Genomic DNA, 72,089 nt, shown 5'->3' with positions numbered 1-72,089 from the left:
CACTTCGTGCCCTTAGTTTTGTCTTTTCTGTCTTTTTTGGCCTTCTCTGGTTTTAACTGAGCATTTTGTATGATTACATTATATCTCCTTTCTTAATATATCAATTGTACTTTAATAGTTTAGTGGCTTCCCTAAAATTTCCAATATACATTTTTAACTGCTCTAAGTTCACCTTCAAATAACACCGCATTCCTTCTAAGGACAAATGCGATAAGTAGAAAGCAGTTAGATACATGGTAGATGCTTATCCAACGATATAAACACTGTTTTTGTCATGTGCCCTCCAGTCGATTCTGACTCATAGCGACCCCACGTTATAGAGTAGAACTGTCCTGTCCCATAGGGTTTCCTAGGCTAGGAAGGTGAGACTTCATCTCACATACTTTAGACATGTTATCAGGAGGGACCAGTCCCTGGAGAAATACAACATGCTTGGTAAAGTAAAGGGTCAGCGAAAAAGAGGAAGCCCCTCAACAAGACGGACTGACACAGTGGCTGCAACAATGCTCTTTAAAACTCTGCTGCTTAGTAACTAGCATGGTATGGGGGCTGACTGGAGGGCACAGTCGCTTGTCTCCAACATGCAAATGCAAAGTGGTTGTTTTGTTGGGTGCCATTGAGTTGATTTTCCACTCACAGTGACCACAATCAAGAAATCAAACTACGCATTGCATTGGGCAAATCTGCGGCAAAAGATCTCTTTAAAGTGTTAAAAATCAAAGATGTCTCTTTGAGGACTAAGGTGCACCTGACCCAAGCCATGGTGTTTTCAATTCCATCATATGCTTGTGAAAGCTGGACAATGAATAAGGAAGACTGAAGAAGAATTGATGCCTTTGAATTATGGTGTTGGCAGCGAATACTGAATATACCACGGACTGCTAGAAGAACGAACAAATCTGTCTTGAAAGAAGTACAACCAGAATGCTCCTTAGATACAAGGATGGTGAGATTTTGCCTCAAGTATTTTGGACATGTTATCAGGAGAGACTAGTCCGTGGAGAAGGACATCATGCTTGGTAAAGCAGAAGATCAGCAAAAAAGAGGAAGACCCTTAAGGAGATGGATTGACACAGTGGCTGCAACAATGGGCTCGGGCATAAAAACGATTGTGAGAATGGCACAGGACCGGGCAGTGTTTTGTTCTGTTGTGTGTAGGTTCGTTATGAGCAGGAACTGACTCGACGGTGCCTAACAACAACAACAATCTTTATGGAAGCAGATATTCAGGTCTTTGTCCCACAGAACTTCTGGTTGGGTTAAAACCACCAAGCTTTTAGTTAGTAGCCCAGTACTGAACCATTGTACCACCAACCAAGGCTTCTTACTGCAAAGTGGTTAGTAATACAGTCGGAAGCACAACCAAAACCAAACCCACTGCAGTCAAGTCAATTGTGACTCATACTGACCCTATAGGACAGAGTAGAACTGCCTCATGGGGTTTCCAAGGAGTGGCTAGTGGATTCGAACTGCTGGACTTTTGGTTAGGAGCCAAGCTCTTAACCACTGCACCACCAGGGGGACAGTAAAGTGTGATTTATTTTTTGAATTTTTTTCTCCTTGTGTCTGAGCAAGCAAAACAGTAGCCCCAATGTCACAGAACAGACGTGACCTCACAGCTAAGCCATGCTGTTCTCTCTGTGGCAGTGATGTTTGAGGTGGGTGTCCTGAGAAACTATTGATGTTCATAGACACCCCTCTCTGAATGAACGGTTGCAATGTCCTTACCCATCAGAGCATTATCTCTGCTCTAGTCCACCCTGCCATAGGTGGGATGGACTGAGACCCCACATGGTGGTAATCCACCAGCTTTCTGACAGCAGCCAACCTAGAGTGAGACCTCGCTTCCTTAGACCCTCCCCAAACAGCAAGCACAGCCTGGATCTATACTAGGGTCCTCCAGATACCCTCTTACTGAGCCTCCCTGGTTCCCTTTGGGGTGAATCCCCTCACTGAGATGAGTAATAAATCCAACTGTCCAACTGCAGATGCTGCAGGGCCTTGGCTGGACCGGGGCTTTGACAAGCCCATGTGTTCTTCTCCAGGGAAGCTGGCTCAGCTGGAAGCAGAGACAGTCTACAATTTTGCTTTTTAACAGCAGGGGCAGAGTCTGTGGGTGGCCCTGAGGAGAGAGGGGGGAAGTTGATTTGGGGGGAAGGGATGGGGAAAGAGGAGGAGGGAGGAGATGGAAGATACAGAGGGAGGGAGATGGGGAGGGAGAGAGAGTGATGGGGAGGGAAGGGAGATGAGGGAGGAAAGAAGAGAGAAGTGGAGAGAAGGGAGAGAGGGAGAGACAGAGGGAGAGGGAGGGAGAGAGAACAGATAAGAAAGATGGGGAGTGAGGCAGAGGAAAGAATAGATAAGATGGAGAGAGAAGCAGGGGAGAGAGAGAAGGAGTGAGGGAAAGAATGAATAAACAAACATATTGTCCTGGCCCTGGGGAAGGGACACCGTCCTGTGGGTCTTTGTTGGGGCCGTGGTGGCAGCTGGACCTTGGGGAACTGAGCTGTCCCTGGCACTGGGCTCTGGCCTGGGTTAACAGCCCCATGTCTGGCCCGGAAGCAGCTGTGCCTGGATCTTGTCTGCTGGCTTGGACAGGTTGCCTGTCAGCGGTGCCTGGCCAAGACTGCCGACCAGAGGGTCGCTCCAATTTTTTTTTTTTTTGCTTTCCTACAATCCCTGTGACCTTTGTATAACCTGGGGGATTGTATGATCTTTGTATAACCCAGGGGATTGTATGATCTTTGCATAACCTGGGGACTGGAGAGGGTCTCCAAATGAATGAGACTTAATGTGACGAAATTTCTCCACTCCGAGCTTGCGATCACGTAGTTGCTGCACCTGGAAGTGCCCTTGCAGCTTTACAGTCGATCGCTCTAGGTGACCAGCTGCCATCTTTAGGAACGGACACCGTGGCTTTCTGCTGCAGAGTGAGCAGAATGGACTCTCTTCCCTACTTGTTGGCTCTGTTTTGACTCAGTCATTAAACCTGGCAATTAATCCATCTTCCCAGCCAACGTTCTGTCTCGGCTGAAACTGGGTGTGTTGCTAGGAGCAGCAATCACACGTCTGCGGAATGGTGCTCGGTGCCACTCTTAAAATGGGAGGAAAACAGTCAATCAAGGAGCGTTCAACAAACCTTTCTTGTCAACGATAGACTTGCCTTTTTAAAAAGAGGCACACAGCTGGCTCTCATACCCCAAGCCCTTTGAAAGCTGCAAATTCATAAATAAAGCCCAAAATAGAATTTGAACATGAACTGCCTTACCCAAGGTGTGAAAAACTTAGCACTAAACAAATCCTCTTTCTCATAACTGTTACCATAAACAATGTGATTAAATATAACAAGGAATATATAAAGAACTGGAGAACAGCCAGGGGAGAAGCAGCAGATTTGGTTAACACAAAATGCTTGTCTTTCTGCTCAGCCATTTCCCACGACAAGCGTCCTCATGCTTGGAGTGGCGTTCTCCTCTCTTGGCTTGGATTTAGAAAACGCTGACGTGCGTTCTGATGGGTTGATTTACTACAGTAAAATTTAAGCTGGCTTGGCATTTAGTGTCGAGACAAGGATGTATATGATAGACATGTCATGTCACTCTGGCTGTGAGAGATCTCTGGTCAGTCATAGGAGATGTCCACAAAGGCTCATCCATGTCCATGGAGGACTTCCCACCAGCCAGGGCTCTCCAGAGAAGCGAGCCAATGAGATCTGTTGTTGTCGGGTGCCATCAAGTTGATTCCAACTCATAGCGACTCTATAGGACAGAGTAGAATTGTCCCACAGGGTTTCCTTGGCTGTAATTTTTATGGGAGCAGATTGTCAAATTTTTCTCCCATGGAACCACTAGGTGGGTTTGAACTGCCAACCTTTCAGTTAACAGTCGAGCACTTAACTTTTGCTCTACCAGGGCTTCTTAATAGGATATGTATATGTGTGTGTATATCTGACTCACAGCGACCCTATAGGACAGGGTTACTATGAGTGGGAATCGACTCGAGGGCAATGGGTAAGTGTGTATACACATGTATGACATATGTCTGTCTCCGTCTGTCTATCTGCAGTGGTTGTTAGATACCAGCGAGTCCAGTAGGCTCCAACTCCTGGTGGCCTTTTGTGCGACAGGACAAAACATTGCCCAGTCCTGTGCCGTCTTCATGATCGCTGGTATGTTTGAGTCCATTGTCGTGGTTATTGTGTCAATCCGTCTCCTTGAGGGTTTCTCGCATTTTTCTGACCCTCCACCTCACCAAACATGCAGAGGCAGGTTATCCAATAGGTCAAGTAAGCATGGTGCTTACCTTGTTTACCAGATCATCTGTAGTGAACAATTTCACATTTTTTCACCACATCAGAGATTCTGCTTCTGGGTATGGGCGGCATCTATCTCTCTCCCAACCCCACAGCACCTTCCTACAGAATCAAAGCCTCTTTTCAAATTTACACTCCCTGACAGGGACAGATGGCCCCGTCAGCAAGGTAAGCATGGGTTTCCTTGTGCTTACTTACTAATCCTTACTAATCTGTAGCAACCAATCAAAGATGTGGTGAAACCCATGTGAAATTGGTCACTACAGATTAGTAAGTAAGCCCATGCTTACCTTGCTGACTGGGTAATCCACCCCTGCAAACATGATGTTCTTTACTAGTGATTGGTATTTCCTGAGGACGTGTTCAAAGTAAGTGAGCTGAAGTCTCACTGAGAGAGAGAGAGAGATTTCTCTCACGGGATTGGCTCACGCGTCTGTGGGGTTGGCAGTCTGAAATCTGCAGGACAAGTAGCAGGTGGAAACTCTGGCAGGGTTTCCATGACAGTTTTGAGGCAGAATTTCTTCTCTGGGACACCTCGGTGTTTGCTATTAAAGCCTCCAACTGATTAGAGAAGGCCCACCCACATTATGGAGGGTGACCTCCTTTACTTAGAGACCATCCACCGATTGTACATATGGACCACACCTACAAACATCTAGACTAGTGTCTGACCAAACAATTGGGCACCATAGTCTAGCCAAGTTGACAGATAAAATTAACCATCACAGAACTGAAATGTTTCTATCACAGGTATTTAGTAACACAGGACACACACACACCCCTTATAAAACAGTCCATTTATTCAGTTCTATATAGAATTATATCATGTGCCTCAATGACACCGTGTGTGTGTTATTGGCGGGTTTTGGGGGGCAGGAGAGAGGGAAAAGTCAGCAAAGACATAAAGAGCCTAGCTTAGATTAGGATTTCTTTATTTCCCCGTAAATAACTTATATGCAAGTTGTGTTTTTTATAGCCGAGGAATAAATTTACACTTCGGCTTTTTACACATTGGGTCTCCCTGAAAATTCATCTTCAGAAAAGAGTAAGAATGCCTGTAATATTAAAACATGTGATTAAAAGGTGTTTGGAGTGCTATTTCAATCCCCAAGCCTTGCCGCCATATCCTGTCTGTGCTTACCCCCACTCACCAGCCATTCACCCCTCAGCCACTGCTGCCCACCCCATTGCGGGCTTTGTCCCACACCGAGTTAGAAAGCAGAACGTGCTAACGCCTGGTTCATTTGTGTTGCATGGGTTTTCTATTAAGCAGTTTGAGCCTCTGAAAGCATTATTAGGTTTACATTTCTGGAAGTATTTTTCATTATTCATATTTCAATTATGTTCCTTTGAGGAGGAGATAAAAGCTGGAAGTGTTTATCAAGAGACAAATAATGTAGATAGTGAAAAAGCTCAGCCTTTTATTATTGAACAGAATAAAACCTTCCAACAGTCACCAAAATACATAAATAGCATACGGCTGGAGCATGATGTGTTTAGCGATGGAAGCAGCTGGAGGGGTTAAACACAGACCGATTATTTCACCACTTGCTTTACTTAGAGTGGACAGATGACCAGCTTGGCGTCTAAAGCAGTGTGTCTGTCCATTCTGCTTGACATCTTTTGGGGGGCAGCCTTTCTCAGGGTTTCGTGACTCTTGGGCTGAGGGCATGTCACCTACATAACGGTGACCCAAACTCCTAGTGTATCAGGGACTATAGGATTTTCTTGACTGAAAATAATTTCCCCTGGGGAAAGTGGACACAACACCACACAACAGCACCTTCACTGAAAAGATAATTCCAACTTGGGCAGTATTAAAGTAAAATAAAACATAACTGTTCTTTTGCATTCTTATAAAAGTGACTTTCTTCGTTCTCTACTGCTGCTATAACAGAAATACCACAAGTGGATGGCTTGAAAGAACTGAAATTGATTTTCTCACAGTTTAGGAGGCTAGAAGCCTGAATTCAGCCGCGTCTGGAGGATGGGAGGGATCCTTGTCTCTTTCAGCTTCTGTAGCTTGGAGTTCCTCGGTCCCTTGGCCATCTCCCCGTGGTGTCCCTCTCTCTTCCGTTCTGCTCGCTGGTCCCTGTGTCCCTGCTGCTGTCCTAGGACTCAGTGGTGATTGGGTCTAGGGCACACCCTACATGGGTGTGGCCTCATCAGCATAACAAAGCAAGCCCTGTTCCCACAGGAGCACATCCTCAGGTGCAGGGGTTGGGATCCCCACATGTATTTTGTGGGGACACAATTCAATCCATAATGTCATGCCCTCAGAGTTTATCACAGCTGGCAGTGCAGCTGTCAGGATTTGAAACTATCTTCCAGCCACTGAGCCCACGGTTCTCGTCCTGCACCCGAGACCCCAGAGTTTGTGCTGATGTGTGCGTGTGTGTCTACGTGTGTGCGTGTGCACATGTATGTGTGTGAGTGTGTGTGCATATGCACATCTGTGTGTTTCTCTGTGTGCACATATGTGTGCATGTACACGTGTGTGATAGTATGCATGTGCCTGCACATTTATATGTGTGTCCACCCCAGTGCCCTCAAGTCGATATATGTGTGTACATGTGTGCAGATGCACATGTGTGTCTGTGTATGCATATACACACAGGTATGTGCATGTGTGTGTGCGAGAGTGTGAGTGCACGTGTGCACCTGCAGGTATGTGCCTGTGCGTGTACAAGGGTGCCTGTGTGTACATGTGTGTATGTGTGTGCATGCACGTGCTTGTGTGTGTATATGGGGCCCACCTGGCTGCCTCCAGGGCTTGAGCAGCCCCCTAGCCTGTGCTGAAACACTTGAGTTCCAGGGCCCAATACATAATAGCTGCTCAGTAAATAATTGCCCAAGACAACTCAGTGAGTGGCAGCTGAAAGATCTTCTTTAGTGACATACACAGAGCAAACAAGCACTTGTCAGAGAAGTTTTGACCAAGCCACTCAAAGCCATCCATTCGCCAACTGCCTCTGCCCGCTCCCCCTTCATCAGGGTCTCTGGGAGCTTGTGAACCATGCTGATTCTTAGCCCCACCCCAGACTTGCTGAGGCAGCATTGCAGGGGGACAGGGCCCAGGGCCCAGGAATCTGCATCAGCAAGCTTCCTGCCAACATTAGAACCACCAAAACCATTTGCCTAAAGGGAAGGGGCCACCTGGTTGCCACTAGGAGTGGAGTTTCAACCTTTTAGTTTGCAAAATTAAAGCCTGGGACAGAAGGTACCAGATTTCCGGAAGGTGAGTAGGGCCCTGGGGAAAGATGAGAAGCACTAACCTTTTTATGAAATAGCATTCAGCCGCAGAGTGCAAAATAAAAACAATGCAAACTGGCCCAGGATGGGGTGGGGTCTGCTTCCAGAAGGAACAAGCAGCTGGGAGTCTGCTCCTTGGACGGCCTCGCTGCCAGCCTGCAGTGGCAGATAAATAACCCCTCCAAGGTAACAGATCAAAAGCTCTTAAGTGCAGATAAAAGGATGAAATAGGGATGCAATTCTTTGTTACAGGGTTTTGCGGGAGGACAAGAGGGTTACTAAGAAAGCAAGGTTAAGTTAGGAAAAAAAAAAAAAAGGAGAGGGGCAGAACACTCTGCCCAATGGCTGAGGACGTGAAATTCCTGCAATCTGCCCATGAAATTCCCCGTTTTAGGGAACAGCCTTCAGAGACATAGAAGCCCAGGATTTCTATGGAATCTTGACGGTGACGGGAACGTTGGGGGCCTACGTGTTAGCCGTCAGTAACCAGAACTCATGCAGAGAGAGATGTCAGATGGGTTTTAATTGTGCTCCTTTTTAGGGGACTATTGACACATAAGAGTCAACACAATAGCAAATGGAAAAAAAATAAATAATAGAGTGCCGATTGCATCTTGATGTCACTGTCCATCTACCAACAGGTGTCAGTAAGATGAGTGCTGCAAAGCTCGAGGCTCCCAGCTCTCTCCATGGGCCCTACCTGCTGATCTCGTTCCCACACCTGGCACCCCGTTTCTGTGACTCGGGCCTCCAGGCTGGCGTCTTGGCTGGCCTTGGGGAAATCACACCGAGGAGGGACTTCATGTACATTTAGCCACTGGCTCCTGCACATGTGGTCTCACACGACAACTGAGAAAACTCCCATCAAAGCCAGCTTTTGTTAAGAGGCAGGCTCCTCCTCTCTGCCAGGAGACACCCAGATTTGTGGCCTCAATTCTGTCCCCTTCTATTGCCCACTAGGTTGGATGGACACCAGCTGACCCACAGCCCCAGTCAGGTGTGAGTCCAACGAGCTGTCCCCAAAAATGTAGGTCCCTAGGCTGTCTACTTTCCTGTATTGCTACCCACTCAACTTTTTGTCCAAGCTACTATTCCCCATAGGTAAATGGGAAAGATAATGGAGACTTGGAAGAGAATTAGCTGAGATCAGTCTACTTAAGGGTAAGGAATAAGACACAAGTCAAATAGGTTTGACGGTAGAGATGTGCGTATGTGTTGTGGGGTGCTGTCAAGAATTCCAACTCATAGGATCCCATGTGACAGAGTAGAACTGCTCCATAGGGTGTCCTAGGCTGGAATCTTTGCAGAAGCAGGTTGCCAGGTGTTTCTCCTGTGGAACCACTGGTGGATTTGAACTGCAGCCTTTTGGCTAGCAAATGAGCGCTTTAACCGTTGTGCTACCAGGGCTCCTTATGTGTGTGTGTTTCTAATAATTTTGACCCAGGTTCCTTGTTTCAGATGCCCAAATCATAGAATTGGGCAATCAGGTGCTTGCAAAAAATCCTTTTAATTTTTAACAAAATCAGTTCACTATACTGACATCTGAAATGAAGATTATGTGAATGAATAAGACAAGGTTTAAATTACTAAAGTTTTAATATTTTCTATATGTGATGGTTAAGGTTGTGTGTCAACTTTGTTGGGCCATGATTCTCAGTGGTTTGGCAGTTATGTAATGATGTACTTTGGCAGTTACATAATGATGTAGTTATCCTCCCTTTTGTGACATAATGTAATCATCTCCATGATGTGATCTGATGTGATCAGTCAATAAGTTGTAAAGGGAGTTTCATAGGGGGTGTGGTGTACATCCAGTATAGGTGGATATTCTGGCAAATATTGCTGGCCTTTGCTTGCTCTGGATCCTTCATCCAGCTCATCATCATATGACCTCAAGTTATTGGAACTTGAGGCAGCAACTTGCCGTCTTACCTGCAAATCTTAGTTTGTCAGCCTCTGTAGCTTAGGTGAGTCGGGAGACACCTCCAGCCTGACACCTGACCCACGAACTTGAAACTTGGTAGCCTCTACAACAGCATGAGCCATTTCCTTGAAATAAATCTCTCTCTGTCTTTCTCATTCCAACTCATAGCAACCTTATAGGACAGAGTGGAACTGCCGCACAGGGTTTCCAAGGAGCTGCTGGTAGATTTGAACTGCTGATCTTTTGGTTAGTCGCTGTAGCTCTTAACCACTACTTGACTGGTTTTGCTTCTCTAGAAACCAGCCGAAGACACTGTAGAAACCTATTCTGAGACAACTGTGAGGTTAGACAAGGAAGACTTCCCTTCATTCTTCCAATCCTCCTCCTTTCCTTCCACTTCCTCTGTTTCCTTCCTTGAACACTTAAAGCAGAGGGTTTTTAGCAGAGCTGGGAAGGCTACAGTGGCCCCTGTGTAATGATCTCACCATAGCCTGTTGGCTTCTGTGTTCTTGGGTCCTTCAGAGTGAGGAGAAAATCATCTTGGTTTACTTGCTTAGTCTGACTGCACAGGAAAAGATTCTGTAACTTTTCTTTAAAGAAACTATAAATTTTGGACTCATTCTATGTATTTTCCCCTCTGTGCATACCTCTTCAGAGCCTCCAAAGAGATGCTGGGAGTTGGGCAAAAGCAGAATCCATTTGAGGCCCATCCACCAGAAGAGACCAGACAAAGAGCAGAGCAATGGTCCATAAGTCGATGCATCACCTATGTAACTAAAGATTGCCTGTCTTCTATCTGAAAGTTGTTGTTGTTAGGTGCCATCAAGTTAGTTCCTGACTCACAGCAATAAAACCAAACACTGCCTGGTCCTCCGCCATCCTCACAATTGTTGTTTTGAGTGAGTTCATTGCTGCAGCCACTGTGTTAATCCATCTCAAAGAGGGTCTTCCTCTTTTTTGCTGACCATCTACCTTACCAAGCATAATGTCCTTCTCCAGAGATCACTCCAAGTTTCACCATCCTTACTTCTAAGGAACATTCTGGCTGTCCTTTCTCCCCAAGACAAACGGGTTCGTTCTTCTAGCATTCAATGGTATAGGCAATATCCTTTACTCTATGGGGCAGTTCTACTCTGTCCTACAGGGTCGCTATGAGTTGGAATTGACTTGACAGCAGTGGGTTTGGTTTTTTTTTTTTTTTTGGTTACCAACACATAATTCAAATGCATCAATCTTCTTCAATCTTTCTTTTTCATTGCCCAGCTTTCACATGCATATAAGGTGAACAAAAATACCTTGGCTTGGGTCAGGTGCACCTTAGTCATCAAAGTGACATCTCTGCTTCTCTCTGAAAGGGAGCCTCCGAATGCCCCATGGAGTCCATTCCTCAAAGCTCCATGTGTGCACTTTCTTCATTTGAATGTTGCTTCTTTAGAACACACTCCTCACCGGAAATGAACACTGCGTTGAAAATAAACCATTGTGTCCTCTGAAAGTCAGCATCAGGAACGTGCTGGGAGCTGCATCCGTGAGGATATCCATCAGAGCACTGCATATGATGAAGGCAAATGGAAAATAACTTACAAATCCAACAAAATGGATTGGGGAGCAAAGGCTGCTCTAACTCAATGATTCCAAAGCAGTGTGTGCAGGATGTTTTTATTTGTATGATTTAAAAAAATATTCCTCTATCTGCCGTTCATCTGTGGGTGGTGCAGTTTGTGCTTGACTACTAACCAGAAGGTTGGCTGTTTGAGTCTACCCAGCAGCACTGTGGAAGAAAGGCCTGGTGATCTAATTTCATAAAGATTCAGCAAAGAAAATCCTATAAAACAGTTCTCTTCTGTAACCCATGGGGTCACCATGTGTTAGAATCAACTCAATGGTGATTTTTTTTTTTTTAATCTGAGATATAGGAGATAAACACAGAAGATGTTACCAACAATAATCTTCTGGGTGACAGTTTATTTTTATTGAAGTTAATAAGGTTTGTGAGACTGAGGTCAAGGTTCTTTTTTTTTTTTTTTTTGCCTATGGGTGTCCAATAGTTCCATTGCATCATTTGTTGAAAAAAACTCTCCTTCCTCCGTTGAATTGCTTTTGCTCCTTTGTCTAAAATCAGTTGGGCGTATTTGGGTGGGTTCACTTCAGTGCTCTCCATTCTGTTGCACTGATCTGTGTGTCTGTGTCTCTGGAGGGGTAGGGGGGAGATATTCTTGATCACTGTAGTTTTAAACCCAAAGCCGTTGATTCTGACTCGCGGCAACCCTATAAGACTGAACAGAATTGCCCCATAGGGTTTCTGAGGCTGTAATCTTTACAGAATGTTTGCAGCTGTTTCTTCTCATTTTGTGTCATGCCACATCAGCAAAGGAAGATTCTGAAAGCTTGACTTCGTTCACTTCATTAAGGTCGACTCTACTTTGAGGAGGCAATTCTCTCCTAGTCGTATTTTGAGTGCCTTCCAACCTGAGGGTCTCATCTTCCAACACTGTATCAGACAGTGTTCAGTTGCTATTCATAAAGTTTTCACTGGCCAGTCTTTCCCAAAAGTAGACTGCCAGGCCCTTCTTCCTAGTCTGTCCTAGTCTGGAAGCTCTGCTGAAACCTGTCCACCGTGGCTGACCTTGCTGGCATAGTTTCCAACATCACAGCAACACAAAAGCCACCACAGTATGACAAATTGGCAGACATGTAGTGGTTTAAAATCAGGAAAGCTGTGTGTCAGGGTTGTACCCTTTCACCTTGTTTACTCAATCTGTATGCTGAGCAAATAATCCCAGAATCTGGACTGTATGAAGAAGAATGAGGCATCAGGATTGGAGGAAGACTGATTAACAACCTGTGTTATGCAGATGACCCAACCTTGCTTGCTGAAAATGAAGAGGGCTTCTGATCAAGATTAAGCCTACAGCCTTCAGTGGGGATTACGTTCAACATAAAGAAAACAAAATTCTCTCAACCGGACCAATAAGCAACATCGTGATAAACAGACAAAAGACTGAAATTGTCAAGTATTTTATTTTACTTGAATCCACCATCAAGGCCCGTGGAAGCAGCAGTAAATAACTCAAACAATGCATTGCATTGGGCAAATCTCCTGCAAAAGAACTCTTTAAAATGTTAAAAAGCAAACATGTCAATTTGAGGACTAAGGTGTGCCTGACTCAAGCTATGGTATTTTCAATTGCCTTATTCATCAAAAGCTGGACAATGAATAAGGAAGACCGAAGAAGAATTGATGTCTTTGAATTACGGTGTTAGAGAAGAATATCGAATACACCATGGACAGTCAGAAGAAGGAACAAATCTGTCTTGAAAGAAGTACAGCGAGATTGTTCCTTAGAAGCAAGATGGCGAGACTTCATCTCACATATTTTGGACATGTTATCAGGAGGGACAAGTCCCTGGAGAAGGACATCATGCTTGGTAAAGTAGAGGGTCAGCGAAAAAGAGGAAGACTCTCAATGAGATGGATTGACACAGTGGCTGCCACAATGGGCTCAAACATAGCAAGCAGTACTTGTGAGGATGGCTCAGGACTGGGAAGTATTTTGTGCTGTGGTACATAGGGTTGTTATTTTTTTTTACATAGGGTTGTTTTGAGTTGGAACCAATTCGAGGGCACCTAACAACAACAGGTTAGGCATTTCATGTTTTATAAATGATAAAAAAGTTCTTATTAGCATAAGAGGTTTTATGAAACATTAAAGAAAACAGTTCTAGCTCCAAAAAATATTCTTCAGTGTGTAGAGGCATTGGTGGGGAATTAGGGCAACCCTTGGATGGTAACTAGTACCAGGTGCCTTCAAGTCAATTCCAAATCATGGAGATCCCATGGGTATCAGAGTAGGGCTGTGCTCCATGGGGTTTTTAATGGCTGTTTTTTTGTAAGTAGATCTCCACGCCTTTCTTCCCAGGCACGTCTGGGTAGACTTGAACCTCTAACCTTTTGGTTAGCAGCCAAACGTTTAACCATTTGCAACACCCAGGGAATCCCCCTTGGATGGTAAAAGTGCGATAACGAAAGAATGATAAGTTATAAGTAGGCACTGAGGCTGACACTTGGTCTTGAGGGGCCCAAAGCCTGATAAGAGGCACCCTCCTAGAGAGAGCATGAGGCCGTCATGGGCCTACAGATACTGAGACGTTGGATAGGAGATGCTGGATTAAATCTGAGACCCTGAAAGGCACCATTCTCAGAGGAAATTAGAAGACTCACTTCCTGAAGGGAGACACGGGAGAGAGTCCCTGTCTTGTCTCAGCTCTGGGTAGAGGCAAATCCATGGAAAAGGAACCCTGGGAACTCCTGGCCACAACCCGTCATTAGGTACGTTGGGGCCTTGACATATTGGCACAAGGTGTTTTTACCATTTTCTTATTGTCTTTTTCATGTCTGTTGTAGTCCTACTTCCATCTCTCTTTAATTTTTAACACTGTTGTTGCTTTCATTCTTTTTTCTTTATTGATCTTGCTCTATCTTCTCATAGAACCAAGTTGTTTTTTACTTTTAATTTCTTCTCTTTTTTCTGGAATCTTACACAAATGGTAAAAAGCCTAGAAAAATAGGTATTACTAAAACTCAGACCTCTTTAAAGCGTTAAAAAGCAAAGATGTCACTTTGAGGACTAAGTTCTGCCTGCCCCAAGCCATGATGTTTTCAGTTGCCTCATATGCATGTGAAAGCTGGACAACGAATAAGGAAGACAGAAGAATTGATGCCTTTGAATTATGGTGTTGGCAAAGAATATTGGATACACCACGGGCTGCCAGAAGAAGTATAGCTGGACTGTTCCCTCCAAGTGATGATTGTGAGATTTCATCTCACGTATTTTGGACATGTTATCAAGGGGGACTGCTCCCGGGAGAAGGGCGTCATGCTTGGTAAAGCAGAGGGTCAGCAAAAAAGAGGAAGATTCTCAATGAGATGGATTGACAAAGTGGCTGCAACAATGGGCTCAAACATAACAATGACTATAAGGATGGTGTTTGTTCTGTTGTATTTAGGGTAGCTCTGAGTCACAGCCAACTCGATGGTATCTAATAACAACAAAACTAAGTAAAAAATGAAGGCAAAGATGTATTTTCACATCTTCTTCCCTGACTAACGAAAGTCAAGGGCTGATGACCTCGGCCAGGCTGCGTGGCAGCTGGTTTCTCACATGAAGCTGGTGGCAATGTCAAGTGGGACAACCATTTTGAAAGTAACGTGGAGTTACTTAGTAAAGCAGAGTTTCCTGTTTTATGACTCAGCAGTTCCATTCCCAGGTGAATATCTAGAGAAACACTTGCTTATACATCGCAGGAGACAGGAAAGACAGCATTGCTTACAACAGCAAAGTCAGGGGGTGACCCAAATGCTCATCAGCAGCAAAATGAACAGAAAAATTGTAGAGATTTATAAACTGTGCAAATGAAGGACCATAGCTATAGCCGGCAGTGTGGAGGACAATCAGAAGAGACTGTTGAGTAAAATAAGCAAGTCACAGAAGACACTGACACTGTTATTTTTTTAATAGAAAGCTCAATAACATACAAAGCTAAAGTAACACTGTGGGGTTCACCCAGAGATCATAAAATTAAAATGTGAATGAGGAGGATGGAAAATACCAATTCTGGACTCGTGGTTCCTTCTGGGAGGAGGAGGGGGCTCAGATTAGGGAGGGTCCTCCCTGGGTGGTACAAACTGTTAATGAGCTCAGCTGTTAACTGAAAGTTTGGAGGTTCCAATCCAACCAGCAGTACCTTGGAAGAAATGTCTGGTGATCTCCTTCTGAAAAATTCACCATTAAAAACCCTATGCAGCACAGTTCTACTCTGACACACAAGGGGTCGCCATGAGTTGGAATTCACTTGATGGCAACTGGTTCACCTAAGCTGGGTAGTGAGCACATGGATATTGTGTTACTATTATTGTAGCTGTTATTATTTAAATTGTATAATACACAAGCCCTTACACATTAAGGAGCCCTGGTAGCATAGTGGTTCAGAACTCATCTGCTAACCAAAAGGTCAGGAATTCGAATCCACTAGCTGCTCCTTGGAAACCCTATGGGGTGGTTCTACTCTCTTGTACACGGTTGCCATGAGTTGGAATCAGCTCAACGGCAATGGTTTGACACTCAGAAAGTATTTGTAATTTACCTGAAATGCAAACTGGACTGGGCGTCATGTATTTTATCTGCTAACTCCGGCAGCCCCACCCCTAAGGTGGTTTAATTGGACTCTGACAAGCCGATGTCAGGTGAGGAGGCAAGTTTGGTGCTTCCTCCAAAGATGACCCCCAGCCTGACACTCCCATAAAGTACAGATGATGCCCTCAGATAACAAATTATATATAAATAGGTTGTAATATCAAGAGAAATCAAGCTGACGTGTGACCATGTGGGCTATCCTGCCAGCTGCCAGTATCCATAAACAGTGCCTTTGGATGGAGGTAGACCCTACAGCTGGCTTTGAGGGGCTGGCCCACCAGCGAGCAGAGGCAGGCAGAGAGTCGGAGGTAGGGGTGAGGGAATCAGACAGAGTGGCTGCAGGGCCCTAAAATATTAAAATGCAGACTCAGTTCAAGGTGAGATCTCCATAGACACCTTGGCTCACGGAAAATGCAAATCACCGGACCCTCATCAACAGCGGTGCGTTCAGCGGGAGGCCCTGCTTGGCAGGCTCTGGGGACGTACTGGGGCACCTGGCATCGGAAGGCATTCCTGGGAGGAGAGCCTACTGCAGAGAAGCGGGAGGCGATCACAGGCTGCAGAAAGCCATGCAGGCCTTTACCGAGTGGGAAGAAAAGCAACTTGGGGCACCAGGCTTCTACTGGAGTAAAATGCAATGGGTCCTCTGAGAAGTCTCTTCGCAGGAGACGGTACTTACTTCCTTCCCAAGGATGCCCATAGTGAGGCTGCTCAGGAGGCCTCAGGGGACCTGCTTTCCAGGCTACACAGGTTGGTGGGCAAACATTCTCAGAGGGAGGATGTGTTGGTGAGAGCCACACGGGAAGCAAGCACATTCCACGTGGAGGTATTCACGAGACAGTCCTCTTTGCAGCCTGACCTATGTTGTCCCCTGGTCTGGCAAGGAAGGTGACACCTGAATGGTGCAAACAGTTAATGTGCTCAGCTGCTAACTAAAAGGTTGGAGATTTGTGTCTACTCAGAAGCACCCCAGAAGAAAGGCCTGGCAATCTACCTGTGGAAACTCAGCCACTGAAAACCCTCTGGAGCACAGTTCTGCTCTGACATACGTGGGGTTGCCGTGAGCATGGGCCACAGGCACTTGTGTTTTCTCGAAGGCTGGCAAGGGGCATGTGAGGCAAATGTTTCCCCCAAAGAGTGTGGCTGGTGATGAGAGTGTTTTAGGCGCAAGGAATGGACTCATCATGTGATTTGAAAGTTGGTTTGTCATAGTTTCAGAGCAAAAGATCAACGACGAGAGTCAGAAGAAATGGCATTGAAAAGATGAGGGATGAAAATCAAGTTTGAGATCAGTAGGGACCCATGCCGTTGTTGGTTGCCTACAAGTGAATTCGTACTCAAAGCGACCCTATAGGACAGAGTATAGCTGCCCCATAAGGTTTCCTGGGCTGTAATCTTTACAGAAACAGACTGCCACATCTTTCTCCTGTACAGCAGGCTGGTGGGTTCCAACTGCTGACCTTCCAGTTAGCAGCTGAACACTTAACCACTGCACTGTCAGGGCTCCTTAGGGAGCCATAGTGTCCTGGGGTTCTCACCTGGGTGACGCACAGTCCACCGGGGGTGTTTGGAGACATCATCATCACCACAGTGTGGTGCCACTGCCATGTCTTGACTGGGGACAGGTGAGGGTACAATGGTAAGTATCCCATAGTGTGTACAAGGAGCACTGTCCCCCCAGATGCCCACAGGACCCCATTAAAAATCACGGAGAGCCAGGCAGAATGTGGACCCATGTTCTGTGCTCTGTTGTATCCCTACTCCAGCCCCAGCAAACAATTCAAGAAAAGGTTTTGCCTCAACCGTGGTGAGCTGCTAAGTTAGGTATCTTTGAGTTTCTAACATGTAGCCTCGTGTTACTGATCCTCTATTTTACAACAGGGAGACAGGCTCTCTGGAGAAGGCAGAAAACTTCATTTAAATAGAAGCAAGAAAGAAAGCCAGGTGTCAGTCGGGAGGAGGTTGCTAACTGAGGTCTCCTGCTAGGCTAACAGGAAAGGGGACCTCAAGCCCTGGGTTTTGGCTGCAATCCCCTGGGTCATTGATCCAGCAGAGCTGAAAACATGCTCTCCCCTTGTGAATAAGTTCACCACCTGTCCTGAGGGTCAAGGAGGCTGCTGAGGGCACATTAGATAACCCATGTGAACACGTCTTCCGTGGCTCAAGGGGGTACAGAAACATAAAGCCCAAAACCCAAACCCGAGGCTGTTGAGTAGATTCCAACTCATGACAATCCCGTGTGTTACAGAGCAGAGCTGAGCCCCATAGAGTTTTCTTGGCTGTGATCTTGACAGAAGCAAATTGCCAGGCCTTTCTTTTGTGGCACCACTGATTGGGTTTGATTACCAACCTTTTGTTTGGGGGCCAAGTTCAACCTGTTTATGCCACCCAGGGATCCTTACATAAACATAAGATAAGAATAATAGAGCTAATAGGTATTCCAAAGCAAATATCATCAATATCCCCTGATCGAAGAGAAAGGAGACTTTGGATGAAGAAGCAGAAAGAAAAGAATTTCTAATAGGTGGACTTCAGGATCTACCTAGTAATAGTTAATAATAATAATGATGATGATAATTAGCAAAAACTACCATTTATTGAATAACTGCTATGTGATAGATTTTTTTTTTTTCTTTTTACAAAGGTAACTTCATGGAATCCCTATAGCAATGTACTAAAGTAGGAATTGATACCCTCATTTCAATATAAGGAACCTGAGGCCCAGAGAGGCTAATTAATTTGCACAAAGTCACACAACTACTAAGTATTAAAGGAAGGACTCATTGGCATAGTGGTTAAGAGCTAAGGCTGCTAACCAAAAGGTTGGCAGTTTGAATCCACCAGCCACTCCTTGGAAAGCCTACGGAGCAGTTCTTCTCTGTCCTATAGGGCCCCTATGAGTCGGAATCAACTCAATGGCAGTGGGTTTGTTTGTTTTCTTGTTTTTGGTCCCTAAGGAATGAGTAGGGGCCTAGAGGCCCAAAGCCACAAGGTAAGAGAGCCTTGTCCCCCCTTCATAGGAATCTCAAGGACTGATGGCAGCCTGGCTTATAATTTTCACATCTTCTACCTCCAACGCAATCAAAAGAAAAGCGGTCACAAAGGACGGCACAGTCCAACATCATCCAGAACCTCATATGAATCCCATAATGCCTGGCTATTGAGATGGCCTTCTGTCCCTAACAGGGTGGCAGGTATAATGACCTTTATCTTCACAGAGGCAGGAACTACTCTGGTTGATACCTAGACACGCAGGACAGGGAACAGTACGTGTACTATTCAGCAGTGGATCATAGCATGGAAAACGTTCTTAGATGTCTCTTTTCAAGGCAAAAAAGCAAAACATTTGGGATCTTTGTGAATTTCATTTCTCATTTTTATGCTGTAGAAACCAGCAACAGACAATGGATGTCCCCAGTTTATCAACAAAACATCTTCAAACTCAGACTTAAGTAACTTGAGTCATGCTCCAGATTAGGCTAAATTTACATCAAGATTATTTATTGAACAAATATATTTTGAGAGCCTACTATGTTCTAAGGAGCTCTGAGGGCACAATGGTTAAGCCTTCAGCTGCTAACCAAAGCGCTGATGGTTAGAACCCACCCAGCGGCTTCACGGGAGAAAAGGCCTAGCGATCTGCTCTTGTAAAGATTACAGCTTAGGAAACTCTCTGGGGCAGCTCCTCTCTGTCACATGGAGTCACTGTGAGTTGGAATCAAATTGATGGCACACAACAGCAGCAACAACAACTATGTGCTAGGCATTGAACTAAGCTCTGGGGATATAAAGATGATCCAAAATCAGCATAGTTTTTACAGTCATGAGGCTTTCAGTCTAGTGGAGTTAGTCATTCATCAGTAATTCATAGAAACACTGAAATATTGAATACTTTTCCTCTAAGATCAAGTGGCAAGGCTGTGGTGTCCTACTCACCACTTGTATTCAGTAAAAAAAAACTAGTGCCATTAGTTGTATTCAGTATCATACTAGAAATCCTAGCCAGTGCAATAAGGCAAGAAAAAGAAATACAAAGCATACAAAGTGAAAAGAAGAGGCAAAACTGTTGCTATCAAGACAGTATGGAGTCTACAAAGTAGCTACTAGAACTAACTAATAGATTTAACAAAAGGCCAGGAACAAGGTCAATGTGGCAGCTTGTTCCAAGCAGCTACTGTCAATCCTTTCCTCTTTGTATGTGCTTGATGTTCCCCCATTGAGAAGGGACTTCTATTGATCCCCACCCCTTGAATCTGGGCTGCCTTTAGTGATTTAATTCTATCTTTGTGCACCCCCTCACTCATATCCCACTCCCTCATCCCCACTTCCCTAAGTTGGTGCCTAACTGTCCTCCAGCTCTCACAACAAGCAGCATTTGTTCAGTGAGGAGGAAGTGACATCTGGGACTTCCGAGGTAGGTTATAAAAGGGCCAGTCTTTTGGCGGATGGCGGGGCGGGGAGGGGGGGAGTCCAGCCACTCTGTAAAAAGTGCAACTCTCTGAGTCCACCAAGCTGGGAAAAGCCACATCATGTGGAAAGGCACTGGACGGCCAGATTTTGTGTGGGGAAGGCTGGAGGGAGAGAGAGTTAGAAAAAGTGAGAGAGTGAAAGAGAACAAGTGAGCAAGTGAAAGAGAGAGAGACAGAGTGAGAGGGAAAGAGTGAGAACGAGGGCGGGAGAGAGAGTGAGAGAGAAAGAGAGCAAGAGAAAGAGAGAGAGAGAGAGAGAGCCCTCAAATGCCAGACATAGGAAAGAGGAAGCCCAAGCTGAAGCCAAGTGGATAAAGAATGAATCACTAGCCAAAAAAAAAAGCCCTTCCTGAATTTCTGAACTAGGACAACATAGGTGAAAACAGGGGTTGTTTTAAGCCACTAGGCTTTGGGCAGGAGTGTTCAACAGTCTTCTATGGCTGGGCCTACCATGTTGGTCAGAGCAGTTCTAGAATAAAACATGGAGAATATCTTCAGAACATAGGGTAGGCAGAAATTCATATAAACAGGACACAAAACATATTAACCATAAAAAGTTGGCTTTTTACTTAGGGGTAAATCTTACCAGAGACATAAATGACCTATACAAAGAAAACTACAAGACAGTACTGCAAGAAACCAAAAGAGACCTACATAAGTGGAAAAACATGCCTTGCTCATGGATAGGAAGACTTAACATTGTAAAAATATCTATTCTACCAAAAGTGATCTATAGATACAATGCAACCCCAATCCAAATTCCAACCACATTTTTTAATGAGATGGAGAAACAAATCACCAACTTCATTTAGAAAAAGAAGAGGCCCCAGATAAGTAAAGCATTACTGAAAAAGAAGAACAAAGTGGGAGGCCTCACACTACCTGATTTTAAAACATATTTTACCGCCTCAGTAGTCAAAACAGCCTGATACTGGTACAAGAACAGATACATAGACCAATGGAACAGAATTGAGAATCCAGACATAAATCCATCCACATATGAGCAGCTGATATTTGACAAAGACCTAAATTCTGTTAAACGGGGAAAAGACTGCCTCTTTAACAAATGGTGCTGGCATAACTGGATATCCATTTGCAAAAAAAATGAAACAAGACCCATACCTCACACCACGCACAAAATGAACTTAAAATGGATCAAAGACCTAAATATAAGATCTAAAACAATAAAGATCATGAAAGAAAAAATAGGGACAACATTGGGAACCTTAATACATGGCATAAACAGTATACAAAACATTACTAACAATGCAGAAGAGAAACTAGGTAACTGGGAGCTCCTAAAAATCAAACGCCTATGCTCATCTAAAGGCTTCACCAAAAGAGTAAAAAGACTACCTACAGGCTGGGAAAAAGTTTTTAGCTATGACATTTCTGATCAACGCCTGATCTCTAAAATCTACATGATGCTGCAAAAACTCAACTACAAAAAGACAAATAACCCAATTAAATAATGGGCAAAGGATATGAACAGGCACTTCACTAAAGAAGACATTCAGGTAGCTAAAAGATACATGAGGAAATGCTCATGATCATTGGCCATTAGAGAAATGCAAATCCAAACTACAATGAGATTCCATCTCACTCCAACAAGGCTGGCATTAATCCAAAAAACACAAAATAATAAATGGAGAGGTTGTGAAGAGACTGGAACACTTATACACTGCTGGTGGGAATGTAAAATGGTACAACCACTTTGGAAATAGGTTTGGCGCTTCCTTAAAAAAACTAGAAATAGAACTACCATATGATCTAGCAATCTCACTCCTTGGAATATATCCTAGAGAAATAAGAGCCTTTACACAAACAGGTATATGCACACCCATGTTCATTGCAGCACCGTTTACAATAGCAAAAAGATGGAAGCAACCAAGGTGCCTATCAATGTTTGAACAGAGAAATAAATTATGGTATATTCACACAATGGAATACAACAAATTGTTAAAGAACAGTGATGAATCTGTGAAACATTTCATAACATGGAGGAACCTGGAAGGCATTACGCTGAGTGAAATTAGTTAGTTGCAAAAGGACAAATATTGCATAAGACCACTATTTTAAGAACTCAAAAAATAGTTGAAACAGAAGAAAATATTCTTAGATGGTTACGAGAAGGGGGAGGGAGAAAGGAAGGGGTTTTTCACTAATTAGATAGTAGATAAGAACTATTTTAGGTGATGGGAAAGACAACACACAATACAGGAAAGGGCAGCACAACTGGACTAAACCAAAAGCAAAGAAGTTTCCTGAATAAACTGAATGCTTCGAGGCCAGTGTAGCAGGAGCGGGGGTTTGGGGACCATGGTTTCAGGGGACATCTAGGTCAATTGGCATAATAAAATCTATTAACAAAACATTCTGCATCCCACTTTGGAGAGTGGCATTTGAGGTCTTAAACGCAACCAAGCTGCCGTCTAAGATGCATCAATTTGTCTCAACCCACCTGGAGCAAAGGAGAATGAAGAACACCAAAGACACAAGGTATTTATGAGCCCAAGAGACAGAAAGAGCCACATAAACCAGGCACTACATCAGCCTGAGACCAGAACTAGAAGGTGCCCGGCTACGACCGATGACTGCCCTGACAGGGAACACAACAGAGAACCTCTGAGGGAGCAGGAGAGCAATGGGATGCAGACCTCAAATTCTCGAAAAAGATCAGACTTAATGGTCTGACTGAGACTAGAAGGACCCCGGAGTTCATGGTCCCCAGACCTTCTGTTAGCCCAAGACAGGAACTGTTCCCAAAGCCAACTCTTCAGACAAGGATTGGTCTGGAGTGTGATATAGAAAATGATACTGGTGAAGAGTGAGGTTCTTGGACCAAGTAGACACATGAGACTATGTGGGCAGCTCCTGTCTGGAGGGGAGATGAGAGGACGGAGGGGGTCAGAAGTTGTCCGAATGGACGCAAAAATAGAGGGTAGAGAGGAGTGTGCTCTCATTGGGGGAGAGCAACAAGGAGTATATAGCAAGGTGTACATAAATTTTTGTATGAGAGACTGACTTGATTTGTAAACTTTCACTTAAAGCGCAATAAAAAATTTTTTTAAGTTGATTTTTTTTTTCATTTTATCAAAGTGAAAAAAAAAAGCATATGGAAAGATACCTTTAAGTGAATAAACAGAAAAATCACAAACAGGAGGGAAAAATGAAAACCCAAAAAACAAAACATTTGCAATGCACACATCTGACAGCATATCCAGACTGTAATAATCAACCATAAAAACAATCCAATAAAAATGAGCAAGAGGCTTGAAGAGGCACACCTAGAAGGAGCTACGTGAGTGGCCAGTAGGCTCAGGGAAAGGCGCCCAACATCACTGTCTTCAGGAAAATGCAAATGAAAACCACAGTGAGGTACCAGTCCACATTCTTTAGGATGGTTATGCCAAAGAGATCCACAAAGCCAAACGCAGGAGAGGATGTGGAGCAGGCAGACTCTCACACACTGCCCCTAGAGGATGCTTCCACGGTTTCCTGTAAAGTAGAATATATGTCTACCCTATGACCCAGAAATTCCACACTTCTGTATTTACCCAAGAGGAACGAAAATATACGTCCACAAAATTACTTCCATAACCACGAACATCACCATCTTATTAATGATAACCAGGACCTAAGAAAGAACCCAGATGTTCATAGATTACAGAATATATTGAAGTGTCTACGAACTGTGGAATGCAGTTCACAATAAAGAGGAATCACTGGAACGTTCAAAACATTGATGAAGCCAGACGCAAAATAATACACGCTGCGTGACTCCATGGATGTGAAATTTAAGAAAAGACGGAACTTATTTGTGCTGATGGAAAGCAGGGTAGCAGTTGCTCCTGGTGGGGAGCTTGACTGGAAACAGGTTCCAGGAAGCATACTGGGATGATGACAACATTCTACATCTTGTTTGGGGGAGTGGTTTTATGCTAACAGGATACAATTGTCCAAATGTGTTGAGCTGAACACTCGAAATCTGCATTTTGATGCACGTAAATTATACCTCAATTAAAAACAGAATAGCCACGCGAATGTTTGCTGTTGTTAGGTGCTGTCCAGTGCATCCTGACGCTTAGTAACCCTGTGTGACAGAGTAGACCTGCCCCGTAGGTGTCTCTAGGCTGTAATCTTTACAGAAGCAGATTGCCAGGTCTTCCTCCTGTGGAGCCACTGGGTAGGTTTGAACTGCCAACCTTTTGGTTAGTAGGCAAGTGCTTATTAAGCATTGGGCCACCAGGGCTCCTTAAGGTATGTTTACAATATTGTAAAGGAAATGACCTTGGCTCTGTGGAAATCTACTGCAGAGGAATGAGGTCATACGTTCCCTGGGAAAAACCATGTTTCTGCGGAAAGGTGGATTAGAGTTAGGTGTAGACTCAGAAGCAGGGGTCATGGCAACCAGGGGTCCAAACAAACAGAAGAGCCTGTCTTAAGCCCTGGCAGAGAAGCACTGGTGTATTTGGGGGACTGGATGAATGCCAGTCTGGCTAACTTCCAGGCCATATAGGATTTTGGTGAAGATTCTGTGCTTAAGAGCAGTGGGGAGACGTAAAGGGATTCCATCAGGAAGCAATGGGGTCAGACTCGTATTTTGAGAAGATCATCCTGGCTGTTGGGAGAATACAGGCCTGGGGAGCAGCACACATGAGTGGAAGCAGGAAAACAGGTGAGGAGAGGGTTTCCGCAGCCCGCCAGGTGAGAAGCCATGGATGGGTGCTTGGACACCTGCGTGGAGAGGGGCGGAAGGAGACCCACCTGTGTGGAGGGGGGCGGAAGGGAACCCACCTGTGTGAAGAGGGGCAGAAGGGGTCCCACCTGTGTGGAGGGGGAGGTGGAAGAGGCCCCGTGTGAGGGTTATGTAGGAGACTGGTGTATTAAGCAGCTATTAAGGATTTGCAGTTGGGAATGTGTAAGGGAGAGGATCAGGATGCTTGTGGGTTTGGGGCTTGTAGGAAGAAACATAATGCCTTTTGCAAAGGGAGGAACCATGGGTAGAGGACCAGGTTTGGAAGGAAAATATGAGAACTCGATCCATATGAGAGAAGAAAGGGGTAGGATAGACAACATCTTATAGAATGCGTGGTTATCAAACTTAATTGAGAAAAGAAACCTGCACTTTCCCAAAAGTTTTAGAGCTATTGTTAGGTCTATCTTATTGAAGAGTTGATATTGTGTCAAAAAAAAAAAAAAAATTGTGCTACTTTATATTCTTTTTTTTTTTTTTTTTAAGTTATTCACTTGTAGTTGTAAGAAATAATACAGAGATTCCATGTACCCTTCACCCAGTTTCCGCCAATGGTAGTATCTTGCAAAAGGAGCTGTTAAGCTATTAAGGACAATACCATACTTAACCAGGGTATTAATATTGGAATGGTCTTATTCAGAGTTCCCAGTTTTACATGTACTCATCTGTGTGTGTGCGTGTGCACGTGTGTATGCATATTTGTTGTTGCTGGGTGCTGTCGAGTTGATTTTTGACACATAGAGACAAAATGTGACAGAGTAGTCTGTAATCTTTAGGGGAACAGATTGCCAGGTCTTTTCTCCCATGGAGTTGGTGGATGGGTTTGAACCACTAACCTTTTGGTTAGCAGCAGAGTGCTTAACAATTTTGCCACCAGGGCTTCTGTGTGCATATTTAGTTCTATGCAATTTTATTCTTTATATTTTTAAATGTTCTATCTCTATTTGAATTTTACTTTTTTCAAGCAATTTTACAAATGAAAAGAAAGGGAATCCGAGGCTCAGTTGACAAAGGGAGTGAACACCCATATAAACGTTTCCATTAAATTAATGATCTGGAGACCACCCATTGATCTGTTGTAAAACCTGAGATTTCTTAATTGAAAAGGGGACTAGGAGAAAAAAAAAAAAAAAACCCACCATAAATGTTAATGGTATAAATGGATTTCTATGCCCAAATTATTTAGAGCTATAATTAAATGAAATGTGGAACCATGAACCTTTCCTCCTGGATATAGAACCACGGTGGAAATGGATTCTCTTTGCAGAAAGGATTAGTGTCCAGATTTGTTGTCTTAGCAAAGTCATTAATATCAGTAATGTCTGGGGACCAAAAGGGAGCAAGAGTTATTCAGCTCTTATAATTTCAAGGACAATTTTTCTCTGTGGTCCTAATCCTAAACATATAATGTGTTTTCCCAGAAGTAAAATTTGGTCAATGATAATGGTGATGTTGGTGGTGATGGTAGTGATGATGATAGCCATGGTGGTGATGATGGTAGTGTTGATAATGGTGATGGTGATAGTGGTGATGGTGAAGGTGATGATGGTGATGACGACGGTAGTGTTGATAATGGTGATGATGATGATGGTGATGGTGATAGTGGTGATGGTGAAGGTGATGACGATGATGGTAGTGTTGATAATGGTGATGATAATGGTGATGGTGATAGTGGTGATGGTGAAGGTGACGGTGAAGGTGATGATGATGGTGATGACGATGGTAGTGATGATAATGGTGATGATGATGATGGTGATGGTGATAGTGGTGATGGTGAAGGTGATGGTGATGATGGTGATGACGACAGTAGTGTTGATAATGGAGATGATGATGATGGTGATGGTGATAGTGGTGATGGTGATAGTGGTGATGGTGAAGGTGATGACGATGATGGTAGTGTTGATAATGGTGATGATAATGGTGATGGTGATAGTGGTGATGGTGAAGGTGACGGTGAAGGTGATGACGATGGTGATGACGATGGTAGTGTTGATCATGGTGATGATAATGGTGATGGTGGTGGTGATGGTGGTGATGATTTTATCTGCCTGTACCTTTTACTGAGCACTCAGAATGTGCTAAGTGCTATATACAAGTTATCTTTTATCATATCAAAACAACCTTTCAAAGCAGTTTTCTTATGCCTGCTATAGTGGAGAAAACTGAGGTACAGCGAGGTTACAAAAATTCTTAAAGACCATGGTTTAAAAAGAAAAAGAAAAGTTGCCATTAAGTTGATCCCAACTCTGAGTGAATTGTGTGCCAGAGTTGAATTGGCTGATTTTTCAGAAGCAGACCACCAGGCCTTTCTTCCGAGGTACCTCTGTGCTAATCTGAACCTCCAGCCTTTCAGTCAGCAGCTGAGTTTGTTCACCATTTGCCCCACCCAGGGACTCCAAAGGACTTCTTCCAAGACAGATTTGTCCGTTCTTTTGGCAGTCCATGGTGTATTCAATATTCTTCACAAACACCAATATAAGATCACCTTTCTTTGGAACAGGCGTAAATATGGATATCTTCCCGTCCATTGGTAAGTGACAAAGCCATGTTTTAAACCAAACTCCATCTAACACCTGAGTCCCCCTTCTTAAAAAAAAAAAAAAAAAAAAATTTTTTTTTTAGTCACCTCCATATTTGCCCCTCCCCGCTAACGTAATCGATACATTAATTCATTCAAGATTATATCAACATCGACCATATGATTAATTGATGTTTAAAATAAAGGAGCCCTGGTGGCACAGTGGTTAAGTGATTGGCTACTAACTGAAAGGTCGGCAGTTCGAACCGACCAGCCTCTCTGTGGGAGAAAGATGTGGCAGTCTGCTTCCATAAAGATTACAGCCTTGGAAACCCTATGGGGCAGTTCTGTTTTGTTTAAAATAATATCCTGCATTGGAGTTGGGTAAATTCATCCACCCGCATAAAACTTCCATGGAAACGTAGATGTGTTCTTTCTCTCACACTGATGTTTAATCCTGCCTTACTCTAGGGTTGCTATGGGTTGGAATCTACTCTACGGCAACGGGTTTTGACCATAACAGAAATGTCACAAACAGGTGGTGTTAACAAACTGAAATTTACTTTCTCACAGTTTAGGAAGCTACAAGTCCGAGTTCAGGGTGCTGGATCTGAGGGAAGGCTTTCTTTCTCTGTCGGCTCTGGGGAAAGTTCCTTGCCTCTTCAGCTTCTACGTTCTGGTTTCTTGGAGATTTCCACGTGGCTTGGTATCTATCTTCCACTATCTCTGTTCTCCTTGATTGTTGTTGTTGTTAGGTGCTGTTGAGTTGGTTCCAACTCATAGTGACCCTACGTGCAACAGAACGAAACACTGCCCTGTCCTGCACTATCCTTGTAATTGTTGTCATGCTTGAGCTGGTTGTTGCAGCCATTGTGTCAATCCATCTCATTGAGGGTCTTCCCCTTTTTTCGCTGACCCTCTACTTTACCAAGCATGATTTCCTTCTCCAGGGACTGAACCATCCTGATAACATGGCCAAAGCATGTGAGGCATAGTCTCACCATCCTTGCTTCTAAGGAGCATTCTGGCTATACTTCTTCCCAGACAGATTTGTTCTTTCTTTTGGCAGTCCATGGTATATTCAATATTCTTTGCCAATACCAAGACAAGATCGTCTTTCTTTGGAGTAAGCATAAATATGGATCTCTTCCAGTCGGTTGGCCAAGTAGTTGTCTTCCAAATTTCTTGGCATAGATGAGTGAGCACCTCCAGCACTGCATCTGTTTGTTGAAACATCTCAATCAATATTTCATCAATTCCTGGAACCTTGTTTTTTGCCAATGCCTTCAGTGCAGCTTGGACCTCTTCCTTCAGCACCAATGGTTCCTGGTTATATGGTACCTCCTGAAACGGTTGAGTGTTGACCAATTCTTTATGGAGTAGTGACTCTCTGTATTCATTCCATCTTTTATCCTGGATTGTTTAATCTTCTTTATATCTCAAAAGAGATTGACTCCAGATACACTCTATACTAATCCTGCCTCATTAACATAACAAAGACACCCCATTCACAAATAGGATTATAATAACCACAGCATAGAGGTTAGGATTTACAGCACATATTTTGGGGGAACTTAATTCAATCCATAACAAATCCATAAATGAATCGTGTCAGATATTGAACAGGCTATTTTTCCAGAGCTGGGAGGCACACTCCTTTCCCTCTTGGGTTATTGCATGAGCTTCCTAACTGGACTCCTGGCATCCACCCTTGCCCCTGTGCTCCACTCTCCACATAGCTGCCAGAGGGAGGCTCCTCAAAGGGCAGCCTTGTCAGGTCAGCCCCTTGCTCAGAACCCTCCGAAGGCTCCCCTCTACCTCAGAGTGAGAACTGGAGTCCTGACAGTAGCTCCCAAGGACTCTGAGGGCTGGCTGGCCCCTGCTCCCTCCTATCTCCTCCTGCTTCCTCCCACCACTGCCTCCTGCCCTCCTGGCTGCCCTCCACCAACCAGCTGAGCTTCCACCTTAGGGCATTGGAAATAGCAATGGATTTTTGTTTTTTCTTGTGGATGTGATCCTATTTGGGAATAGAGTTTTCTTTGTTATGTAAATGAGGCCATATCAGTGTAGGGTGTGTCTTAAAACCAACACTTTTGAGATATAAAGTAGATTAGCTTCAGAAGAAAGGACAAACAGGGATGAGAGATGCCACTTGACGTTAGCCAGGAAACTGAGGAACAGAAGCTGAAAGAGGCAGTTTTCTTTTCCCAGAGCCAATAGAGAGAGAGAGAGAGTCTTCGCCCTAGAGCCGGTGCCCTGAATTCAGACATCTAGCCTCTTGAACTATGAGAAAATAAATGTCTGTTCCTTAGAGCTCCCCACTTGTGGTATTTCTGTTCCAGCAGCACTAGGAGTCTAAGTTTCCTGCTTTCACGCCGTAGCCTTAGCACCAGCATCCACATGTCATGCACGTGTCCAGCTTTGAGAGCAATGATCTTGTCTACCTTGTTTGTGGCTGAAACCCTAGCAGCCAGTACCTGTCACCAAGCAGGTGCCCAATGAACACCACATTCCATGTGTTGGGGACTCCACAGTGAACAAGCTGACAAAACAAAGCACATTAAAAGCACCTGAGTTATGGTGGAGCTGATTCCTGGGAATGTTGCATCATCCGGATGTTTCTGATGGCCCCTTTCCTCCCACCCACCCGAGGCCTGGGCTTCAGACCATGCGCTGCCCCTCCGGGAGGTTTCTGGGCTCTGCTGTTTGCCTTCTAACCCTGCACTGTGTTGATTCTAATTCTCCTCCCATTGCCCAGAATTTGACTTCTCTCTTTCTGCTCTTTCCCTTCAGACTGGGCTCTATGCTCTGACCTATTGCCTCTTGTCACTGCCGTTGTTCTTGGCTTCTAGCAATGAGTCCAGGGTGTCTGTCCTGCAGTGGACTTACATCTGCTGGGACTGCTGCTCAAGCTGGTGTCTTGGACTTCTGCTTGTCCTGGAGAGTGCCTAAATGAGTTCGAAGCCCTGTGACAAACACCGATCTAAATGATATGCTTCACCTTCATCCCCACATATGACCCACTCTCACACCTGGAGGTGCTGAAGCACACCGGGGTCCTTTCCTTAGCTGGATTTATGAGACAGTGGGGGGAGAGAGACAGAGACAGTGATAGAGACAGAGACAGTAAAATGCTCTCTTGAGGTCTGCAAGAATTAGTTATTTCTGTGTAACAAACCAAACCAAAAAAACAAAACCATCAGCAGTCAAATTGATTCTGACTCATGGCAAGCCCATGTGTTACAGGCTAGAACTTCTCCATAGGGTTTTCTAGGCTGTAATGTTTATGGAAGCAGATTGCCAGGTCTTTCTTCAATGGCATTCTACCTTTCCTTTGATGGTACCACGAAGTCAAGTGCGTGAAAGAGTTCACTGCCCCTCATCCATTGCTGGTGGAACGTAAAGTAGTACAGCCACTATGGAAGACAGTGTGGCGGTTCCTCAGAAAACTAAACGTGGAGAGCTACCATACGACCCAGCGATCCCACCCCCGGTTATCTACACAGGAGACGTGAAAGCAGGAATGTAAACAGAAACCCGTATGCCAATGTTCACTGCAGCACTTTTCACAATAACCAAAATGTAGAAACAACCGAAATGCCCACCAACAGATGGATGGATAAACAAAATGTGGTATGTGCACAGAGTGGAATACTACTCAGCCATGATAAAGGTAATTAAATCCTGATGCATGACACTATATAGATGAATCTCGAAAACGTCATACAGAGAAAAACAAGTCAGTCTCAGAACGGCAAATACTGTGTGATCTCGCTGACCTGAAGTAGGCAAATATCTAGAAACAAAAGCTTATTAGTGTCACCAGGAGCAGGAGGGAGGGAGCAAAGGGAAGTTTTTGCTCAGGGGGCAGTGAGTTTATGTCAACTGTGGTGAAATGATCTGGAAAAGGATAGCGAGAATGCGGTACAGCCTGAAGAATGTGGTCAGTGTCAGTGAATCGTAAGCGTGGAAATTGTTGAGTTGGTGGGCACTTTGCTATGTATATTTTCTCCATAATTAAAAAGAAAAAATATGTATTTAACTGGGACAAGGTCAGTTATCTGTGACAGCATAAGAGCTACAAGAAAGAAAGCCAGCCTTTCCCTTAGCAGCTGACTTTTAAGGATGCCAAGAAATCCTGGGGATGAGCTTGGAGAAGGAGAGTTGATGATGGAAAAGTTCAAGGTGCTGGATGAGCATCACGGAGCTATGCGAACCTCCCGGGTGGGGTGAGCAGGGCTTGCACCCTGACTCAAAGAAGCAGCAGAAGTTCTTCATCCAACCATCGTTTAGAAAGAGCAGAAACTACTTTATTTAAGATCTGGATATGCTTCCCATAATTAGTCCCCCACTTAGCTCAGTAAATCCCCCTGTAAACAAGTAATTCATTATAAGTAACTATTACCATGGAGATGCAGTGATGATAACAATGTTTCGAGTGTTTATGTGAGTACTTGCTAACCAAGTGCATTTACCATTGTGGAGTAAACTCCTAAGCCTTTTAATGAGAAGGTATTTTAATGTTTATTTTCTGCTTATTATCTTCCTGGTCACAATGCTGCAGACAGAGCTGGGAAGCAGCCTGGGCTATCTGAGATGATGGTGCAGCTTGCTGCTCTTATTGAAACCTCAGTCCAGGTCAGAGGTCTCAGGGGTCCTTGAGGACAAGATCATTTTCAGAATAACAGCCTGGGTCTAGCATGAGTGTACAGTGTTTTCCAGAGGTGACATGAAGTGGGATGAAGTCATCGCATGGACGGCTAAGGGACCGTGAGCTTATGTTTTCTTTTTTAGCATTTTCTCAGCTTTCGTTTCTAATATTGTGGAGATCACCCACATCAACATCTCTGTGGGATGAAGATGAGTTCTGAGACTAGGAGGTTTGACAAACCAGGGCTTCCAGCCTGTGTTCTGGTTCAAGCCCCTGCTGAGAATTTGCGTTTCTCACAAGTCCCCAAGCCATGCTAATGCCTCTAGTTAGGGATCAGTTCTGAGAACCACCAGTAGAGCAGTGGTTCTCAAAATTTGTTATACAGGAGGCTCACCTAGGAATCCTGTTAAAATGTAGATTCTGATTCAGTATATCTGGGGGTGGAACTGCAAATTCCAGAAGAAATGGAAGGAGCTGTTTTGAAGTCCCACAACAAACACTGACTGATCTAAGTGACATCCTTCACCCTTTTCCCCAAATACGACCCACTCTCACACCTGGAGGTACTGCAGCACACCGGGGGTCTGTCCTTGGCTGGATTTATGAGACACTGGAGAGAGAGAGAGACAGAGATAGTGTTAGAGATAGAGACAGAGTGATAGTAAAATACTCTCTTGGAGTCTGCGCTAGTTAGCTATTCCTGTATAAAAAACTAAACCAAAAAAACAAACTTGTTGGCCTCCAAGTTGATTCTGATTCATGGCAAGCCCATAGCTAGAACTTCTCCATAGGGTTTTCTAGGCTGTAATCTTTATGGAAGCAGATTGTCAGGTCTTTCTTCTGTTGCACAGCTGGGTGGGTTCAATCTGCCGACCTTTAGGTTAGAAGCTGGGTGCAAACCATTTCTGTGTATAACAAATCATTCTAAAACTTCATGGCTTAAAACCATTGGCTCTGGGGATGGCACTTTGGCTTGGGCTGGGTTGAGTGGTCCCTCTGCTCTGATCTCAGCGGGGCTCTCCATTCCATTAGTAGTTGATGGCAGTTGCCTAGGCTACTCTGCTTCTAGGGGGTCGGCTGGCTGTTGACTGGAGTGTCTTGGCTCTCTTTCCATGTCTCTCCTCCCCCAGCAGGCCAGCCAGGGCTTGCTTTCATGGGAAAGGCAGGATTCCAGGGGTTGGGCAGAAGCACACAAGACTTCTGGAGGCCACGGCTTGGAACTGGCGCACTATCGCTTCCACCACATTCCATTGGCCTTAGCAACTCTCCGGCCAGACCAGACCCCAGGGGCAAGGAAATAAAGCCTACCCCTCATAGGAGGAGATGCAAAGCCACACTGCAGGGGGAGCAGTTACAGGGAGATGTGGCGCCATTTTGGCAAACAGACTACTGCAGGACCTTACTCTCTGCCACTGTCACTGGTTCCCCGTTGCTCACTCATGACCTCAGCACCCCCCACCCAAGAGGTCAAGCTGAAGACCAGAGCCCTTTCCCACAGCCATTTTCTGTGTTGAGCAATTGTGATGGGCAAGAAAGCCGGACTTTGTCTTCAGAACACAAACTCTCGTGGGCTTGTAATTTTAGTTATTTGTAAGAAACAGATATCTGGAATTATCACCTATTTTTCTCCGAATCAAGGACAATTCAGGCTCCTCAGATTGGTCTCTGAAATGCACGTTGTGTTGACAGAACTTGGCATTAACCAGAAATGCACACCTGTGTGTTCTTCTTCACATCATTGGACTACAAAGTCCACAGCATCGTGCCAGCGCTAAACCTGACACGTATCAGTCACTTCCAATTATTTTTTTATAAATTGATGCAGCTGTAAAAGTGGATAGGGAGATGTGAGGCCTTTGAGTGGCAAGATGGTTCTTTTCTTGGTGACAAAGGGGTGACTTAGAGGCAATGCCAATGTAGCAGATGGTGTTTGTTCTCAACTAGACAATTGAACTCAAATTATCATGGTGGGACTGTAGTCAGAGAATACAGGTTGAAGAAAAGGAAATAATATTTAATGCCTATATTTGCATGATTTTTCTTTCTTTTTTTTTTGAACTTGCAGAGTTTGGGTTTTCAAATAAATTTTGGCATTTGTAGGGATACCATGCTCTCTGCTCCCATTAAACCCCATCCCGCAGTTCCAGAATTATCAGGAGTCCAAACTCCAGGCTGCATCTCTACAATCATTCAGCTCCAATAGCACCCAGGGCGTCGATGACAGCAACCTGGATGTTAAAGGCTGGGATGTTGTGAGGAGATTCCATAAAAAATACCCTGAAAATAAATCACTTCTCAGAGAACCATAACTCAAGGAAAATTCCCCAAGGGATTTTAGTGCCCAGAAATTATGAGCCTATTCAAAAAGAGCACCTTACCTGTGCCTTCCAGAAGGCTCTCCTGGACTCCTGAGTGATGCTGAGATTAAGGCTGATTAGCTGCATCCAGGTGTAAGTGGGATGAAATATACCCTTGTATCTCGAGGACCCATCCTCTTGCTTTGCCATGTGTCCGATCCACCGAGACAGGCGAATTTATCACATCCGCTTGGAATCCACCAATAGCTTGCTTCTCACTGCCCGTCTTGTAATCAACAAACCACTCTTGGAGATTTTTGGCTGCCTCCCCTAGTAACGCCAATAAAATCCAAGTGAAGAGCTGCTTGATTTGTTATTGACTTCCCCATGGGTGCGTCTGAGGTCACTTCCAGTGATAGGTATGCAGACAGCAAATTCCAGGCAAAGGAAACACATTGCCAATATTGGGAGACTTGAGGGGTCACTCTCTCTTCCTATGGAAAACTCACTATCACAAGCTTTGTGGGTGTCAATGCCCGGTACAAGGGAGGTGGAAAAGGGGTGTATGCTGTGGGGCTGGAGAAGTCTGGCATTATTGAAGAGCTGGGCTGTGCTTTAACTTGTCACCCACCGTGATGTTAGAATTCTGTGGACAATAATGAAAGACAGCGTCCAAAACTTCTTCCATATTATTTACAAACACCCTGGTGGCGTAGTGGTTAAGAGCTATGGCTGCTAAACAAAAGGTTGGTAGTTCGAATCCACCAGAGGCTACTTGGAAACTCTATGGGGCAGTTCTACTTTGTCCTATAGGGTCACTATGAGTCATAATTGACTGGCGGCAACAGGTTTTTTGGCTGATTCTTGATTCTACCTAAATGTATCCTGTTACAAACTGAGGTTCCTTGAGTGGAAAATTCCAGCATATGAACTCTTCGTATCACGTGGATTGGGCAATAGGAAAAAACTGGAGTAGCCTGAGGAATTTCAAGGGTGCATTTGGCTCTTCCAGGATTCTGGCCTTGAGTTGGACTTTCTAGACTATTGCCAGGGGATGTGAATATGTAGGTTCTTTTTTAGAAACGGGTTGTGCTGCAAAATTGGAGAAGAACGAAACACATCCACCAACTACAACGGAAACTAGGACATTGTCCTTCCGCCTTGTCTTATGGCGGCTCACAGATGCATGGCTTACAACATCATCAGTCAAAACCAGTCACAGTTTTCACAGGGAAAAATCAACTTGGCAGAACTACCTTGCTTTGCTCATCGAACCCTTCCACTCACAACTGTTGTTGGTTGGACTTGCCTCAAAAAAAGATAAAAGAACACTAAACCAGTTGCCACTGGATTGACTCCGACTCATGGCAACCCCATGTGTGCGGAGTAGAGCTGCTCCGCAGGGCCTTCAAGGCTGTGACCTTTTGGAAGCGGACTGCCAGGACTTGCCTAGCTTCCAGGAAATTTCCTCTATCTCTGTTTTTATTGAACAGAATCTCATGCCATTTTCTAGTTTCTACGTAAAAGAAAGGAGCCCAATGGTTAAGAGCAAATTGAGTGGTTTGAACCCACCCGTCGGCTTTGCAGGAGAAAAACTGACGATCTGCTCCTGTAAAGACTGCAGAACCAGAAACCCTGTGGGGCAGTTTTACTGTCACGTGGGGTTGGTATGAGTCGGAGTTGACTCGATAGCACACAACAACAACGGAATATATAAAAGAATTTTTAAAATTTGATTTAAGAGTTAAAGAATTCTTTTAAAATATATATATATTTACATACATATATTTGGAGACCAAATCGGCAACATCTGCCCAAAAGAGAAGATAAGAAGGCAGGAAGGGACAGGAAACCTGGACGAATAGACACAGAGAACCTGGTGTGGAAAGGGAGGGGGGAGAGTGCTGACACATTGCAGGGATTGCAACCAATGTCACAAAACAATTTGTGTGTAAATTTTTGAATGAAAGACTAATTTGCACTGTAAACATTCACCTAAAATGCAGCAAAATAAAATAAAATTTGGAGCAGTGAGATTTTAGAATTTTACACTGGAAACCCTGGTGGCATAGTGGTTAAGTGCTATAGCTGCTAACCAAAGGGTTGGCAGTTTGAATCTGCCAGGTGCTCCTTGGAAACTCTATGGGGCAGTTCTACTCTGTCCTACATGGTCACTACGAGTCGGAATCGACTCGACGGCACTGGGCTTGGGCTAGGTCGCATCCCAGTTAGCTTCTGGGCTCCATGCTAATGGAATCCCCATTGCACAGCTGCTGATCCCCTGGGCCCCTCAGGTGGGCAGCCTCCATGCAGTCACTGTAATCTCCCATCCTCCTTCTCTTAGAGGCACACCTGTAGGCAGGCCCTTTTTATCTGGGATCTAACCCAGAACCCAGCGAGACTCTATGGGGCAGTTCTGCTCTGTCCTATAGGGTCGCTATGAGTCACTATGAGTAATCTGTGATCTAGCTGAGCCTATTGGAGGTGCCACCAGATCTAAAAGAAAACGTTTTGGCACTTGGAATTTTTCATATCTGTGATTAAATACCCTCGGGATATTCTGAGAACATATATTTTAAAAATTCATTCATGAGGCATCAGGGTTTCAGAAGTGAATTCCTAAATTGCAGCAATATGGAAGAAATGGAATTTTGAAACTCAATTGTGTGCCTGGCTTGTTCAGACTCAAAGAGGCTGTAACTGAATTCGCCGAGGTTTTGAGCTTTTCTCAGCCTGCGCTTGCTGTCAGAGAACCTGTTTTACAAACCTCTCCCCCTCTCTCCAAAGCACCCGGCCCAAAAGAACCTGAAGGAAGGAAGAGGCCCTGTAAACCTTAATTCATAGGTGGCCATTTCCAAGACCTTTTTTCCTATTACGTGGAAGTCTCCAGCACGTGCCCTTTTGAAGGAAAGACAGGGCAGACGGGATGCAGAAACAGACATTTGCGTATCAAAGAGGGCCATGGGAGACAGTCTCCTTTTTGCAAATCTTTTGTTAGATGCTCCCTTTGTAAATAGCAAAGACAGTCTGATCCCTGAAGTTGGTTGTTCACAGTCTGAGAAAACCCTACCTGTTAAAGATAGAAACCTCAGTTTTATTTACTTATTTACTGAGTAGTTTCTGCCTTGGACAGAAGGGAGGTGTGAAAATATCAGTACTTAGCCCTCAGGGTAGAATTGTTACCATTTTCATTGGCAATCCCCTTTCTGTTGCAGAAATAGCCAAGCTCTGTGAAAATGTGTTGAAAAGCAACATTATAGGTACGTGTTGCTTTTTAAAATATAAAGCAAAAGTTTTAATACCTCTAATAATTCGTTTCAAGGAGTCCTGGTGGTGCGACCAACCACCAAGCGTTTAGCTCCTATGGAAAGGTTGGTGGTTTGAACCCACCCAGCAACTCTGAATTATGGGAAGGCACCCACACACCTGGGGAGCAGTTTATTCCACTACCAGCAGTGATGTCTCAGTGAGCAACGCCTTCACTTTCAACCTCCTCTAACTAACTGTGTGAGAAGGCAGCTAGTAGGATGGTGGTGGAATCCTCACCTTCCATGCAGAAGACCTGAGCCTGATTCCCAGCCAGTGCACCTCATGGACAGCCACCACCCATTTGCTAATAGAGGCATGATGAACAGCTTCCGGTGGAGCTTCCAGACTAAGACTAGGAAGAAAGGCCTGGTGATCTGCATCTGAAAATCAGCCAATGAAAACCTTATGGATGACAGTGGTCTGATCCTCGACCAATCACGGGATGGCACAGGCCCAGGCTGTGATTTGTTCTGTTGTGCATGGGGCACCCATGAGTCGGGGCTGACTATACAGCAGACAACAACAGCAAGTTATTAAATGAGATAATTTTTGGCATGTTGTCCGCACTGCGGGTACTTCTCTTGCCTTCTGCCTCACAGGCAGAGAGCAGGCGGACAGGGCCCATGTGAGCAGAAGAGCCAATGGTCCTGGCCCCTGCATACAGCGTGTGTGCTGTGAAGCGTTGGAATCAACAGAAGGATGGACGGATGGACGGTATCCGTGGCAGAGAAGTGACAGTTACTGCAGCCTCTGATGCTTTCCAATGCATCTTCCAAAGGATTCCTGGTTGCCTGTCTTACTTGCCTGGGACCCTTGGTGCCTTAGTCCATATTCTTGAAAACTGAGGCCCACTGATACCATCAAGAGATGAGACACATCTTGTTGTCGCTGTTGCTGCTGATTGGCTCTGACTCACGATGACCTCACGTGCCCAGCCCCGCACATCTTCATGATCGTTGGTATATTGAGTCCATTGTTGTGGCCACTGTGTCAATCTATCTCATGGAGGGTTTCTCTGGACACTGACTCTCTACTTCACCCTGATGTCTGTTCTAGCCATTGATCTTTGCTGATGACGTGTCCAAAGTCAGCAAGGTGATGGAGCAGCTCTGAGCAGTATTTTGTCCTGTTGTGCGTGGGGTCACCATGAGTCAGGGGCTGACTCATAACCAGACACGTGTTCAATCTTGTTTTCTTTCCATTCTTGGAGGACTTTACAGAGAGGCTTTCTTACTGTCTAAGTGGTCAGCTCACGAGTCACGCAGAGTGCTGGGCGACCACCGTCCCCTCTCCTCTTCCAGCTGTGGACCTGGAGAGTAAGGAATCTGAGCCCCGATGCTATGCAGAGCCCCAGCCCGGCACGTCCTCTGTGAGAGTGTGTGTGTGTTTGCGTGCGTGCGCGCGCGTGTTTGTGGGCGAAAGCGGAGCAGAGACTTCATGGATTTTTGCAATTTCATCTTCCATGCTCATTAGAGAGAGCTGTTTCCTTCTTCCAAATCCTCTCTGAGATGACAGAAACCTCAGCTTATAGAAAGGAAAGAAAAAACAACAACTCTGGATTTTCGGCTGCAGATCACGTCAGGGCTTGCAGTGTCGGGCTGCATCCGTCAGGTTTCATTACGAGGCACCGTCACTGGCAGGGACATGGCCCACAGTGTCAGCAGGAAAGAAAAGAAACAAAAAGAAAAACAAATCATTCTACAACTGCTCGAGTTTAGCAAAGTAAGACTTTTTAGAAACGGAATTTTCTTCATGTATAAAAGAAGGTAGACGCTAACATTTAAAGACCAGATTTTCTGGCTGGATTTGAAGGCTGGGAAGAGCTACAAGACTTTCTAATTCTTGGAGGTCTTTAACCTTGGGCTTACAACAGCTTTTTTGGCCCTACAGAAGTCCAAGCGATGTTTTTCCACACACATGCAGGGGAATTACTGGGTGATTGGTAAAAGTGCTGGTTCTGGGGCCCCATGCTGAACACACTGAACAATCAGAATTTCTGGGAATGGTACTTGGAATATGCATTATTTTTATTGTTGTTGAAAATATACACAGCAAAACATATGCCAGTTTGACAATTCAGTGACATAGATTACGGTCTTCAAATTGTGTATCCATTCTCACCCTCCTTTTCTGAGCTCTTCCTCTCGCCATAACACAAACTCGCTGCCCCCTGTCTCGCCTTTCAAGTTGTTATCAGTTTTACCCCATATACTGAGTTCTTTCAAAGAGAACAACACTCATCACAGACATCTTTGCTAGTTAACCTAGGCTGTTGTTTAGTTTAGAGAAGGCTTCAGGAGATATTTTTGGTTTAAGGGGTCAGGGTTAAAGATTATCTCAGGGCAATAGTTTTGGGGGTTCATCTAGCCTCAGTGGCTCCAGAAATCACATATGCATTTTAACGTACTCCACCGGGAATCTGGTTCACAAATGAGAGTAAGAACCCCAGGTGTGCCAGAGGCAAGCATCCCTTTCTCGCTTCTCCCTGGTAGGGGAAGCCCACCACACACCCTGAATGGAATGGGGTCAGGGCCCTCATAGCTGCTTGACATTGGGCATGATGCTGTCCTTTCTGAGTCCTGGGGACAGAGCTCTGTAAAAGGGGCATGATGGTGTCTGCTGCCTGCCCCATCCATGACATTCCCCGGCAGCGGTTCTGCATTTCCTGAGCAAGCTAGCAAAGCTTCCCAGGACTGGGCTGCAGTTTTCTGACAGCTGGGACCCAGCAGCATCTCCACATTGCCGCGTATTCAGCGCAGGGCCACTGGGAGAAAGCTGGGCTGGTTCAGTCTAAACATGACTGGTGGAGCATAAATGACATGGGGTGAACGCTGGGAGGTGAAGTTCCAGTAGACATCTGGGAATGGCACAGTATGACCCTGAAGTGTGCTGGTCTTTCGTCCCTGCCACCAGTGGTGGCTGCACACTTCTTAGATATAGCCGTAAGGAGGACAAGTATGAGCGGAGACCGCACAGTGGTGGACTCAGAGAGGAACAGACCTCAGAGTCAACACAGCCGTGTCACCACTCGCCAATTTTCACTGTTAGTAAAGGCAGGGGATATGAGACAATATTGCTTGTCCATGTGCACTTAAAAAACCAGCTGCTATGAGATCGATTCGAACTCCTGGCAACCCTGTGCATGTCAGAGTAGAACTGTGCTTCACGGGGTTTTCAATGGCTGATTTTTCAGAAGTAGATCTCCAGGCCTTTCTTCCGAGGCACCTCTGGGTGGACTGGAACTTCCAACCTTTTGGTTAGCAGCCAAGTGCATTCACCATTTGCACCACTCAGGGACTCCCCACCCATTCCCCTTTAGTAGATTCTGATGCATGGTGATCCCATGTGACAGAGTAGAACTGCTCCATAGGATGTTCTTGGTTGTAATCTTTACAGAAACAGATCACCTGACCTCTTTTCCTGGCACCGCTGGGTGGTTTGAACTGCCAACCTTTAGGTTAGTAGCTGATCACCAACCGTTTGTGCTGCCCAGGGACCTTCAGGGACTCTGTAGCACTTCATCAATGCCAGGCAGAGCGCTAAGTCCTTTGAGGTTGGGAATATTATCATTCCCAATTCACAGATGAGGAAGCCGGGGCTCAGAGGGGTTCGGTGAGCTGCTCGGAGCCACCCAGAGAGGAAGTGGTGAAGTTGGGCGAGACCATCCTGCAGGCAGATCCTGGTCCTGCTCTGTCAGCAGGAGGACAGAACATCTGCCCACAGGAACTGAGGGGCTTGATTTTTATCCTAGGACGATTATTTTATTCTAAACGGTGTGCACTGTGAGCACAACACCAGCAGTACTTCAGAGAGCATCTGCAGTGCGAGGTAAAATTTAAGTCAGATTAGGAAGCATGGTTGCCATGGCACCGGGAGGGTACATGTTCGTGCAAAGCAATTTAACAGACGTGAAAATGTGCACCTTCTCACAGCAATGCATGTCTGAGAGACGAGAGTCCTCCAGCAAGCAGTGGGCAAGCAGGCGCCTTGTGGGGGGCCCCGCCCTCGCCCTCTGCACCTCCCAGCCCTGGACGGAGAAGGACCTGAGGTTCATGAAGGTGCCCTCCGAGGTGAAGGGTTCATTGAAGTGCTTTCCTGGGGGTCCGTGGAGGCCCCTCCCTGGGGATGAGGATGGGGCCCACAGAGATCTCTTCCCGGGGTTCTTTGAAGCCCTTTCCTGGGGGCCCAAGAGGGCCCCTTCACAGGGATGGGGTGAAGTCCATGGAGCCCCCTTCCCGGCGGTCCACAGAGGCCCCTTCTCGGGGGTTCACAGAGGCCCCTTCCATCCTGGGGCAGGCTCTGCTGCATCCCTACCCAGCCTGTCTGCGTTATGTCCTTCTACTGGGTCTCAACCTGTTACCTGAGACCCAGGAACATCCCTTTCGACCACGAGAAGTTTGCTTAAGTGCCTGTCATCCGTCCTCTTCCATGGGCCCTGTCTCCAGAGCCGCACTAGGGGCTGGTGAGAACAGGTCTCCTCTCATCCCTCTGTTCCGTCTCTCTGTTCCCGTGGACCCTGGATGCCCAGGGACATGGCCTTGCAGAGAGCACAGGGCTGGGTGACTTGGGGACGTTCATTTGTGTGCAGTGTGCTGCGTTCTGTCTGGGACAGATAACCTGTCTCGATCTCCCCATCTGTAAAAATGAGTCCAATGATTGATGTACTTTAAGGTGGCTTAGACATGGCAAACTCTCCCTGTGGTCCCTGGTACACCCTAAGGGTTCACTAGTGGTTAGGGAATCCATCTTAGAAAAAATTCAGCCAGAATGCTCCTTGGAAGTGAGTTCGGTGAGACTTCAGCTCACTTACTTGGGATACGTCATCAGGAAAGACCAATTACTAGAAAAGGACATCATGTTTGGTAAAGTAAAGGGTTAGCTAAAATGGGGGGAACCCCACAATTAGATGGAGTGACACAATGGCCCCAACAATGGACTGACACGTACTGAGGATCATGAAGGTGGCAGAGGACCCGGCAGTGTTTTGTTCTGTTGTCCACGGGGTCGCCATGAGTCAGAGCAGACTCAGGGGCAGCTGACAACAACAACAGAGGATCGGGATTTCCGCTCCAGCTCCTGGCGTGTTTGTGGGATGAGTACGGCCGGGCCTCCTCCTCGGGGCCCTCTTCCTCCTCGGGACCCTCTTCCTCCTCGGGACCCTCTTCCTCCTCGGGGCCCTCTTCCTCCTCACCTTGCCCGATCTCACAAGCTCGCAGGTTATCCCACAAACAGGTCTGCCCAGCCACTCCAGGCCTTCCACCAGTTGTTCCCTCTCCCTGGGACGTTCCTCCCAGATGTCCACATGCCCTACTTCCTCTCCTTCTTCCCATACTTGCTCTGACGTCATCTTTGGAAGGAGGCCCCCTGCCTACTCTTTAGGGAAGCTTTCAACCCACAGCCCACCCTGCATCCTGGATGTCCGAACCCAGTCTGCTTTGTCCTCTCCCATGGCATGTCCTCCCCCTAACATCCCAGGGAGGTCACTCAGCTATGGCATTGGTTGCTGCTGTCCATCTGTCACCTCTAGGACAGAAGCTCATAGACACGATATCTTTGTAGCTTTGCCCGCTGACCCACCTTCAGTGTCCATTGCAAAGCCGATGTCCCACACAAATGTGAATGAAGGAAGGCTTTGCGTTGTTCCTACTCTGGCTGTCCCCAGTGGGCCAAATACAAATCTGGCTCAGATTTGTCTTGTGCAGGGGAGAAAATATATTTACTACACTTCGCCCTCACAGTAGGCCTTCCCTGCCCACCCCTCAGAGCCCCCATCAGCTTCCTCAAGAGCTTGAGTTTCCTGTGTAGGATTTATTGCCATCCTCCATGGGGTCCTGTATGTTGGAATAGGCTCGACATTACACAACAACAGCAAGTACCAACTGTTTTACTTATTATTTCATTTCCTCTTGTCACATGTTATGAAACTATGAGGAGCCCTGGTGGTGCAAGCAGTTAAGCGCTCAGCAAACCAAAAGGTCAGTGGTTCCAACCTACCAGTCACCCTGTGGGAGAAAGATCTGGTAATCTGCTCCTGTGAAGATGACAGCCTAGAAAATCCTATGAGGGAGTTTTATTTAGTCACGTGGGGTTGCTATAAGTCAGAATTGACTCGACAGTACCCAACAACAACATCAATGAAATTATGAGTTCCAAGAGGGCAGGAATTGTTCTCAGTTTTGATGATTTCTTTGCCTTGATGCCAAAAAAGGCCTACAATATAGTAGGACAATGATAAATATTTGCCAAACGAATAAATGACTCACTGAATTAACGAGTCAACCTGGGTCTCGGTCCCCGAAGCAGTGGTGGCCTAAGGAGGCTCAGAGTGTAGTTGCTAGGAGCATGGACACTAGAGTCGGCCCAAACCCATTGCAGTCGAGTCAATTCCAACTCATAGTCACCCTATAGGCAGAGTAGAACTGTCCCACAGAGTTTCCTAGGCTGTAATCTTTATGGGAGCAGATCACCAGGTCTTTTTCCCCGCAGATCCACTGGTGGGTTCAAATCACTGACCTTTTGGTTAGCAACTGAGTGCTTAACTATTGGGTCTGGTCCTCCCACATTGGTGTTGAGTGGACTCCAACTCATAAAGACCCTATAGGGCAATTCCAACTCATAGTGACCCTACAGAACCCTATAGGGTTTCCAAGACTGTAATCTTAATGGAAGCAGACTGCCTTATCTTTCTCCCACAGAGCTACTGGTAGATTTGAACTGCTGATCTTTTGGCTACCAGCCACGTGCTTACCATACCACCAGGGCTTTCCCTGAGGTCCAAATCCAAGATCCACCGCTTTCTTGCCGATGGGCCCACGGGCAAGTGACTTCATGTTTCCGAGCCTCAGCTTCCGCATCTGTGAAGCAGGGAGCTAACAGTTCCCACCTCACAGAGCTGTATTATGAACGAGATGAACAGCTGTGTGTGAAGTACACAGGGAACTGCCAAGCCCATCTCAACTCATTAACTCACAATAATTGCTGTTGGTATTTTTTTACTGCCTAGAACAAACAAAGAAACAAAAGAGAGAGATGCTAGAAAAGCTGAAGTCAAAGCTGGCTCTTATACACTGGGGCATTTTGTCATTATTGTTGTTATTACCTAAAGCTAAGAGATCTAGAAGCAATACGAAGTCTCAAGATCTTCTCCAAGGAACTTTTTGAGACCCAGCTTTACACTTGTCACAGAAATTCCTTTCTCAAGGCTCCTTAGGTGGTGTAATGGGTTGAACTGTGTCCCCCCCAAAATATATCATCTTGGCCAGGCCATGATTCCCAGTATTGTGTAACTGTCCACCATTTTGTCATCTGATGTGATTTTCTTAAGTGTTGTAAATGCTAGCGTTTATGATGTTAATCCGATGGGATTAGAGGCGGTTAATGTTAATAAGGCAGGACTCAATCTACAGGATTCCGTTGTAGCTGCAGTCAATCTATTTTCAGATATAAAAGAAAGAAGGGAGCAGAGTGGAGAGGGGCCTCATTACCACCAAGTAAGAGCCAGGAGAAGAGTGTGTCCTTTGGACCAGGAGTCTCTGCAGTGAGAAGATCCTAGGCCAGGGAAAGATTGATGACAAGGACATTTCTCCAGAGACGATGGACAGAGAAAGCCTCCCCCGGAGGTGGTGCCCTGAATTCGAAAGTCTATCCTCCTAGACTGTGAGAGAATAAATTCCTGTTTGTTAAAGTCATCCACTTGAGGTATTTCTGTTACAGCAGCACTAGGTAAGTAGGACAGGTGGGAGACGCTTAATGTTTATCTTTCATGAAGTCATATAGTATTCCTGTGTCACCTGAGCCAAACAGCACCTGCTGATGGGTGCCAACCATCTCAGGTTCTCTGGAGTTCAGTCCTGCATCTTGCTTTGGTGTGTCCTGGTTGGTCCAGCACGCATAGGCTGACAGAAACAGCTGAAGTTAACTATTGTATGTGTGTGGACATGCACACATGCATACCAAGCTCCTCTTGTGTGCTCACAGGTGTATTGGGGGCATGCCACAATGGCAAGGATGACCTGGGGCAAGAGGGATGCCCTAACACCATGAGTGAGGACAATGGAAGCAAAGTCAAGGAGGTGAAGGGAGGTATGAGTGGGGCTGCCAGGCCACTGGCAATCGTCTACAGGGAGCTCTGCTTCCAGCCACAGCTCTTTCTCTGCCATTGGCCCTCTCTCACCTTGTCACTTGCCTGGGGCCACTTTTCCCTCTTCTCTTCACCTGGCTTGCTCTCACTAATTCTTCCAGTCTCAACCCCAAATGGGCATCTCCTCTAGGAAGCCTTCCTTCGCTGCCTAGGTCAAGTCTTCATTGTGTGACCTGGAGCCCCATACCCCTTTTCTTCTTCTTGGGAACTCCTTCCAATTTGCCATGTTTGTGGGTGTGATGGTTAATTTTATGTGTCAGCTTGGCAAGGCTATGGTTCCCAATGGTTTGGCCAAACACTAGGCTGGTTGCTATTCCGTAAGGTAATCTAGTGCAATGCAATGTAATCACCTTCTATAATGTAATCTAATATAATCAACCAATCCCTTCAAAGGGGAGTTCCTTAGGGTGTGGTCTGCCTCTAGACTATAAATAGATATTTTGTTGGAGCTTGCTCCCTCTCTTTCTGAACACTACACTCTTCCCGTTGTCTGGCCTGTGGACCTGGGGACACAAGTCTGCAGGAGTCTTCAGTTGGCCACCTGACCTACAGATTTTGGACTTGCCAGCCCCCATGATTGTGTGAACCAACCCCTGGAAGTAAATCTCTCCCTATATATACATATATCTCACTGGTTGTGTTTCTCTAGAGAACACTGAGTAAGACAGTATGGTTGGGGGGCTCTTGGCTGTCTCCCCTCTAGGCCATCTGTCTATGAGCACAGGCGTGGGTCTAGATCTCCTGCACCATCTTATCTGCAGCTCCATGCAGAGTTGAGCATGTGGCTGGCATCCATGACGCCTCACTGAGCAAACAAGCTCATCCTCCTGACTTAGGACAGGGTTTTGTCCCAACGACTCCATCCTAATTCTGTTTTAGTGTAAGTCGAAAACCCCTTTTTTCCCATTATTTTTGCCTTTTATAATCAGTATCTTCATAAATCTGATCTTTGAATATCGGGGAGTGAGCATCTGAGAATGAAAGCATCAGTAAATCATGGGCTGCAACACTGTATGTAGTACATGTTACTAACAATAACATGTACAAAAAAAAAAAGATGGTCGTAAGTGTGGTTCCTCATGACTGGAATATGCTGTATGTTGGGTACTACCTATAGGTGGGAAACACGAATTTCTCTAAATGCCTGTTCAACAGGAATAGTGAGTAGAAGGAAGGCTGAGTGTGAGTTGGGAATGAGTTACAAAGGGTTTCTGCTTGTCTGTGAAGTTTGAGTGTGAACAACACTGAATCTTATATCTGTCTCAGCACTGATTAACAGCAGGAAGAAATGTGTCCACTACAAGTAAAAGTGCCCCTGCCAGGAGGTGGCTGGCTGGAGACTAGTGGGCACTGTCCACAGGACAGGAGTGTGGCATTTGCTACTTCTGTTCCTGCCCCTTTGTACCTGTCCACAAGCCTTGTTCAATCACCAGGCTAGTCTCCTCTCTGTTCACATTTTCTCAGTGCACACATGGGTCGCGGGCTGCTGGGGTGGTGACCCTCATTGGGACATGTTGGGGGTGGGAGATACCTTCTTTGTGTCGTGCTGAGGTGGGCACGCAACATCTCCCACTGTCTTGGCAGGTTGGCCTCCAAGGATGTTGCCAAGTCAGAGAGAATTCAGAGGGAACAACTGCAATCTCCTTTTTTCCAAGTTCTGGTTATCACTAGAGAAAGCATCATAGCCCCAGCTGAAGACAAAAAAAATAATTAAAATTGAGTCCCTCTCCCTCCATAAATTAAAAATGTTTAATTTTATTTCTGTGAATGGGAGACTGTGTTGAGAAAAGAGCGTAAGACCATAATGAAACCCTGTCACCTAGATCACCTGGCACTCACCCACTGGTGGTCACTCATCTTCAAATGGGAAGACAGCCTGCCAGAACCTCCAAAGTTTGAACACCCTCTGATTCTTCTTTCACAAGGCAGCCAGCTTGGTTTCGCTCAAATGCTAATTGGTTCTTGGGACTCCCTTGTTTAACACTCAGCCAGATATCCCATAGCTCCTAGGCTGGGGTCTTCCCCATGCAGCTGCTCTCTCCCCACTCTCAGCTCTGGTCCCCTTGAATCTTTAGCTCCTCCACAGGCAGAGCTCTGCCTTGCTTCTGGAACTTGGCAGATACTGTTCCCTCCACCTGAGGCACTCGCTATTTCCTTCCTCTTTGCACATTAGAAGAAGCCCTGGCGTCACAACAGTTAAGCGATTGTCTGCTAACTGAAAGGTTGGTGGTTGGTGATTCAAACCCATCAGCGGCTCTGTGGGAGTGAAGACTTAGAGATCTGCTCCCTAAAGATTACAGCCTAGAAAACCCTATGGGGCAGTTCTACTCTTTCACATGTGGTCAGCACCCAACAACCACAGCTACTGCAAATCAGCTCTCAGCTGGAGCATCTCCCTCCTGGGAAGGTCTCCCATAACTCCAATTGTGTTTTCTTAGCTCCGGGTCTCCCCTCTCCTGAGTCTCACCACAGGTCCCTGGACGATGCAAAGAGTTTGCATTCAACTACAAACCTAAAGCTTGGCAGTTTGGACCCATCCAGTGGCACGCTGGAAGAAAGACCTACTGATCTGCTTCCATAAAGATTCCAGACAAGAAAACCCTATGGAGCAGTAGTACTCTGTAACACGCAGGGTCACCATAAGCGGAAACTGACTCAACGGGCTTGGTTGTTTGGTTTTGTGGAACTCTCATCACAAGGTGTTAGGATAAAGTTTCAATGGCTTGTCTTCTCTGCTCAGTATTCAGGTCCATGGGGGCTTCGATAATGTGGGCTCCACCCATTGCTATATCCCCAGGGCTCTGCCCAGGACCCACCGACAATGTTTGTTGAGTGGATAAATGTTGGTAAAAGAGGAACTGCTGTTTCCCTGGAGCGATTAGGCTGTTTAAAGGGGTGACTGAGAGCCTGGCCCTGATCCAAACTTTGTAGATCAAACCCCGTGTTCACCTCTCACCAGCAGCTGTGTGACTTTGGGCAAGTTCTGGATTTCATCGAGTTTTAGTTTTTTCTTTACAAAAGAGGGTGTTAATAACAGCATTAATGGGCTCAGATGGCTAAACCCATAAAAAACCTGGTGGTGTCAAGTCTATTCCGACTCTTAGAGACTCTATAGGACAGACTAGAACTGCCCCATAGGGTTTCCAAGGAGCAGCTGGTGGATTCAAACTGTTAACCTTTTGGTTAGCAGCCAAGCTCTTAACCACTGTGCTACCAGAGCTCTCAGAGGGATGAAGTGAGGAATAAGTGATTGCTACATGTGTAAAGAGCACGAGCCAGTGCCTGGCCTGGGGAAAACGCTCAGTGAGCATGAACTGAGCTTACCAATTCAAGAGAAGGCAGGTCCAGAGGCGGGGAGGGAAACGGCATGGGATTCAGATTAGATGCTGGATTTCCTGGTTAGGTTTCAAGTGTTCCGGAATTGGCCTGTGTCTGAAAGTATATTTTCTGAGTGAATCCCCGTGTGTCACCTGGTGGTGTTTGCAGTATCCAGTGCTATCTCTTTCATGTGTGTGCCTTTACTGGAGATTAGAAAGTTAATCGAAGCGAAGAGCTGTAGGAAGGAAAAAAAAAAAAGACTTTCTCGTAAACCTGACCACCCCATTTGGTGGGTGGGAGAACACGCTTGGGGAGTTTTGAAGGGCTTGCCGACCTCCAGTTGGTAGACAGATCTGTGGTCTTTGTATGTGTGCTGGATGCCTAGGGTAGGACCCAAGGCGGCCAAGGTTCATGGGCTCTGGAGTTGGACGATCAGTCTTTGGCCCTAGTTCCACCACCATGATGCTCTGTAAATTTGGGAACATTTCTCACCCTGTCTGGGCCTCGGTTTCTTCATTTATAAAATGTAAAATGGAACCTTGTCCATAGGGTGGTTGTAGGATGAGATCTGACAAGGAATGTAAAGTGTGTAGAACAGTGCGTGGCCCACAGCGCAGGTCCATCAAGGGTTAGATTTTATTGTTGTGTTGCTGTTATTGGAATGGCCTGTGGTTTATTTGTGCTTGTAAACCCGCATTTTTTTATACCTAAGAATTCAGAGTACTAGGGTCAAATAGGAGCCCCCTGGGTTGGGAGTCACTCAAAATACACAGTAGCCACAACAATGGACTCAAGCACACCAATGATTGTGAAGACCGCAGAGGACCGGGCAGCGCTTCGTCCTGTTGTACACGGGATCACCATGTGTCCGAGCTGACTCGACAGCAGCTGACAACAACAATGGGGTCAAAGCAAGCTTCTTCCTTCCACATTCCCGTTTATGAGCTCCTCGTTACTGCTACTTGTAGGTCAGTTCCATCGTATTCGGGCTGTTGCATTTTAAGATCTCTGTGTATTTATCATTTTGGAGTTCTGAAGTATTGTTTCTGACATGATAGAGGTTGAACTTTGATTACTTGGAAAAAAAAGTGGCAATCCAAGCATTCTCTGGGGAAAGGCAGGAGAACAGCAGGAGAAGCAGCTGCTGAGAGGATCAGCTTCCCCTTTCATGCATCATCTAGAACACAAGATAGATATTAGCAGAGGAAAGGAATTAACGGGACATGGAAACAACATGGCAACTGACAAAACAGCTCTGGCTGGAGGCAACAGGGGAAGAATCTGAGGAAGAATCTGGAGAACACAGCAGCCAAAATTGGGTGGCGGAGCAGGCCAGAGGTGACAGGGCATCAGAACACAGCCCGGTGGGCGCACCAGGCAGGCAGTGAGGAGCGGGGTGGTGAGCCCGACGGGGGACGGAGGCTCCAAAGACACAGGGTAAATGGAGAGACGGGGGAGGCAGACGGGAAGCAAAGCCAATTAAAGCCAGTGAAGGAGGCCGGCTTACCTTCTTAAAGCCCTTTCTTGTGGCAGGAGACCAAGTGACCGCCTGCGAGCTCACTGTTCTGACTGAGCGGGCTCTGTGTGCTTGCATTGGCAGCTGTGATTGTGTGTACAGTCCCCTGGTAGGTTTCTCAGGGCGAGGAAGGAGGTGGCTGATGCCTCCTTCCCCCCTCTTTTCTCCACTCTCTGTTCTCTCCCCTCCCTCCTGAGGCTTCCTGGCCTAGTTGGTCCTCCTACCAGCTGGCACCCATCACCCATGGGGGGCTTGCTGTGGGCTCATACACTGAAGGTTAAACATGTGCATGTGCGTGTTTTGTCGAATTTTTTCTTTACACTGAACCTGACACAGATATTCTGTTACTGCCCCCATTTTACAGATAAGGACACTGAGGTTCAGAAGGTTTAGCTGACCCACATTCACTACAAAGTGGCCAAGCTAGGATTCAGACTCAGAGCTGGGCTCTGAAGCCCTGTGTTAAATGAGCTTGAAGAGTTCAGGTACACGTCTTTGACTATCTGCAAAGGAGCTTGGTTTTGTATGACCCATGACCCAGCAGTTCCACTCCTAGGATCTACCCAAGAGAAATGAAAACACATGTCCACACAAAAACTTGCACACAAATGTTCATTGCAGCATTATTCACAATAGCTGAAGAGTGGAAACAGCCCAAATGTCCCTCAGCTGATGAATGGATACACAAAATATTAATCAGCCATAAAAATGACTAAGTGATACATGTTACAATGTGGATAGACCTTGCAACATTACGTCAAGTTAAAGAAGCCAGACAAAAGGGGACACATACTGTTTGATTCTATTCATAAGGACTGTCCAGCCAAGAAGCCAAATCTGTTGCTGCCAAGATAAGTCCAACTCATAGTGATCCTATAGGAAAGAGCAGAGCTGCTCCATATGGTTTCCGAAGAGTGGCTGGTGGATTTAAACTGCCAGCCTTTTGGTTAGCAGCCAAACACTTAACAACTGTGCCACCAGGGCTCCATGGAATGTCCAGAAAAGGTAAGTCTATGGAGGCAAAAGGTAGATAGCAGATGCCGTGCCCGGAGTGAGAACGGGAATTAACTGCAGGTAGGACAAGGGATTTGGCGGGGAGACAAAAATGCCTAACACCGATTCATGGTGATGGTGGCACCACTTGGTAAAGTGATTACAAACCATCGAATTAGACAGTTGTAATGGGTTAATGTCATGATATGTAAAATACACCTTCAGAAAAGAGCCCTGGTGGTCTAAAGGTGAGGTGCTCAGCTGCTAGTCGTAAGGTTGGCAGTGTGAACTCACCCCGTGGCTCTGCTGTTTGCTTTTCTAAAGACTGTTGCTGTTAGGTGCTGCTAAGTCAATTTCCTTGGCCTTAATAATTACAGCCATGAAAACCCTATGGGTCAGTTCTACTCTGTCACATGGGGTCGCTATGAGTTGAAAATCTACTCAACAGCACCTAACAACAAAAATAACAAAATTGTTTAAAAAAAGTAAAAAAGTAACTCTGCTTTTTCCTCTTAGGTGATTTTTCTCATTCAAAAATGAGGTGTGGCGGCTATTGGCAGTTCACCAGTAATTTAGAGGATGTTCCTGAAGAAGAATAAAACACAGTGTTCCTGTCCTGTGGTGCTCCCCATGCTATCTCCAGGAGGCAGGGAGCTGGCGGGCTCCCATGACGGTGGCCCAGCAGAAGGAAGGGTTGGAGTAGGTACAGATGGGCACAGTTGGGCTGCTCATTTCTTGAGTTTGCAAGATCTGCTTCTCCAGCACTGAGAAGTGTCAGCCCCACGGGCTGTGCGAGCTGGCGCAGCGTCTTCGGCTTGGGTGTTTGTTCTCCAGGCCGCGCCTGAGGTTGTTTACAGTGATGGAGGCCCTTGGTCTCTGGCAGGATCTGGCTAAACAGTGTCTGATGGTTGCCGGCTTCCCAGATGGTCATCCAGGATAGCTGGGGAAGGGCAAGCAAGGAAGCGATTAGATTTTGTTTTGGATGAAGCTAGTGCAACAGCTGTCTGTCTCTTCCCGCGGATCTGTGTACAGCTTTCTGTGACCCTGCAGTGGGCAGCAGCTTGAGCCTTAGTGGGCTGGGAAGGCCCACTGAGAGTGAGAGTGGGGGCCCTCGGTCTTCCCCAGGCTGGGCATTGTCCTGGAGGACTACTCCTCTGCTAACTTCGTCCTGGTCCCTCGTAGGAAGTGCCCAGATCCCTGGCACAGTGGTTAGGCTTTTGGCTGCTAACCGAAAGGGTCAGCAGTTTGAATCCAGCAGCCACTCCTTGGAAACCCTATGGGGCAGTTCTACTTTGTCCTACAGGGTTGCTATGAGTCCAAACCAATTTGATGGCAATGGAATTTTCTCCTAAGCAAAGATGTCACTTTGATGACTAAGTGCTTCTGACCCAAGCCACGGTCTTTTCAATTGCTTCATATTCACGTGGAAGCTGGGCAATGAAAAGGAAAGCGGAAGAAGAAATGATGCATTGGAATTATGATGTTGGAAAGGATATTGAAAATACCATGGACTTCCAGAAGAACAAATAAGTTAGTCGGAAAAAATACAACCAGAACGATCCTTAGAACCAAGAATGGCAAGACCTCATCATGCTTACTTTGGACACGTCATCAGGAAAGACCAATCACTAGAAAAGGACATCCTGTTTGGTAAGGTCAGTGAAAATGAGGGAAACCCTCAATGAGATGGATTGACACAAAAGCTGTGATACTGGGCTCAAACATACCAAGGGTCATGAAGATGGTGTAGGACTGGGCAATGTTTTCTCCTATTGTACGTGAGGTCTTCTTGAGTTGGAGTGACTTGATAAAGGCAACTAACAATTCAACAACAACAGGCCTCTGGAGCATACAGCCACACTAGCTGAATGGCCTTGGCCCTGAGCCCCCGCCTGCCCACACCACCATCTGCTGCCCTGAACTTCCCACAACTCAATGCACCAGCCTGTGGCACAAGACTCCAGGACTCAACGCTGTTCCAATGGGGTGTTTCCTGAGTTCCAACAGTTGCGAAAATGCTGACAGTTGCCACCCTCCTCCCTAGTGTCATCCCTCCACCATAGCCCACCAACTCAAGGCTCAACCTCAGCTCATCCTTGCACCTCCCAGTCCTGCTTCTATGCAAGAGACGCCCTCCCCGAAAAAGATGGACCCACAAGCATTGGGTACGTATGTCCATCTGAAGCAGAAGGTAGACCCATGCTCCCAGTCTGCATTGATACAGAGGAAGGCAGGTGGGAGATAGAGGGGAAAGTGCCCCGACACCCTACATGGATCCTGAGCTTCAATGCTGACTTTGAAATGGAGGGAAAGACATATCTTTCAGGACATTTGTTCCAACAAGGAAAAAGTGGCAAAGAGAAGTCTCTTCTGGCAGCTCTCTCCTTATTGTTTCCTATGTTAAAAGATCTGGTAATGCTGAGTGTCGATCGGGACTGAGCGAGAGAAGGCAGCAAACATTTGGAAACGTGTCTTTCTGTTTCTGCCTGCACTTGCAACACAAACAGCTGTTACACACTTCGATTACTTTCTGCAAAGCTACAAATCAAAGATTCAAAACAGGATGTGCTGTCTTCTGCCCAGACAGGCTGCCGTGGGCTCCTGGGCTCTGCACTCACTTAGCATCTGGGTACTTACTACATAGGGTCAAGGCTGAGGGGTGAGGAGGGCCTTAGCCATCATCTGGGACCCACCCCATTTGCTAGATGGGGGAATCAGATTTAAAATGGACTTGTGCCTCGTGTGTTTTAACCATGGACAGTCTACTTCCTGTAAATCCATTGCAGACAGGCAATTCTAAATGCACCCAATGGTGTTTTTAAAGGCTAGGACCAGTTTTATATTTGCGGGACATAGAGGAGTAAACCACCACCCATTTAGTTTGTCCTACTGTGGTAACTAACTTGCATGTTGCTGTGACGCTGGAAGCTATGCCGTTGGTATTTCAAATACCAGCAGGGTCAGCCATGACAGACAGGTTTCAGGGGAGCTTCCAGACTTATACAGACGAGGAAGAAAGGCCTGGCAAATCTACTTCCCCAAACCAGCCAGTGAAAACTCTATGGATCACAAGAGAATATTGTCCTATATAGTGCTGGAAGATGAGCCTCCTAGGCTGGAAATACGCAGTGGCCACCACAATGGACTTGAGCATGCCAACAGTTGTGAAGATGGCAGGACAGGGGCAGCGTTTCATTCCTTTTTGCGTGGGGTGGCCACACACCAAGTCCAGCTCTGTGGCAACCAACAACAGCATTCAGGGGTAGAAGCATGCAAGAAGCATTGTTATTAGACGGAGGCCTGCCATCAAGGGACAGTCCTTGACTTGATACAGTAGGAAATGGAAAAACAGAGGGCGGTCAGACCACCAGACGCTTTTGGGGCCCAAGGCCAGGGAAGAGAGGAGATCTTTAAATAGGAATCTCCCAATCTCTCTTGGAAAACAATGTTTTGTTACTTTTGTTTTGTTCCGTTCCATCAGGGTCTTCTCTTTATTATCTAAGTGTGTCTTGGTGGAAACATGCATTAATTCCCTGTCAGAGTTTCTTCCGACCTGTGGTGGGCACCACACGACCAAGAAGAAACAAAGCAAAGCTATCACTCTGCCTCAGAGCAAATTCTCCTTTTAAATCTCTGCCCAATTCTTCTGAATATAAAAGTCCTTTTAAAGCTATTTTTGAATCTCATTTTACATTAATCTTCTAAAGTGATAAATTCAGTCATGAGTCTTAAACCTCTCACATTGAATATGTGAGCACCGTCAAATCCCACTCTTTGAAGCTTCTTTCGGTGGGCTTAAAGAAATGTGTTTATTTATTCCTACTCTGAATAGCTGAGGTTGTAAACCAGCTTTCTGCCTAACTCTGTTTACATGGCAACAGGCTGGTGTAAAGTGGCACACCCGATTATTTTTACACGCTTAGCTATTGGCTCGATAGTTAAGCGCTGGGCTCTAACGAAAAGCTCGGTGGTTCCAACCTTCCCAGGGGCTCTCAGGGAGAAAATGTTACCAAACCCGGGAAGGTAGGTCCTTGTCCGATCCACTCAGACCTGCCAATTATCTGGACACCGGTCTTTGAGAAAGAGAAAGTAACTGTATTGCAATGCGCAGAGCAAGGAGCCAGGAGGAAGTTCCTAAGATCTGACTCACCAAACTACAGGAAGCAGAGCTTATATGTGATTTGGGCAGCAAGATGGTGGCTGCACAAGCATACTGAGGAGGGAAAATTCTAGAAGGTGGCCAGGAAACGAGGTGATGTGGTTCTTGTCGGACCTCTGGCTTCAGAATAGGGTCCGGGTGATGATTTTCCTTCTGATGCATTCCACCTGTTGCTGCATCTTCTGTTGAGGTCAATTGGCTCTTCTGAACGTGCCGGGTGAGCCAAATCTGGATTGGGATAGTTTAAGGACTAATGGAAATTTACTGGCGTTCCTAGGGTCAGGTTACAAAAAGACCTGGTGATCTTCTTCCACCAAGATCACAGTCTTGGGAACCCTATGGGGCAGTTCTTTTCTGTCCTGTAGGGTGTCTAGTAGACAGAATCAACTTGACGGCACACAACAACAGCAACAACAACTGCTTGAAACTCAGGAGCACCGTGTGCGGCGTGTCTGTGGTATCACCCTCATCTCTAACGGCACATACTGCTCACTGCCCTCATTAAATGAACAGATTAGAAGCCAAAACTGTGCAGTTGTGTTGTTTTCCCTTATAGTTGTGGTTTCAACTGGGCGGTGGGAGGAGGGGGCAATTTGCCTCCCAAGGGACATTTGTCAAGGGCTTGAGACTTTTTTTTTTAATAACTTGGAGTGGGGGGTGTTATTGGCATCTAATGGGTGAAGACCAGGGATGCTACTAAATATTATCCCACAATGTACAGGATAGCTCCTACCACAAAAGATTATCTGGTCCAAATGTCAACAGTGCCAAGCCTGAGATACCCTGACGTCCAATAATTCACTATTTTTATGCAATAAATATAAGCCTGAAAACATCCATCCTAATAGGCACCAAGACATCAGGACCCTTTGAAAAAGCTGTAAGACAATGTTTCCTGGGCTTTCTTGATACCTAATAAAACTAAATCCCAAGAAAATGTGGGGTGAAGCCTGACTGGAGAACTCCCACTCTGGATGATACAACAGTAGCTGTTTTTGTTCATTTGCACGGATTCCCTAAATGAGATCGCCACCCCCGTCTATGTGTTACCTGACTTCAGTGTTGGCTTGTTTTACACATCTTGGTTTTTAAATGCACATCGACCTCAGCAGAAGCTTCCATTTTCCCAGCTGTTCTTTCTTGCTGACCATGTGTAACAGGTGTGGCTTTCTGTGTTTTGTTTTAGTCAAGCAGGGGCCCTTCTGTGGGGAATCCAACCACCAGCCATTCACTGTGGTTTGGGGGGGCTCTCTCAATCGCTTCTCACCACCCCCCCCCGTTCTATCAGTAGCATCACATAGTGATTGTTGTTGTTTTGTGCGATCAGGTACAGTCTGACTCACAGCAACCCCATGTAACAGAGTAGAACCACCCCACAGCGTTTCTTAAGCTGAAATATTTATTGGGGAGCCCTGATGGCGCAGTGGTTAACAGCTTGGCTACTAACCAAAAGGTCAGCAGTTCAAATCCACCAGCTGCTCCTCGGAAAGGCTGTGGAGTGGTTCTACTCTGTTCTACAGGGTCACTAGGAGTTAGAAGTGACTTGACGGCAATGGGATTGGAATCTTTAAGGGGACAGATTGCTAAGTCTTTCTCCTGCAGAGCTGGTGGTGCGTTCGAACCGCCCGTCTTCAGTGAGCAGCCCAGTGCTCATCCGTTGTGCCACCAGGACTGCTTTCATAGTGAGTAGTGAAGGATATGTATGTTACACCTGAAATGAAGTAATGTAACTCACTGTAAACATGGCGTGTCGGTGTCTCTGGACCTCCTCGCCTGACTTCACGAGGGGCAGGAAAGTCATCATCAGCATCAACGCCTGAGACTGACTCCTCTGAGATGGAGGTCAGACATGACTCCGCCCTCCAACTTTTCTACCAATTCTGACACCAGCCCTCTCTCCCAGGGCACTCTCTATTTTTCTGCTGGGTTCGATAATTTGTTTCAATGGTCACACAGAACTCACAGACAATACCCATGAATATGGGGTTTATTAGGGAAGCAACAGGTTACAATCCAGGCTCAGGAATAACTCAGGATACAGTTCTTCCATCAGGACAGCTTCTTGGCTGTGTCCATAGGCAGGACTTTGTCTGGCACTCAGCCTCTTGGTCCTCCAGTCCTCTGGCCTCTGGGGCCTCTTGGGCTGGCCTGGGCTCTGCCCTACTCTGGGAAGTGTTACAAAGCTCTTTAGTTCTGCCAGTAAGTGCCCGGAGGCATCCCACTCCACCAGCAAACCTTCTGCCAAAAGGCATTCAGTTTTCTTGCTCTGAGGTCTGGGAAGCCCACCGTGCTGTCTCCTGCCAGAATCCTGGTTTTGCTGCTGCTGCTGTTTCTCTGCTGTGCTTGCCACCGCTTCTCAGTGTCTTGAACCATCTGCAGTGTTATAGTTCTCTCTCCTGGGTCTAGGAGGTTCTCAGCACAGGGACACCAGTTCCAGAGGATGTGCTCTGCTCCCAGCTCTTCTTTCTTGGTGGTAGTGAGGTTCCCCTCTGCTCTGGAATTGACTCTCCTTTTTAAGACTAGCAGGATGGCAAAATTGACCAATCCCCTCATCAGGGTTCCATATACTTTATTTGCATGGTCCCACCTAGTCATTTTGTGGGAGGCACAAAGATTATGGCTAGAAGGACCACATTACGTAATTCACTGCACCACACTCACCTACCCATTTTCTTCAGTAAGGAATCAATTTTATGCCCTAATTGTGATAAGAAGGTCAACTGAAAGGAAAGTGATCTATAGCAAAATATATGTTTCCTAGTTAAATGCTCAGGGACGGCGTCTCCAGGAGACACAAGGAATCACATACAGCTGAATGCCCCCCACAGGGGAGGTCGCACCCATAAAGGCAGAACTGACGCAAGCATGCTGTTCAGCAACTCAAATCCGTCAGTGGTGTTGTGTCGGGGATGCAACTCCAAAAAGCAACTCCTGGCAAAGCCCCACACAGTGAAATGAAATCTTCCTGAGGCCCACATGGAGATCACGTTCTTGAAAAAGGCAGTGTGTGTTGAAAATGCTTTGTATTAAATGCAAACTGGCATTAGGAGCCTAACTCCCCCACCCCCGGCAAACAAACAAACAAAAATCAGCTGCCTTTGAGTTGGCTCTGACTCATGACAACCCTGTGTGTGTCAGAGTAGAACTGTGCTCCATAGGATTTTCAGTGGCAGATTTTTCAGAAGTAGATTACCAGGTTTCTCCTTGGAGGTGCCTCTGGGTAGGCTTGAACTTCCAACATTTCAGTTAGCAGCTGAGTACATTCACCGTTTGCATCAGCAGGGACTCCCAACTGCACAAAAGCCTCCCGCAAACACACCACACATTGAATACAACTAGCTGACAACAGGAAAACTGCCCATTTTCTTTCATTTAATGGCTTGTAGCCACGTTTTCCTGGGGCCATATTTTCATCCCTGGTGTCAATTAGTCTTAATCCTTATTTTCACAAAACCTTAACAAATCTGTCAAGGTGGTGGATATGACCCAGGATCAGTCAATCACAAATCCATCAAGGTGACAGATATGACCCAGGATCAGTCAATCATTTCTGAAGTTTTAAGAAATACCCATTCCCTTCCAGGATCCATACTTCGTCACCGACTGCCTCAAAGAGCGTGTATTCATATTTTAATGCGGAGAGCGTGACAAGAAGACACAAGACCTGTTGCAGCTGCCTTGGAGTGGAAAATGTCCTTGCCACAGGAAAATCAGCTCTGGAACCCTCGGCAGCTATTGGCAGGATCAAAGGACGTCAGAAGAAAGGAGGGAGCTAGGAAGTGGGCCTGCTGGGTGCTAAGGTCACCCCTCCCTGTTTGCAAGGTATTCGCGTTTGTTCCTCAGAAAGATTTTTCTAAATCCCTGATACTCAACTGCACCTTGGAGTCAGGAGAAAGTATATCCATCTTGGAAGGAGATGAGCGTTATCAGTTTAACCTTCTAGCATGATCCGTGCACAGAAGCCACATCTGAGCCCCCAGGAATACTGTGTTCTTGCAGATAACTAGCTAATGAGAGAGCATGCTGAACGGTGGCTAAAAGCCAAGCCCGCGAACACCCCCTTCCTAATTCCTCCTCCAGAGCCAGGGAGAAGATCAGGAGATTCTTCTCCATGTTTCCTGTGCTGATAATTAACCACCATGTAAAAAAAAAACAGGGCCCAGTGAGCATTTCGTAATTTTTTGCTTCGAGATGAAGCGCAACTTTGAAAAGACCTCGTGAGAAATTGGAGATGCTGGTTCAACCCAGTGTGTTGCCTAGAAATCAGGATCATGGAAGATGAGTAATACAAATCGTGGCTCTCCGCTGTGTATGTGTGTTTTGAAAGTGGATTGAGGAGTGCTGCCTTTTCTTAAGACATTTTTTAACATTTAAAAATCCCACAGCAAACCTCCTACGTACAAAAAGCAGACCACAACCCTCCTGGGACTCACACAACCTGTTCTCAGCAATGTAAACAGTACTTAGGGATCTGCGCACATTGCTTAGCAATGAAAATACAGTGGGTCTACTTTACTTCTGTAATACACGTCTTCAGAGGAGAAGGCTTTTCAGCAAAGGGTAATTTTCTCTCTTCTGAGGGCCAGAAGCCAAACACATCACAGGAACCAGGCAGACATTTTTCACATTTTGAACAAATTTTGTGGAAAGGAAATAAACAAACAAAAAAGAGTAATAAAGTGGAGCTTGATTTTTCTAGAAAAGTTTAAATGTAAGAAAATGAATCAGGTGCTTAGTAACTTTTATCGTGGAGATTTTAGATACGCAGGTGACCAGTAAGTTTAATTCAGCATCTCTCCAGGGTTAAATGCTCAGCTGCTAACTGAAAGGTTGGTGGGTCAACCCACCCAGCGGCCCTCAGGAGAAAGACCTGGCGATCTGTTCCTGTAAAAATTGCAGCCTAGAAAACCCTGTGGGGGCAGTTCTGCTCTGTCACATGGGGTCACCCTGAGTCGGAATTGACTCGACAGCCCATGATAACAAAAAACAACAAGCAGGTGTTTTAATAACTATTCAATTGTGAGGGAGCCTCCTCCTCCCCGCCCCTCCCCCCCCCAAAAAAAACCTGTTGCCATTAAGATAATTCTGACTCATAGAAACCCTGTAGAGGCCCTATTTGCCTTTAATTTGAGGGTGTTTTCATTGGGGTCAGCACGAGACAAGTTGTTTCCCTCAATACACCCACTTCACCATCACTTGACTTCCGAAAGCATTTGAGGCTCCTTATTGCATCTGGGTATGTCTTATTCCTTCTTCTTTTTTAAATTGAGTCACTGGGTGCATTTCTGGAATGGCAGGACCTGGGAATTTTTTTTTTTTCCTTGTTACTCGCTTTCTGAAAATGATTGCATCTGAGAATCTTAGACCAAGAGAGGAAAAAGTCTTCTCTAGACTTAAATTACGTCCTTTATCTTAACAAGTTACACAGAATTTGCTGATATTTCATTCTGGGCTCTGTGTGAGAGCCCTGGAGCAGCTCTGGAACTAATTGGCTTCCGCCCTTTCACTGAGAGAGAGTCTTCAGTTATTTCACCAAAATCCCGTTTCTACCCTTTGCTTTAGAGAGCAGAGCCCTCATCAAACTCTGCTCCCAGGGAGCACTTTATTATGGAAACCTCTGCATTCCTTATGATTCCTGGGGTGATCTCCTGCGATGACAAGAGCTACCTTAGGTGGGGAGATGGAAAACAAACAAACAAAAGACAACAGCAACGAAATCAAAACAGTTCCCATCGAGTTGATTCTGACTCCTGGCGACTCCATGCCTGTCATAGTAGAACTGCGCTATGTGGGGTTTTCAGTGCCTGATTATTTGGAAGTAGATTGCCAGGGCTTTCTTCCCAGGCATTGCTGGGTGGCCCTTTTTTTTTCTGAATCTCCAACATTAACCATTTACACTGACCATGAAATTCTTAGCATTAATTAGGATGGTAGTAACATTACTCAGAGGGTTTGGTACCCAGGAAAAGGAGGCTGGCACAGAGGAAAGAAGAAATCCTATAGGGAGACCTCACCTTCTTTTGGGCACCCCTCGGGCACTGCAGCAGAGATGACTTCCTTACAGGCAGCTGGCCCTGGGTCCCTGAGCCCCCAGAAAGGGAGGCTTCTGAGCAGACCCCAATGACACAACCATGGATGACCCAGAGTATGAGCAGGGGGCGGGATCCGTGAGCTCACAGCATGAGTCATGCCAGGCAGCTGAGAGGCACTGTGGGCGTGTGGGGTGTTATCCGGAAAATAAAACAAACAATATATTTATCAAACCATTCTTCCCTTGAGACAAAGTGTGAACGCTTGATAAGAAAAATGCATGAGGTGGGATAAAGAAAAGATTAATCTAGTGCAATCTGTTTTGCTTTCTGTCCCCCTATTTCTACACAAGCAAGACCCAAAAATTATTAATCTTACATCAAGCCAGAAAAGTTGCCAGTCTCTAGAGTGATTTCTAATGCAACCAGGAGCAGAAGCAAATGACTGCACTTTCTTTGTCTCTTGCCTTCTTAGGCAGCTATTTGGTAAAAAGCCCGGGGGTGCCTACTTCTTCCCCCAAACGGGGTTGTGAATTAGAGGTGGGGTCTCCAGGTGCGGGCCCCTCTGTGGTGTACACCGTGCATCTATGGACCAGCTGCTGCGGACCCTGCTGACCGCCTGGTCACGCTGGCTCAGTGGTGCTCACGTTTACAGGTTCTTGCATGTCTCTTCTCCCTATTCTCAGGGTTTCAAACATGGCTGGAGACTAAGTGACCAGGGCCTTGCTCATGAGCTATCCTGAGAAAACCCTCACGGTAACCTGGCTCAGGGGAAAGTTTCAATACCCTCGTGGGTCCCAGTGGCACAGGTTTCCATCGGAATATTCTTATTCGAGTTTGTGGGTGGGCAGGTGGGAGAATATCTAGTGATGTTAGTGTCCTAGACATCTATATCCTTATCCATTCGTTGTTAGTTAGTTGCTGTGGAGTTGATTCCGAGTCATGTTGACCCCGTATATGCAGGGTAGAACTGCTCCATGGGGTTTTCAAGGCTGGAATCTTTTGGAAGAAGGTCACCAGGTCTGTCTTTCGAGCAGCCTCTGTTTGTGTTTGAACCACCAACCTTATAGCTAGTACTCAAGTGCTTCACCGTCTGTACCACCTGGGGACCCCATCTATACCCAACCATGCCCATGTCCTTATTTGTAAAAAACAGGGCACCATCAAATCTACTCAGGCTCATGGTGACCCCATGTGTGTCAGAGTAGGACTATACTCCACAGGGTTTTCAGTAGCTGTGACCTTCTGGAAGTAGATTGCCAGGCCTTTCTTAAAAGGTGCCTCTGGGTGGACTTGAGCCTCCAACCTTTTGCTTAGCAGCTGAGTACTTAACCATTTCCATAACCCAGGGATTTCGTGTCCATATCCTTAACCTTATCTTTGTATAGCTTTCATCTTATGAGACATTTCATTATTACATAAAGATCTTTTTGGTGAGAATGCTCCTCTTTTGTGGGGAAATTTTATGTCTTAACTTGTGTCGTTCAAAGATCACTGCTTTTAGGGTAGTAGTCTATGGTCTCCTTTTATTGCCAATGACGCTGTGAATTTGCTTAAGTGATTCCATCAAGTAAGTACAAGGTCTTTGCTTCTTTGCTGTGCATTCTGTTTCTCTTCAAAATGCCCAGCACCATCTGTGTCTACAGATCCATTTGTGTAACCCAATAACAGCAGTAGACAAATGCATCCTGTTTTTACAAGACAGATGTTGACTAAAGCAACAGATTTTCAGGGATAAAATGGAGCCATTTAAGGGTCCTCTTGCCCAGTGCCCTTTTGGTTGATTCTTGAATTTTCTCTGTAGCACTTTCAATGAGAAAGAAGGGTTGAGGGCATGGATGTTGGTGTGAAGAGTGACGGGGTTTGAGTCCTGGCTTGTGGCCTGAGGAAAGGCACTGTGCCTCTCCAGGAGACCTCTGTCTGATGGAGCTGAGAGTGGACCTTCTCTCCCAGACAGTGTCGATGACTGTTGACCCCACACTGCACCTCATGCTCTGGGAATCACACGCTGTGCAGAGAAAGGCCCCCTGGACCAAGGAGGCCAGACACTCATGGTTGTACCCCCATGCAGTGCCACTCCCCTCTCAGTTCAGAAAACCCAGTTCTGTTCAGGCAGCTCCATGTTCAGGAAGGGTGGCCCTCCCCCAGGAAGAAAAAATAAACCATGACTAGCCAAACATGGGGACTCCATTCCCATTCTCCAGGTGGGGTTGGTGGTAACCATGAAACCACTTCTGGCCAGGGGCCCATGATGGGGACAGAGCTGCGGAGGCTTGGAAGGAGTTTGCTCCCTAGTTAAAAGACAGTGTGAGAAGCTTCGCCTTCCTTCTGTCTGTCTTGAATGTGGTTATTTGGATGGATGGGCTACTTGAAGCTGTGCCACCATGGGGCAGCAAACCCCAGAAGTAACCCACAACATGCTGAAGATGACAGAATAGGAGTAGAGGAAGAGCCTGGGTTCTAGATGGGCCACTGCACCACACCTGAGACTATCCTTCCTCCATACCCCTTGTTATGGAGACAGTTGCACATCTTTTGTGTCTGATGCACTCTTAGCTGGGTATTCTGTTTCTTGAAGCTGAATATATCCTAGCAGATAGAATCATACAGCCAAGCTTTTCATCTTTAACTAGGCAGTTCTCTTTCCTTGAGATTCTTGCCTCGACTCCCTAGAAATATTTCAATGTTCAGGGCAAGAGATATATGATTGAGTTTCGTTCAGAGATGGTCCTCTCCATCCACAACTGCCAGGACTCAAGAGAAAGAAGACGAGAGTCAAAGGCAAGTGAGAGAATTAAGAAAACTCAGCCATTTCAGCTTCCCCGGGCAATTTTTTTCCTGTAGTGCTCTCTGCATCCTTTTAAATTTTGTTTTGGTTCATAATGAAGTCCTTATTTGGGCAGGCTGCCTGCAAACTTCAGTTGGAAACTTGACCCTGGAAAGTTCCTTAATTAGAAGTAATGTGATTAATAACTAGGCTTATATAGGCTAATGACTGAACTCTGGCTTAAAGTTTTGGAGACTCGGGGGAAGGAGTTAATTCCTTGCTTGCCTGCAAGAGCTGGAAGCACCTCCTCTGAGCTAAAGGAAAGGACACCAGAGGTAACTGGCCCACAGCCTGGCACTCCAGGGTGCTTAATAAATATTAGATGAATTAATAAATTACAGGATAGACACATTTTCAAAATACAGAAAGCAATAAATAAAGCCAGGCGGAGGGCAGTGGGGTTTCCGGATGGAGCATAGGGACTTCAGGGGTCTCTCCCTAAGTTCACCCATTATTCAGTGCAGTAAGACGCTGTCTCAGTCATCTAGTGCTGCTATAACAGAAATACCACAAGTGGATGACTTTAACAAAGGGAAGTTTATTCTCTCAGAGCCCAGAAGGCTAGAAGTCTGAATTCAGGGCGTCAGCTTCAGCAGAAGGCTTTCTCTCTCTATCGGCTCTGGACAAGGGTCTTGTGATGCATCAGTCTTCCCTTGGCCTGGGAGCATCTCAGCACAGGAACCTCAGGTCCAAAGGATGCGCTCTGCTCCTGGCACTGATTTCTTGGTGTTATGAGGTCCCCACGTCTCTCTGCTCGCTTCTCTCTTTTATATTTGAAAAGAGATTGGCTTAAGACACCGCCTAATCTTATAGACCTCATCAGCATAATTGCCGCTAATCCATTTTATTACGTCATAGTGATGGGCTTTACAACATGTAGGGAAATCACATCAGAAGATAAAATGCCAGACAATCACAGAATCATACAAGGGAATCATGACCCAGCCAAACTAACAGATATTTGGGGGGACACAATTCAATCCATGACAAACACCAAGGTATGTGAACAGCAGCACAATATGGGAACAGCAGGAGCAAAATTGAGGTGGTAAGAATCAGTGGAGTCCAGGGGTGCTGCACGTGGGCTGCAGCAGGGGGATCTTGATGCTCTCTGGGAATTGGGTAGCTAAGGTTTCATGGAAAACAAAAGAGCTAGGTTTTTACCTTACAGCAGACGTTTCCAAAGTGTTCTCCAAGCATCTCTGTTGTTGGTAGCTGCCATTGCATTGACTCTGACTCCTGGCGACCCCGTGTGCACAGAGTATAACTGCTCCATAGGGTTTTAGAGGGTATGACCTTTCAGAAGCAGATAGCCAGGGCTTTCTTTCAAGGTGCCTCTGGGTGGGTTCAAACTGCCAATCTTTTGACTAGTGGCCCAACATTTAACCATTTGCACCACCCAGGGCTCCCCAAGTCCCTTCTGGGGAGGGGAATCCACAAAATCAAAACTGCTTTCACAACCACACTACGCTATCCTTGGCCTTTTTCACTAGGCTGACATCTGCACTGACAGAGAAAGAACAGGGGTGAGGACCACCATGGCACCTCAGCATAATTCAAGGCAGCAGCACCAACGTCACTGCTTCACCTCTGCACACTTCAGTGAAACAGAAAATCCATTTATATATACAGATATTTATGTATGCTTACATATGCCTATATAAAAATTTACAATAAATTTACAGTCTTTTCTCACACAGGGAGCCCTGGTGGCACAGTGGTTAAGAGCTCAAATGGTTGACAGTTTTCCAGCCACTCCTTGGAAACCTTATGGGGCAGTTCTACTTTATTCTATAGGGTTGCTATGAGTTGGAATCAACTCTACAGCAACGGGTTTATTCTATTTTACTTTTTGGTTTGGTTCTCACACACGTCAAAGAAAAAAAAAAACCAACACACACACACACACACACACACAAAATGCCTGTTGCAGTCAAGTTGATTCCAACTCATAATGACCCCATGGGACAGACTAGAACTGCCGCATAGGATTTCCAAGTAGTGCCTGGTGGATATGGACTCTTTTGGTTAGCAACCAAGCTCTTAACCACTCAGCCACCAGAGCTCCCATACAATATATTATGCAATATATATTATGCCCTATGTGAATATAGATTAACAACAATACATATCATTGCTATGATCATCTCTGCACTTCTTGCCTGTGAGTTCTCGAAGGCGGGAATCACGTCTTAGGTGCCCAGCACATGGCCTGCCCGGAGTAGCTCTTCATCAACTGTGTGTTAACCTGAATTGCAGCACGTGTAGCAATTTACTCTATGCATTTTGTCTCCAGTTCTCCTGTTTCTGGGGGAGGGGTCCAGGCTCTCACCATCCTTCCTCTGCTGACTGAGAGCGGCTGCAGCTGGGGGCATTACTACTGTGCTCCAGGCAGGAAGAGGCCCGTCTTTACAATTGAGAGGGGACATCCTTCCTAGGGACTTCCGGGCATGACTCGCTGGCAATAATTATGCATGTGGCCACCCCTCGCTGCTGTGTAATTCATGAGTATTGAAGCAGTGTCTCAAAACTTCGAGTGGATTTATGCACCCGTAAAAAAAAAAAAAAATTTTTTTTTTTTTATTTACCTTAACTATATCATCTGTCAGTTTGTCATACTGTGGGGCCTTGTGTGTTGCTGTGATGCTGGAAGCTATGTCACCAGTATTCAGATACCAGCAGGGTCACCTACAGAGGACAGGTTTCAGCTGAGCTTGCAGACTAAGACGGATTAGGAAGACGGACCCAGCAGTCTACTTCTGAAAAGTATTAGCCAGTGAAAACCTCATGAATAGCAGTGGAACACTGTCTGATATAGTGCTGGAAAAGGAGCACCCCAGGTTGGAAGGCACTCAAAAGATGACTGGGGAAGAGCTGCCTCCTCAAAGTAGAGTCGGCCTTAATGACGTGGATGGAGTAAAGCTTTTGGGACCTTCATTTGCTGATGTGGCACGACTCAAAATGAGAAGAAACAGCTGCAAACATCCATTAATTATCGGAACCTGGAATGTACGAAGTACGAATCTAGGAAAATTGGAAATCGTCAAAAATGAAATGGAACGCATAAACATTGATATCTTAGGCATTAGTGAGCTGAAGTGGACTGGTAATGGCCATTTTGAGTCGGACAATCTTATAGTCTACTATGCTGGGAATGACAACTTGAAGAGGCATGGTGTTGCATTCATCGCCAAAAAGAGAACATTTCAAGATCTATCCTGAAGTACAATGCTGTCAGTGATAGGATAATACCCATACGCCTACAAGGAAGACCAGTTAATATGACTATTATTCAAATATATGCACCAACCACTAGGGCCAAAGATGAAGAAACAGAAGATTTTTATCAGCTGCTGCAGTCTGAATTGGATAGAACATGCAATCAAGGTGCATTGATAATTACTGGTGATTGGAATGGGAAAGTTGGAAACAAAGAAGAAGGATCAGTAGTTGGAAAATATGGCCTTGGTGACAGAAACAAATGCCGGAGATCGAATGATAGAATTTTGCAAGACCAATGACTTCTTCATTGCAAATACCTTCTTTCACCAACATAAACGGCGACTATACACATGGACCTCGCCAGATGGAACACACAGAAATCAAATTGACTACATATGTGGTAAGAGACAAAGGAAAAGCTCAATATCATCAGTCAGAACAAGGCCAGAGGCCGACCGTGGAACAGACCATCAATTGCTCATAAGCGAGCTCAAGCTGAAACTAAAGAAAATCAGAGCAAGTCCACGAGAACCAAAATATGACCTTGAGTATATCCCACCTGAACTTAGAGACCATCTGAAGATTAGATTTGACGCATTGAACACTGGTGACGGAAGACTGGACGGGTTGTGGAATGACATCAAGGACATCATACATGAAGAAAGCAAGAGGTCACTGAAAAGACAGGAAAGAAAGAAAAGACCAAGATGGATGCCAGAGGAGACTCTGAAACTTGCTCTCGAATGTCAAACAGCTAAAGCAAAAGGAAAAATTGATGAAGTAAAAGAACTGAACAGAAGATTTCAAAGGGCGGCTAGAGAAGACAAAGTATTATAATGACATGTGCAAAGAGCTGAAAATGGAAAACCAAAAGGGAAGAACACGCTCAGTGTTTCTCAAGCTGAAAGGACTGAAGAAAAAATTCAAGCCTTGAGTTGCTAATAGTGAAGGCTTCTATAGAGAAAATATTAAATGACACAGGAAGCATCAAAAGAAGATGGAAGGAATACACAGAGTCATTATACCAAAAAGAATTAGTCGATGTTCAACCATTTCAAGAGGTGGCATATGATTAGGAACCGATGGTACTGAAGGAAGAAGTCCAAGCTGCTCTGAAGGCAGTGGTGAAAAACAAGTCTCCAGGAATTGATGGAATATCAATTGAGACGTTTCAACAAACAGATGCAGCACTGGAGGTGCTCACTCCTCTATGCCAAGAAATTTGGAAGCCAGCTTCCTGGCCAACTGACTGGAAGAGATCCTTATTTATGCCTATTCCCAAGAAAAGTGATCCAACCGAATGTGGAAATTATAGAACAATATCATGAATGCTACACTTAAGCAAAACTTTGCTGAAGATCGTTCAAAACCGGCTGCAGCAGTATATCGACAGGGAACTGCCAGAAATTCAGGCTGGTTTCAGAAGAGGACGTGGAACCAGGGATATCATTGCTGATGTCAGATGGATCCTCGCTGAAAGCAGAGGATACCAGGAGGATGTTCACCTGTGTTTTACTGACTATCCAAAGACATTCGACTGTGTGGATCATAACAAATTATGGATAACATTGCAAAGAATGGGAATCCCAGAACACTTAATTGTGCTCATGAGGAAACTTTACATAGATCAAGAAAGCAGTTGTTCGGACAGAGCAAGGGGATACTGCATGGTTTAAAGTCAAGAAAGGTGTGCGCCAGGGTTGTATTCTTTCACCATACCTATTCAATCTGTATGCTGAGAAAATAATCCGAGAAGCTGGACTATATGAAGAAGAACGTGGCATCAGGATTGGAGGACGACTCATTAACAACCTGTGTTATGCAGATGACACAACCTTGCTTGCTGAAAGTGAAAAGGACTTGAAGCACTTACTAATGAAGATCAAAGACCACAGCCTTCAGTATGGATTACACCTCAACATAAAGAAAACAAAAATCCTCACAACTGGACCAATGAGCAACATCATGATAAATGGAGAAAAGATTGAAGTTGTCAAGGATTTCATTTTACTTGGATCCACAATCAACAGCCACGGAAGCAGCAGTCAAGAAATCAAAAGATGCATTGCAATGGGTAAACCTGCTGCAAAGGACCTCTTCAAAGTGTTGAAGAGCAAAGATGTCACCTTGAAGACTAAGATGCGCCTGACCCTAGCCATGGTATTTTCAATTGCATCATATGCATGTGAAAGCTAGACAATGAATAAGGAAGACTGAAGAAGAATTGATGCTTTGAATTGTGGTGTTGGCGAACAACATTGAATATACCATGGAGTGCCAAAAGAACGAACAAATCTGTCTTGGAAGAGGTACAACAAGAATGCTCCTTGGAAGCAAGGATGGTGAGACTGCGTCTTACATTCTTTGGACTTGTTGTCAGGAGGGATCAGTCTCTGGAGAAGGACATCATGCTTGGCAGAGTACAGGGTCAGCGGAAAAGAGGAAGATCCTCAATGACATGGATTGACACAGTGGCTGCAACAATGGGCTCAAGCATAACAATGATTGTAATGGTGGCTCAGGACGGGGCAGTGTTTCGTTCTGTTGTCAGAACAGACTCAACGGCACCTAAGAGCAACAACAACAATTTACCTTAATGTAAAAATAACGCATTAAACAACTAAATAGGCTGCCTGCCCGGAACACTGGATGACAGCTGAGCTTAGACCTTATTCATTTGGGGACCTTGAGTTCTGCTTGACACCCACCATGCCTCCTTGGAGAAGCACTTTCTCAGAACCCTCCCCCAGAATGTGCCAGACAATTCTTATGGTACAAATGTAGCTTAACTACATTCTGGAGGGTTGGAACTGTGGAATCTGGGAGGTCTGAATTTAGAATCACTTATAGATTTTGAGTCCAGAGCAAATGCTTGTTTAGAGAAAATAAGTTAAAATACAGTCATGGCTAAAAATGCCCTAAACAGAGATATTGATTATTGTTTGATACATCAAAGGCTAACAAAATTGCTGGAACTCTTACAATTTTCAAAAACAAAACCTGTGATTGGAATGAACACTGCTGTGCTCCTGGAACCCTGCAGGCTGGAAAACTGGCTCCAGTTTGGAAGTGCGGGCTTAAGACGCTGCAGTTGGTCAAGGGTATGAGATGTGTTCTTCTCTGCGTGAAGGTAACACCCCTGGGCCTTTGATTTCTCAGTGTGGGTGGATTTGCCCTGGTCCGGCCAGAGACCCCGTCTTCTTGCACATCCCTGCATTCGCTTAGTGTGTCAAGGCTGAGGCCCTCATGGACATCAGGTTCTCTGGGAGGGGCAGAAGGCATACACACGACAGACACCACCCTCACCACCGACATCCATTTCAAGAGAGAGAATAAAAAATAAGCAAATGCTCGCGTTAATTTCAGAAAGTGATAGGTGCTGCGAATCAGATAAAATTGGACGACTTTGGGGGGTCAATATCAGCTAGGATGGTTGGGAAAGACCTCTCTGGAGAAAGGCTATTTAAACGGAAGTTAGCTCAGCTAAAGGAGCCCTGGTGGTTAAGTGGATAAACACTTGGCTGCTAACTGAAGGTAGATGGTTTGAACCCATCAGCTGCTCTGCAGGAAAAAGATGTGGCAGTCTGCTCCTGTAAAGATTACAGCCTCGGAAACCCTGTGGGGCAGTTCCACTCTGTCCTATAGGGTTGCTATGAGTCGGAATGGACTGGAAAGCAATTGGTAACAGGAGTCCTAGATAGTTCATTTCAGAAAGAAGAGAAAATGAGTTCAAATGTCCTGAGGTGCTAGGGAGCATGGCATGCACTAGGGAGGTTTGCTTCATTACTGGAGCTGAGTGAACAGAGGGGAGAGTTATAGGAGATGATGTCAAGCAGAAAGGCAGAGGCCAATGGAGAAACAACTTCATATGCAAAGGGAAGAGGCCCCGGATAAGTAAAGCTTTACTGAAAAACAAGAACAAAGTGGGAGGCCCCATACTACCTGATTTTAGGATCTATAATACCCCACAGTAGCCAAAACAGCCTGGTTCTGGTACAACAACAGATACATAGACCAATGGGACAGAATTGAGAACCCAGACGTAAATTCATCTACTTATGAGCAGCTGATATTCAACAAAGGCCCAAAGTCCATTATTGGGGAAAAGGCAGTCTCTTTAACAAATGGTGCTGGCATAACTGGATATCTACCTGCAAAAAAATGAAACAAGACCCATACCTCACACCATGCACAAAAACTAAC

This window comes from Loxodonta africana, chromosome 24 (assembly GCF_030014295.1).
Source record: "Loxodonta africana isolate mLoxAfr1 chromosome 24, mLoxAfr1.hap2, whole genome shotgun sequence".
Lineage (NCBI taxonomy): Eukaryota > Metazoa > Chordata > Mammalia > Proboscidea > Elephantidae > Loxodonta > Loxodonta africana.
This window is presented reverse-complemented; position numbering follows the sequence as displayed.